At 33.8% G+C, this 72089-nt stretch overlaps 1 protein-coding gene across 4 annotated transcripts; it reads left to right on the forward strand.

Annotated features, from left to right (window-relative positions):
- The first annotated feature begins 1148 nt into the window (after positions 1 to 1148).
- LOC123566546 (zinc finger protein 608-like) lies at positions 1149 to 40335 on the forward strand. 4 transcript variants are annotated; one of them, XM_045360751.2, is made up of 6 exons: positions 1149 to 1299; positions 1659 to 2305; positions 7018 to 7195; positions 8371 to 8458; positions 14929 to 18392; positions 34054 to 40335. In XM_045360751.2, the coding sequence occupies exons 2-6, from the start codon at positions 1826 to 1828 to the stop codon at positions 34101 to 34103; spliced, it is 4260 nt and encodes a 1419-aa protein (XP_045216686.2). In that variant the 5' UTR covers positions 1149 to 1299; positions 1659 to 1825; the 3' UTR covers positions 34104 to 40335. The 4 variants fall into 4 exon arrangements, with proteins under 4 accessions (XP_045216686.2, XP_045216688.2, XP_045216687.2 ...); XM_045360753.2 differs by having other exon boundaries at positions 1158 to 1299; positions 2035 to 2305; XM_045360752.2 differs by having other exon boundaries at positions 1165 to 1403.
- Positions 40336 to 72089: the final 31754 nt, after the last annotated feature.

The raw sequence follows: 72089 nt of genomic DNA on the forward strand, positions 1-72089 counted from the left end.
TCAATATTCTTATCACGAGGGAATATATTCCCTCTCCGGGCTGTTTATTGAGCAAATAGAATCAATAATTGTTCATCCACTTAAAAACAGATATAATAAAATCTCCGCGTTTGGTAATGTAGCAAAATTCTTCGTCAAATGTCAACGGTATTTAATTGTGCACATAAAAAGACTATAAAAAAGGATTTATGCACGTTAATTGAGTTGATGCCCGCTATCTTGAGAAAGGGATTCAAGATCAATTAAAATTTTGTGCAGTTATGGCTGTACATTTAGTTTACATTTTATGATTAAAATTTTCTGTTCAGTTTATATAATATCGCACATATAAATTATGCCTTTCATATCATCAGTGATGATGCATTTAATAAACCTGTTAAAAGGTTCGATATTGGAGTCAGTTGTAAGGTGAAATAAAAATGTCGGGTTTTCATATAAAAAATAATGTCTGGCATTAGTTTATAACTTGATATTAGTTTATAACATAACACAATTCCCTAATGATTCTGCAAATAATTCAAAATTATTTTGTGTGTGTTTTTTAAACATCGAAAACAATGTTGTCCGAACAGTTAGACTTACATCTTGAATATGACCCTAGGTACATGTTTAACTGGTAGCGAAATAATTGATATTTGATAACCTAACTTAACATATTTTTGCGCTGAACATACAAACTACAGCTGTTAATTATGATTTATTGAACATAGGCCTAGTGTAGTCGCTTACACTAAAATACATTGCACTATTCGTCTGTGTGGCTATATTTTTACTCATTTAGCCATATGACTTAAATTTGTTGTTTTATTCAGATTGTTCATTTATTCATGTGTCTTAAATCCTACGCATTGGTGAAATATGTATCTACTTGCATAAATTGGTATAAAACTAATTATGCTTGGCTTTATTTGATTATCCATTAAAACTCATATTTGCGCCCACCTACGTCCGTATCTAAATTAAATGGTAATTTATATTGTTCGCCATATCAATTATTTATTTCGTCTATGAAAGGCGACTATCCGGGCATATCGATAAACCCGAGCGCACACTGGAGAAGTTGTACGGTATAATTTGCCTAAACTGTAGCTTGAGTAAAACGAGCAATTTGATTGGCTCAGCAGCGATTCGCCCTTGGCAATCATTGGTCACAAGTTGTTCTCTGTGAAAATTGACCTGTTCGTCTAGTGAAAAGTTGAACAAAGAAAGCGAGAAATGTGTGCAGTTTTCGTGCAAGGAAACTACATCATGGACACCGTTATTGTTTGTGCAAGAGATACATAAAACAGGATTTAGATCGTGAGTTTTTTTTGTTCTTTAATCTTTGTGGCTAAACATAGTGCATTTCGGTAGTATTCGTGGGAACGTTTGCGTGTTAACAACACGACGTGAGGAATGTAATGGTGGGATATATTTTACATTTTCTTTCATTTATCTTACAGGAAAAATACACGATTCGTGTACATATTTATGGCTATTATAATATAGGGAAGTTTGTGTTAATGCTCATCTAAATGTAATTGGATATTATGTTCTATAATATTGTAATTGCACTTTAATTGGATTTTAATTGGATACTTCCAGTTTCACAAATATCTTTGTCTAAAGCAACGCAAGTATACTTAATCTCTAGATAACATTGTTTTGAAATGTTTCAGTGAGCGGAACAAAGCCTCTCTAGGTTTGTGTTACTAGACTAGGGATTATATTGATCAAAGTGTTACGGATTTCTATTGACTTATGATAAGGCGTCATTTGATAACAGCAAATTTCCGTTTTAATAAGGAAATTTGCTTTGTTGGAGTACTGAACATTTTCCATAATCATGAGTTCATTTGAACATCATGCGACTGTAGACAAAGGTTTAAAAATGAAAATTAAACGTAAAAATTTAAATGCAGAGAAAACTGACAAGTCTAAAAAAGAACAAAATAAATCAGAAGCTTTGAAAAGTGATTCAAAACAACAAGGTGACAGCTCTCAGAGCACAAATGGAATGTTAACAGATAAATCTAGTAAATTATCTTTAAACAGTGATAAAGACAAGTCACCAAAATCCAAGTCGACATTAGGAAAAAAGGATAAAGGAAAGGGGTTGGTCAAAGGTGAAACTTCAGCGTGTACAAGCAACTCCAGTATTAATGGTATTGAGAACTTGTTTAATCAGTCAAGTTCAATGGAGCCTAAATTGGGAGAAACGGCTACAGGGAAAAAGGAGTGTGTCCCGGACCCGTATGAATTTAATGCCAAAGTTGAGGACGGCATCTCCATGCCAATAAAGAAAATGAAGTTAGAGAAAGAGAAGGTGAGATATCACTTTTTATAAATCTTTATAGAAATACAAGTAGTAGCTTGACTATGTATACAAATTTAGAGTGAGTTACATATAAGTTTTTATAAAATGTCATATAATTTGCTCAGAACATGGTGAAAATTTGTTATCAATTTTATTTAGTTAACATTCTATTTTGTTATCATTTCCAGAGTAGCCCTTTTCAGTTGTGTATTTAATTATGTCTTTGTTCTTACATAATGATAACCTACTCAATTTGTTATTATGGGTTGATGCCTTTAGATTAGTTAGTGGCCAAATGAGTAGGTTATATGTGAGGAATGTTTTATTACCTTTTTTGTCTTTATGTGATTTATGTAACCTAAGCTTTTAAAAGCTATTTATTCTGCTTAGATAATCTTCATGAAGATTTTGACTGTAAATTTTCCCTTTCGCAAATGTTCATACTAGTATTACATGTACAATTTAAACCCTTTTATGTTTTCATTTCTTTTTTGCATAAGGAAAAAAATTTGAAAGGCAAAAATATGCAAATCATGATTTCAGTATCTGACACATAGGAGTTGATCACACAGCTTGATGAGAGAAACATTGTTGAATGGTATTTCATTTTGATACCGCCTGGCATGTTGCCAGCCTAATTTATTATCCATTATCAAATTTATGACAACTGTGTTATGGTCTAGGGCAGACTTGTTGCAAATCAGATACAGAAGGAAAAATACTTTTTATAATATTAAGTTGATATCCTTAGAGAAATGCTTTATCAGTGGGTACACATTTAGTTTGAATTTGCAGTTTTATTTGTAAACATATGTACAAAAGGCAAACAAAACCTGGAGCCATATGTTTTGATGTTTTTATTGTTTAATGTGTGTCTTGGGTTGAAAGCAAGGTAAAATTCATAGTTGCCCTTTTTATTTGTTGATTGTATTTGTCTCATTCATTTACATGAAATATGTAAATGGTCATTATTTAGAATTACAAGAAATTTGAACTATTCATATAAATGAGATTATAAGTTTTGATAGCTGGATTCCACCACATTAACATATCAGTGTTTTAATCCTAGAGATTGTATCTGTTCAACTGAAGAGAGATAGAAAAGGACTTTTAATATGTTCTGGTATTCAGATACTACTTTCAGCTGTAGATCCCATATATATTGTTACAGTATTCAGACTCATCATGGATGATTGTCCCTGTACTTTCAGCTGTAGATCCCATATATATTGTTACAGTATTCAGACTCATCATGGATGATTGTCCCTGTACTTTCAGCTGTAGATCCCATATATATTGTTACAGTATTCAGACTCATCATGGATGATTGTCCCTGTACTTTCAGCTGTAGCTCCCATATATATTGTTACAGTATTCACACTCATCATGGATGATTGTCCCTGTACTTTCAGCTGTAGATCCCATATATATTGTTACAGTATTCAGACTCATCATGGATGATTGTCCCTGTACTTTCAGCTGTATATCCCATATATATTGTTACAGTATTCAGACTCATCATGGATGATTGTCCCTGTACTTGAAGATGTTGTAGCTTGTTGTTAGTATGGTAATAATGGGAGTCTCTTATTCATAGTTGTGTTAATGTTCTGATTAGATGGTTTGTTCAGAAGTAGGGGTTCTTGATCCATGGTATGATTTGACTCAATATTTAGGTGAGATAGGTTTGTTCTTAAAGGGCAGTATCCATGGTTAAACAAGTTCTATTTCCACTTTCCATGATTTTTGATTTTTTTGGTAAATGTTCTGAAAGGTAAGAGATTTTGTAGAGCCTATCTATGTGTTTTCCAGGGAGATAAGATTTGTCGCAGATATTACAGTTTAAGACAATTATTTTCCTAGAATTCTTAAAGAGTTCACGAGTCTTCTGAAATTTGAAATTGATCCTTAAATACACTTATTGCAATTCTTGCCAGTAGCAAAACTGTTTGTGATTGGAAATTTGTATAAAACATAAAGCAGGGTAGAGCTTAGTGTAAAAGTGCAGTGAACCCCATTATTGTATCTGTTCTGTGAAATATTTTGTGGGATGTAATTTGAGTATTTATGGTGTCATTTGATCTGTGTTACAATATGAAATTTACTTGTCGAGTATGTCACTATTTTAAGTTTAGTTTTATATTGTACCATAAACTGCTGAAGTGGAGATTTGTTTTTCAAAAAACTATATTCACAGAGCATGACTTGGTTAACTGCGGTATTTATGAAATTGTGATGTACTCATTACCTGAAATATGGCTGACCTGTGCCAATTTCATTAATATGAGGTCAGATTTTTGGAATGGCTCCTACAAAACCTTTGTGAGCCAGTTTTTATTTCATTTATGGAAACCATGATTATAAAATAATTGCAAATCACAGGCTCAAAGTCGATTTTGAGCTGCTTTAGATAGTAAAATGGTCATGTAATTTTTAGCATAAAGTAATAGTCATGTGGGAACCAGTTGTTGACAGACATACAGGAAATAAGGGTTTTGCATGCACTTGTTTCCGAATGGCTGATAAATGTAATACAGAAGGGGGTATTTGCATGCCCTTTTTCCCATCAGAGTTAACGCTGTTCCAGCATTAATTAGCACTATGTCAGCATTAACAGTGACAAAATCGTTCTTATTTGTTTTTATCTATTTATGACCTTCATCATTTTGTATTTGATTTCTCCATTTGTGATTTTGGATGCTCCTGTTGTTTTCAAAAAGAATTTTCTGTAAGGAGGCTGTTGAGGCATATGAAAAAATGTAGTCGCACAGAGGTAGTCAGTTGTCATTTAGTTTTGTCCAGACCTCCGCCTACCTTTTAGTTTGTCAGGAAAGGTAGATTTTGTCCCCTTAGTTGAAATACGCTGCCAGGTCAGTATTAAATGGCTTTAATGTAATCTACTATCTAAAATATTGTTAAATTGCGAAGTCATTTTAATTTTCAGAGTATATCTTACATCTGGTAATCTCATAAGAATGATTGAAATGGTCTATGTTTTGTACATATATAATTAAGGAATCTTAAGTTTCTAAATTTTCCTAGGAGTTATGTAGACCATTGAATCAATTTTGGGAACATTTTAAATAAAGATGTTTGGTATTTGAACAGTGTCTATTGAACATTTAATAAGATAAACTTGGGATTTAAGAGATTTGATTTTATCTCAGTGGTGCAATAAGCCATAAATTCTCACCCGTGTGATCATAGAAGATAGTGTAGTTTACAGTCAACTTGAAATCATTGTAAATGGCACTTGATACCATATAAAATCTTGTTTAAGCCTTGACTTGTAAGTAAATGAGGTTTTAATTTTTGCCTGTATAGGAGGAAAATAAAAAGGCTATTTATATTGAAGCGGGATGAACATAACTATGAATCATATTTAAATAAGAACCTCAGGCTATTTGCTAGACTCGTTCAGTTTATACCAGATAATAATAACCATTAAAGATGTTATTCATGTGCCAAGGTACTGATATGCAAGTTTTTTCCTATCATTTAATTTTTTCATATAATTTTAGATTGAAAGAGTTTATTTGTTCTATCTTGAGAGTCCTTACTTTATGTAAAACAACAGCAGAAACACCAGCTTACCGTCGTCTTTTCTGAAAAGAAGTTCACTTTTAAGGCTTTTTGTGACATGATAGATTATGTAAGGGAATAACGGATTCTCCCAATTGCTGTGTAATGCAATAAGAATTTTGTCTCAATTACTAAGGTAGATATTTTACAGATGCCTGCACATTTTCTTATGCAGGTCTAAACTCCTCCAATATACCAAGTTATGAAGCTAAACATAATTCACTGACTTTTCATTTTATTCAGTCTTTCTTAAATTAAATCAGGGTCTGTCATTGGAAATGCTTGAATCCATAGCAAAAAAGTTAAGGGCCTCAAAATTCGCACTCTAAACCACTCGGCCACACAGAGCCTGTGGCTGATCATTAACTTTTCACAAATTACTTTATTACATTTGGCCAACTTGATAGATCAATGTACTGCTTAATTGGTCATTCATCACTGCAATCAAGTCTGACCAACATTTACTGACCATTGTCATATGTGAAATTAAAAAGGTGTGAAATGTACATGGCCTGGGGTGGAAATCTGCATGTTTGTAAATATTGTCAATGTCAGATCTGGCGGCCATTCAGCCAATCGGCAGTGTGTACTTAGTGTGGTTACAAACTGTGAAATCTAAATTGAATGTAAAGGGCACTAGAGTAATAAAGAGATTTTCATTTTGCAAAATGTTTATTATACCTTGAGTCATTTAAGTAAATGGTTGGTGTAGTTTTTGTTCGAGATTTCAAAAGAGATTGGAAATGAGAAAGAAGGTATACAGTTTTTGGCAAGTTGTAGTTAAATTACCATGTGTCTTTATTTAATGGTGTCTGAGTGTAACAATCGCTAAATCAGAGGTGTAATTATATACATCTGGTAAAGTAAAATTTGGTATAAGCATTCTTACAACATTATAACAATTTTTAAAATTGTTTTTTACTGATACTGTTGTATATTTTCAGGAGTTTAAAATAATTTAAGTAATAAAGAAATAAGCAAACACTGCATAAAAGAAGAATTTTTTTTTTCAATGAAAAATTGGTAGAAACAATTTCGTATTAATAAATACATTTTTCTAAATCACACATCTAGATATGGAAGGACCTGTTGGATTTTGAACTGAAGTGTTTATAAGTTTGATCTTTGTAAATTTCCAGGTGGAAGTACCAGGGAGCATGGCGACCACATCCGCTCCTTCCACGTCGCAGGGGTCACAAGATGCTGCCACAGATACCCGTGATGTTGCTATAGTTACAGACCCTGACTGTCTCGGCCCATGTGAGCCTGGCACACAAGTGACACTAGAAGGGATAGTGTGGCACGAATCAGAAAATGGTGAGCTTTAATGTAAATTTAATAGCTTCCATAAGAAAAATTGTAATCCGCTTTAAAGGTTACTTTTAAATAATATATGCACTATTAATACTTGAGTGGATATGAATAGTGAGCAAGGGATCTTTAATGAAGTGTATATATCCAAAGGAGAAAAAGCTTTTTATCAGATAATCCAATTAGCCAAATCCTGCCAAAGAAATGTAATAACTGATCTTAGACAAGACTTCGAACAATTACCGTAAAGATCTGACACTCAAGTTAATAAAAGGCAATAGTACTCTGCATCAAATGGTAGACACTTCTTAACTCTGTACAGGTTTTTTATTTTATTCATAAGAGATAATCTTTTCTTTGTGTTTAAAATTACATACAGTATTACTCATTTACTTGATAACATAGTACTGTCAGTGAGAAATGTCATAGGTGCTTGACTGTATTTGACATTGGAATGTGTAATATCAGCGGTAGATTTATGTTGTGACATGTCCTATAAAATGTTCACTTTGATTTGTGGTTTTATGAAGCTTTATATTTATATTATGATTAAATTACCTCTTATTAAGTGGCCTTTAAAGATAGCATGTTTTCTCACATGGGATTGAACTTTTGGGTAGTGTGACTGTTACATGAATATTTCTTACCTTCATGATTTGATCCTTATAACAACTTTCCTACCTCCTTGACCAATGCACCTGGGAGGAATCGGTTATTAATAAATGTTAAATACTGTTTTACAAAGCTTTAAAAATAAGGCAGCTTACCTTCATTACCCAGTTACAATTGCTTTTCAAATTTAAATGGACAAATTCCATGACATAATTTACTGTAACTACTAATGTCCTGAATATTGCTGATGATGAGTGATTGTTGCCAAAGTTTCAAAGTCTGCAGAGAATCAATTCTAGTCAGTGATTTTGTTGAAAAAAATTAAAAGGCAGCTTTTAAGACTTTTCCTGATATCTAAAACATTTCTTCTTTTAAGTTGAAATAAAAAAACAGGTATGCTGTATAATTACTTCTGTGTAATGTTTATTAGGTGCATTGTTGCAGTTGTTTAATTTCATTGCTTATTATTTGATTTTTTCTTCTGCAATTAGATCTTTAATTAGCCTGATTAAAATTGTGAGCTTCAGAAGACCAGCTTTATTAAACTGAAATGAAACATTTCGTTTTAGGTGTCCTGGTTGTAAATGTGACCTGGCGTGGCAAGACCTATGTTGGGACCTTGTTGGATGCTACCCGCCATGACTGGGCACCGCCAAGGTGAGATATTCTAATCTTGTTACCATAGCAACCGTTATCAGACTTCAAATTGACTTCACCATATTAAATGTATACTTTACCTCCTGCATTAAAATACATGTATATGTAGACAGGAAGATGTTTTACAAAATCCAGCTGTTGATACCTGGATATGCTTGCTATTATAAGCAGTGCTGTTTTTTTTACCATTCTTCATCTGGATTACTCCAACACATTCTGTGTGTAATGGCCGCTAGATGTTCAAAATGTCTCGGAGAAGACACAGTGGGAATTAGTTTGTTTTGTTTTACAGAAGAAATAAAATATAGATTACCATGTCTGCATCTCTGTAAAAAAGCATTCTTTTACTTTAGTAACAAATACCAGAAGAAATAACTAAAGGCAGTCATTTTGTCTGAGGAAAATAAATAGCATACAGTTAAGTGTCTGTGTTATTTATTATCCATGTTCTTTGTGAATAAATAGAATGTAAGCAGGGAGAGAAGTTGTATTTTGATAGATAATTGTAAATCATGAACAGATAAAATCAGTTATCAAACAAAGCAATCATTCAAAAAAAGATGACGGAGAAATTTGATAACTCTGTTTTATTTCCCCAGTAAATGTTGAGATGTAAATACAAGGAAAATAAGACGAATTGAACAAGCTCTGGTTTCCTATATTTTATCATCACGTTAAGGATAAAATACATGTATTGTTTTCTTTTATCTCTCAAGTTTTTATGTTTTTAAAGGAAGTCTGTTGTGACTGATTTTGATACATATTTGAAGTCCTCTTATATTTGATAAGAAAGTTACTTTGTTACTAGGGTAAAACCTCTTCACTCAAACTAAAGAAACAATAATGCTATCAGTACTGTGTGATATCTAACAAATCTAGTGATATAAGTGACAACAGAATATTTCAAGTATAATACTTGTGAACAAATCCTTGACAGTTTGTTCATTTTGGTATTTTTTATTCTGTTGCATAGTGACTCAGTTTTTTAGCTTTTATATTTTTGTAATGTAGTTTATCATTTTGTTACTTTGCAACACAGTTGGCAATTTTTGTATTTTGTGACACGGTATATCATTTTGAAATTTTTTGACATAGCTGATCATTTTGAAATTTTGTTGAGTTGATTTTCAACACAGTTTGTTCATTTTGATAATCTATAAAAGTGTGGGTCTCTGTTAGGACAGATAGGTATCAAATTTAACTTGACATGTTTAGCATACCATTAAGACATGCTATTGATCAGAGCCAGTGTAGCTAGACCGCCGATAATACAGTTCTTGCCTGCTGGGGAAACATGTTTGTATATATTCAATATTGGGCTTGTAATATAGAGAGAGATCAATAATTTGTTCTGGGTGAAATAATTGTCTAAATCAATTTTTTACCTAAAATTGTCCATCTTGTCTGGGGATCTAACACTTCATCCGTCAGAGACAGATTTCATCTGTCTTAAATTGAACTATTGTCATATTTTTACAAGAACTAATGTACAAATTTAATAAGTCTGACATTGAAATAAGGATAACTGTAGTTGGCAGATGGGAGTAATTTTCACTGGCAGTATAGGTCATTTTGCTGTAATATACTTAAAATCTACTTGTAACCTTCTCCCTAGTTACATGAAGCAACTATTTACGTATACTGAAAATAGGTCATTGAGATCATATGATCAAAGACTACTTTTAGTTCCAAAACCTCGACTTGAATTCTATAGAAAATCACTGGCATACTCTGGTGCAAAATTATGGAACTCACTTCCTTATCATATAAAAAACATCAACAAACCTGAACACATTCAAAAGCAATTATTTAAAATGGTGGTTCTCTAGTGGGCAACAACATCTATCAACCGCATGAGAACTATGATATTTTTTGGTATCAGAGTACTTATTTAAAACTATAAATAATTAACAAATAATTGTATATTGTTTGTTTCATTACTTTTGCTTTCAGTGTAACTTTACATAAAACCATGTTGTTTATTCTATTACCTTCCTTATGTAAATTTCATGTAATCCTCTTATATATGCTATTTTGCATTATAATCCCTTCATGACTTTGTTTACTTTAATTTGTTAATTTGTGTTTACTGTATATATGTACATTTGAGGCTCACAGGGAAGACTGGGTACACCCAACTGTGTTGCCTCGTTAAATAAAGACTTTATTATTAAACTTGAATGATCTCAGCTTGCCTGAAAATTTCTGTACTATTCTTACTATTTGATGTGTACATCAAACTCCCAACAGAAATTGAACTATAAACATGTTTTATTAAGCAATAGTGATGTTTTCTCTTTTTATACCACCACTCCATATATCTCTTCCTAAACCATTCTTCATACCTGTATAAAAACACCTGTCACCTCACTGCAAAAATAATGTTAAGCACATTAAAATAAAGAAGCACTTTTCCAGTTTTTGTACTTAGGTGATTTATTACCAGTACATTTGTAATCCTTTGTGACTGTCTGTAAATATTGTATGTGATAATTGCAAATTTATGGTGACCTACAGGCCTATTGGGCTGGGTGTATTGGTATATATTTGTTTGATCTAGTTACAAACTATGTCACTATCACGATCTTTCCACTACAGTTGCGATGCTTGATGTGTTTACAGTGCTGTGTGTTTCTGCGAAATCTAACCTTACCTTTTAATTACTATTATAAATAATTTACTTACTTTAAGTTATTTAACTATTACTTTTAATGTTCTAAGCCCAGTTTCCTTTTAATACGATATAGATTACTGTGGAATATTCACAGACAATAGGCACAATCTATTCATCAGATACAGTAACGATTGTTTTTTTAGCATAATGTCAGTAGGTGTCACATTTCTGTGGCGCCAATTGCATTCAGTCTGTAAATTGAAGTCTGTTAATTGAAAGTAACATTATTTGATAATGGATAAACTGTTTTGTTTTACCAAGAGAGTCATTTAAATCATGAAGCATGGAAAATTCTATGCTTTAAGTGATCATTGATTGTAATAATGGTTTTGTTGATCTATCTCAAAACTCAGTGTCTGTAAGTTAGTTTATTCAGTCTGGCTAAGTTTCATAGAATGCTCTCTTAGTTTTAGTCGAGTCAGTACACAAGTCAGTATATGAGTCAATACATTTTTGAAGCCAGATGTGCTGATGTATGATTTTCTGAGCAGTTATCCAATACATTATGTTTATAAAAAAAAAAACTGATATGTATTGCAACAGAACGTGATGAATTAATGTCTGGAGGGTCACCTGGAGACTTCCTTCACCACCAAAACCTGGAAAAGTCGCCATATGACCTAAAATTGTGTTGGTGTGACTGTAACTTTATTAAGATGACAATGTGTTTTTTTATGTACTTTTTGATGTATGGCAGTGTTTATTTCAAAATTACACCATATTGCTATGTCAAGGACTAATTATTATACAACAGTTTGTTTGATAAGTTGCTATTACCCTGTAATGTTATCTCAATCCTATTATACCACATAGAGGAAATGAGATTACATTTCGAACAATCAACAAAAGGCTGATTGCCAAAGGCTAATATGATAAGTGTCTCCACTACAGCTTTAATTAAGTATTGTATGAAATCACTTTGATAATATTTTTTGTGTGTATAATGTGCTCAGATTTAATCATTTGTTTTACTTTTTTCAGTGCTTTAAGTACATTTTGGTTTGTTAGGAAAGAAAATGATTTTAAATTGTTGATAATAGATAGAAGTAAAAGGAAAGCACTAAATTATAAACTTAACGTTTTTACGGACAATTTGACAGAATTAACTCTCATTCTCCTCCTGTGCCTTGTGTAAAAGTTGTTAGTTCTTAGCAGGAACTGGTGCACAATTAAGGAGCAGTGGTTAGACTTAACTGACTGCTTTTAATTAATACATAACTAAACTTCTGATCAAAGAAACAGCATTATAGTTAAAAACCAGTGTCATTCACTGCATGCAATAAAAACAAAAAAAAAAACCAAACAATCATGCTATATAGTTTGTAGGACTGGTCCTGATTTCAGGCAGAATTCCCTTATGTAACTCTATTGAAAAAGGATATTAAGAAGGTTTTCAGGCTTTGATTTTTTACTGATAATATCAGAATGACTGGTTATCCCAATTTTAGATGCAAACAAAAATGAAAGAGATACCTTTTAAACATGTTTATACAAGTATATTGTAAGGTAAAATAGTTACTCATGCCATTAAAGTAAAGATACTGTCAAATTATTCTCCAATAATTGTACATCAGTGCATAAAATGTCTCCAGCCTTTACTTTGTAAATCATAGTTGAGATTGAATGTATATAATAAATATTCATTTGTCTGCTTGAAGTTTTTTTTTTTGTAATCAAATGGAGGTTGATGTATGTGCACAGCCATTTTAGCAAATGGATCATGTTATGACACAAAGGACCATATAATAAAAGACAATATTGTATTGTTAGAAGACAGTTAAATCAGATATATGAATGTGAAGATTTTAGATGAATGCCAGATTTCAACAGTTTTATTTCAAGCATACCAGAGCGAATATCTCTTCTGTATTTCTTTTCATATCTTTCAATTCGAGATCAAGCACCGGTACCTATGATTTTTAATACATATTTCCATTTTAAACTTGATTCTCAGTCAGTACACAAAGTTTAAAGAAATTCTGTCTGTAGGAAAATTTTAGCCTATATACATATAGGAAACTGTCAGATGTGATTTTAACAGCAGCTGCAGCACAATAAATTTACATACTCAGTGAAATTGTTTTTCATTGACCTATTGATTTAACTGCATGTAGCAGTTTGCCATGTAAATGAAGAAAATATGTACATATAAAAGAAAAAACTTAAGTTATACACCATGTTAAACCCACCAGTAAATCACTTATTCATGCACATGCATGTTTCTGCATGCTGTATCTATCAGATATTAATCCAGCATGTTGTAGAAATGAACACACTCCAAAACTGTCAAGCTGTTACCAATTAAGATAGCACAGGTTTAGAAAGATTTTTTTTCCACATTTGTAAATTTTCTCATGAATCATTATTTATTCAAGCATATTTTTATCCTGTTATCTGTCACATCAAGACGGAGATTAATTTCTGTTTTACAAGTGCAAAAAAACATAATAAAGTGTTGGTGAAGAAATTTGTCTGCTTTGGTGAAAGAATTTGCTGAGAGGAATTTTCTTAATCTAAAGCAAAACAGCTTGATACTTGTTTTATAAAGGGCAACATGTGTTTTATGTGAATTAAGACATGCATATTTACATGCAGATTCCCAGAAAAATGAGGGAAATGGTTCAAAAGATAATGTCTATATGTGGGCTGTTTTAGAACTTGGTCCATCCTAAGGTTAAGCATCAAAACTCAAACACCTAATTGGCTGATTTTTGAACTAAAGTTTAAAATCGACCAATGGCATGGTTGCATTCTGAGACTGGTTCACCAGTTGGTTGATTTTTTAACTAAAGTTTAAACTTGGCCAATGGCAAGGGTTTTTTTTTGGTTTTTTTTTTTCCGGAGTAAAATGTTTGTAAAACGTATCATTTGGCAGTTCTCTAAACCATCTAGATTTTACAAATTCACAAATAGGTTGGCCATTGCATAACAGACAGTTTAGATTTTATTGGAGAATGTGCATTTTAATTGTCTAATATATAAGCAAGCTTAATGTTTCAATAAAGCAAGATGCTTCTGTTTGTAAGAAATAGAAAATGTCTGTTAAAAACTGTATTGAAGTACTACAAGGAATTTGCTAATCTTTTGGCTCGTTGCAGTCCTTTTAATATGGTAATAATTTATAGCTAAAATATATACCTATTTCAGTTTAAATGAAAACTAGGCACCATAATAAGTGAAATGAATAAAAGTAAAAGACACTGAGGGAATCTCATCATTCAAGTCTTACTAAAAGAAGTTTAGCATTAAGAATTCCAGAAATTGTAGCTATGGTTCCTTGTTTCATTGTAAGTTATAGCCGTTACGTCAAGCCAATTGTAATTGACTTTGATACTGCAATTAGTGTTGCAGACAAACATCTGAAATATGTGTAGACACTTAGATTTACTATTTTAATTACAGTCAGAGTGAGTCTACATAGAATATTCCCAAAAGATTGCTTTAATGCAATATTGCTGTCTGGTCATCATGACGAAGATTTGTTATTTGTTTTACTGTAATTTTCTGGATTTCTCCTACAGACATACTGTCTGAGATATCGGGAGAAAAAAGTAGGGGAATAAAGAGACACTGTGACTGCTACATTAAACATGTTTCATTCCTAGATGGTTTTTATTATGAAGTCACATTGAAATCACTTCAAAAATGGTTAATATTTTAGGGAAAAAATTGGAAAAGTAATTTTAATAGGCCATAATAAAATGTTCATGATTCCCTATGAAAAATAGCTTTGTTTGCAGTTATCAACCAATGATTTTGCTTACAATTAATAGCACATGTTGAAATGTATTTGCAGGTTTAACTGTGATTCTCCAACAATGGAGTTTGAGTCAAGAACACCAAAAGGTCGAGGAAAAAGAAGAGGTGCAGCAAATACCCCTGTTCAAGACACAAGAACTTTACGGAAGGGAAGACGAGGCAGCAATGTGCAGACTTTCACAGCACCGCCAAGTCCAGCAAAGTCTGATATATCAGTGGGCGGAGTTAAAAGGAAAGGACGTCCACAAGACATTGACTTATCAGCTGCTGAGCAGCGCTGTTCTAAAAGAAGTAGGTCAGGGTCACAGGCTCCAACGCCCAATATAGAAACTCCACCAGCAGATGCACAAGGCTATTTGGAATGCCCTGAACCCAAATGCAATAAAAAATACAAAAATGCCAATGGACTACGATATCATCAATCGCATGCTCACTCTGGCTCTAATTCAAATGCATCAGCTGATGATGTGAAAGAAGAAATGGACACAGAAGACATCCCTTTAAGTGTTGTTAAAAATTCTGTGAGAAAGGAGAAAGAGGCTAAGAAGGAAAATAATGCAAACAAAAAGGAAAATAATAAAGATAACGGACAAGTATCTGATAAAGGGAAGTCTGATAAGGTTGAAAGTACAGCAAAGAAAGTTGATAAAGAGGAGGTTAGTAACGATGGTAAAGATGCAGAAAACAAAAGTGATTCTAAATGTGATAACTCAAAGAAGAAAGACAATAGTACAAATAAAATACCAGTGACTCAAAATAATGGGAAAACATCTGGTTCACAGAATGGCATTGCTAAATCAAGCAGTAGCAGTAATATAGCAACTCATGTCTCAGTTTCTAGTCAAGTAACTTCTAGCTCAGTGCAAACCATACCTAGTCAAACATCTGCCTCTTCCCCTACAACATCCACAGCCACATCACTAGTTCAATCTGTGTCTCAGGGTGAGAAAAATGACTCAAAACTTGTAGATATAAAACCAAAAATAGCTTCAGATGCTCGTGTGACTAAAGCTAATAGGCCTATTATTCCGGCACCGAGTCATCAGGTGTTGTCCAACGTTCAAGTCACTCATTCAAACATGTCACCAGTAATGTCTCATACACAGATGTCACCACAGTTGAAACCAATCCAGCCTAAGCCGACTATTATGGGAGAACCCCAAAATATTAATCCACTTCTTGCAGATCTAAATAAAGATCGCAAAAAGCCACAAAAGAAGAAAAACAAAGATGGTGCAGGGAATGGGAACAATCAAAGCAAATTGGAACAACCAACAATAAAGATAGAAAGAAGTGGCGTGATTAAAACAAATCCTATGCCTAATAATAGACAACAACCTGACCAGAGTAAAAGAGAAGGTAGTGGGGTGAAAGAACCTCCCAGACCTGGCATTGGAGAAATACCTAGATCTCATTCTCTAACGCCACACCAGCATAAAAGTGTAGATCTCTCACATTCCAGAAGTAGTCACAATCCAAATCTTCTTAAAGTTGGTTCACCACTTCAAGTGAACACTCCAGATAACCATAAAGGCGCACTTAATGATGATGTCCAAAGTCCAGCATATTCTGACATCTCAGATGCAAACGAATCTGCTTCGCCAGCAGCACCTTCTGACACAAGTCCACAGAAACAGAAAGAGGACACTAGTAATACAAATAAAAAGGAAGAAAAACGAGAGGCAACTCCACCTCAGCAGACAGAGGGTCAGATGATGCCTCACTATGGAATGTATTCGTACTATGCCCAGTCCCCATACAGAATGAATGAAATGTCTCCCGGACAGAAGAGCACTGGCTCGAACAGCGGAGCTCCTGCACAGAGTAATCCGCCAAATCAAGAGGTGAATAAGAATCCGTCAACAGTTGAAAAGAAAAATACTGAAAATCAGCCAAAACTTGAAAAGAAGGTTGAAGAAAAGGACAATAGTGGTTCAAGACCTAAAGGCCCAATGCAGCCGATGTCGGGGCCCCCTCCAGGTAATCTATCCCAGCAGCAGATTCATGAATACCAAATGCAGCAAATGTACCAGCATATGTACATTCAATCTTTGCCCCAACATCTGCAGTATCAGTACATGGTGAATGGCATGTACCCATCTATGGACTCAAATTATATGAGGCAAATGATGGAAGATCAACAGCGAAGGGCACAATCGGGGGAATCTGGTAGGCAAGACAGGGAAGGTGGGCAGGGGCCAGATAGGGATTCAAACAGGGGACCAGATCCAAAAGGGCAATCAAATATGGGACCTTCAACAGGAAAAAAGGATGACAGTGGCATGCAGAAATCTATTGTTTCACCAGTACAAAGTCAGAGTGTTGATAGAAGTGAAAATTTGAAAAGTGATGAAAAAGTATCTGGTATGAAAGACCAGTCATTTAGAGAGAAACAAAATGAAACACATCAGATTCTGAAAGAAAACATTGACTTGAAAAATGAAATGGATAAAAATCGACATGATTATGAACGGTATAAAAAGCAGGATGAAGAAAGGAGGAGGTATCAGATGTACCAAGAGCAAAAAATGATAGAAGAAAGGAAAAAGATGGAATTAGCCAGAAAAAGTGCAAATAGACCAGAAAACTTAACATCTAAGGCTCCTGGTACTAAACCAATCATTGAACATAACCAGAGGAATATGTCATCAGGGCTACGTGCAAGTGTAGAATTACAAAGTGCAAATATGAGGGAACGGGATAATAGTCATAGTGTTAAGCGTGATTCAAATAGTAATGACTCCAAAATAAAAGAAGTGCGAGATACTCAAGTGAGGGATTTAAGTGCTAGTAAGTATTCAGATTCAGGTAAACCTGGCGATGAAAAATCAAGGACTCCTATACCTGATAAACATCGGTCAGAAACTCCGACCAGGAATCCAGAAACGCCTAAACAAAGGCCTGGTGGAAGTAGTTCTAAATCAGGTAGTCCAATGACATCTGCTAGTTCTAGTGTACCTGGTTCCCCTTCGTTTAATCAATATGTGAATAGTTACCCATATATGCAACATCCTAATTATATGGGAATGGACCCATCTCACCCCATGTATAGAAATCATAATGTTAATCCAGCTCTTGTCAGTGGATATCCTGGCAATTCTTACATTCATCCATCTCAGATTGGATATAGACCTTCTGGGGATGAAGAAAAGGATAAATTAAGTGCTCAAAAATCAGGCCCTCCTTCTAGTGAAAGTGACCTGAAAAAAGGTGATGGAGGGCATGGACCTTATTATAGTAATGTGCACAAAATCCATGAACTGTCAGAAAAAGGACAGCCCAAGTCTCGGAATTCTTCACCGGGACCTGTCAAACCCACAGATATTTCAACAAGTTCATTTGATAAACATAGGGAGTTTACGAATTCACCACCAACACAGCGGCATGTGCATACACACCATCACACGCATGTATTACAGCCAGGCCCTGGCCTGCCAGTACAGGCAGGACCTCCTCTTCAAGGGCCTCCTGGGTTCTCTCCAGTATATGATCCATATAGTGGTAAGTAGTATTGTTTTTCCTTCTCAAGACAAAAAAAATGAAGAAATTGTTGGTAATTTTGATCTGTACTGAATTAGACTTCCATGTAATACAAGATAATACTTTGTTCAAAAATTCCATTCAGTAGATTCACGGGTACTAAACAGTGTCTGCGGTACTGACTGTGCCGACGAGGATTGAAGGCACTTCGCTTTCTGTACCGCAGGTACTTCGTCAATGTTTACAAAACGAGCGAGATCGGTGAGTGATTTTTGTCATTTTTGTCATTTTGTTACTGCATGGAGTATTTTTTCAAAAATCGGGTAATGTAGCGGGGTGTAGATGTATCTTATCTACATATCCATGCTAAAATTTGTGGCAAATGATCAATTTCCTAGAAACGTAAGGACAAATAAGTTGAGAATGAAACGTGATTTTTTCACATCAGTGACTGTTTAGACTCGATTTCTTTTCGCTGACTCAAACGATGTCGTCTCTGCCGTCGTAAATTGTATTTATAAATGACATGTGATCTGCTAAAACATAAAATGTGTCCAGAAAATTCCGAATTTGAACGTTATGCCACTTTTGGAAAAGTGCCGCAGGCATTTTGACGATGCCGCAGCCCCTTCGAGGTGCCGCAGGCACTTTCAGAAAGTATCGGGGACATAAATTTGGCCGAAACTAGACAGATGGAAGAACAGAGAAACAACATTTCCTTCAAGAAAACGAAAAGAAAAAGGGCTGTTGAATAGTATGCAGTGGAATGCAAGTCAACTGAAGTCAGGTACCGTCATATTGCCGCATTTCAGAAAGCGGTTCGCAGAATAAAAGCCCTATGCTGCTCGATAAGTTGTTGTTTTTTTTTTTTTGTTGTTTTTTTTCCAAAGTTTTGTTTGCAGGGAATAAAATAGGTTTTTATGTACATGTAAAAACTATTAAAATTCTCCCGTTTGATCGTTTATGAGCTATACTTATTAAGTTCTCATTTTTTCTGAAAACATTTTTAAAATATTTTTTTTTTGTAGATATACTTAATATTTCCAGGAAACGTTAGGCTATTAAAATAACTACAGAAAATTTCAAACATTGATATAGTTTCTGATTTTATACCGTAATAACTGTCTAGCTAGTAAATGTCAGCTGTCCGCAATGGGCTCTTACAAAAATGGTAACAGATGTATAATGTGAATATCGCAAAATATATTACAGGAAACTTGATACAAGACGTATAAGACAGTCATAGTACGTTCAGCTAAGGCCTGCAGCCGATTTCGGGCCCCGTTCTACCACGCATTCGATCCATGCACAATGTAAACATAGTCTTAATCTTTCCCCAACTTTCTGCAGTTTCAACTGGAATGGCATGTATTATGGACTTCAATTATATGAGAAAATGTAGATACCGAGGCAAAATCGGGGAATCTTGGTAGGCGAAGAAGGTGGCAGGCCAATGGGTTCCGAGGACCAGATCAACTGCACAAATTTGACCTTCAACATGAAAAAATGGTTGAAGTGGCAGCAAAATTATGATTTCAAATAAAATAGCAGTGTTGGAAAACGTAAAATTTGAAAAGTGATGGAAATGGTCGGTTAGACATCTTTTAAGAGATCAAGATGAACACATGCTTCTGGAACATTGACTGAAAATGAAGGGAAAAAATTCGCATGATATATGAACGTTTAAACGACAGGATGTACCGTAGGAGAGGTATCATGAGTAACAAGGTCAAAAATGTCTTCGTGGGTAGTGGAGTTACCCAGAAAAGTGAATGACCTAAAATAACATCTAAGTTTACTATAATCCCATTATTGAATAACGGGAGGAATATGTCATTCACTCGTCGTGTGAATTAAAAGTGCAAAATGAGGGAATCGGATAATATTCGCATGTGTTATCGGTTGTTTTATGATCAAACAAAAGTAGTGGGTTTTATTCATGTGGGTTTAGTCTTTTGAATAATGCGATAATAGTAAAGGTTTACCTGATACACGTGAACTTGCAATCCAGAACCTACACACACCGGTTTTTTGTTCTATCAGGTAAATGATTGTTTCTAGTGTACTTCCCTTTTGTTAATCATGATTGATAGTTTTTGCAACATCCTATTTTGGAAAGTGACCTGCCACCCATGGGATCGAAATTCAATAATCCGCATTTTCATGGATATCTGGCATATTTACATATCCATCTAGATTGGAATAACCTTCTGGATGAGAAATGGATAATTAGTGTCAAAACAGGCCCATCCTTCTAGTGAAATACTAAAAAGGTATTGGACGGCATGAGAGACACTTTATTCAGTAAATGTGCATCAAAATCATGAACTGTCAGAAAAAGACACAGTCTCGAATTCTTCACCGTGACTGTCAAACCCTATTTCAACAATGTTCATTTGATACACAAGGAGTTTAGATTCACAAACAGCGAAGATACACTCACACGCGTATTAACAGCCCGATGATGTACAGGAGAACTCCTCTCAGGCTCATGGGATTACCTCAGAATGACCCATATATGGATGTAGATTGTTTTCTTTAAACAAAAAAGTAACATGGTGGTAATTGAGTGCTACTGAATTACTTCCAGTAACAGATAAACACTGTTATAACCATCAGTAGATTAGTCAACCAAAAATTTCATGTGAATGCATCTTTAAATCATTTAGGTGTGCACAATACAGCGTGCTTCAGTATGATACAAAAAAGAAATCTAAACCAAAAAGCATTTGGAATAAACTTCCCCTTGAATGATGGGAAAAAAACAGGTGAAATGCAAGTTAAGTGAAAAGATTTGGCAGGTGGGAAATGAAGAGAAGCACAGCAAATTTCAGCCCTACCAATAACACAGCTTTCAGTTTTCTATGCCAAAGAGATTGCAAAATCATATCACTGTGCAAAAAATTGTAATTAATTGTGTATAAGAAAAAATGCACTCACTGGCAAATACCAGTCACAATTGATTACATAGTATTTATTGTTGCTAATATGTGTATTAATTAATGGTTTTCTTCTATATCATTGCTGTTCTATAGTTAGTAGAGATATATTGTGGAACCAGTGCAGCTGTATCGTATATTCATAGCAGACTTGCATCCTGACACTGACTGAAAGCAGTTTTGAATTTGAAGACATAAAAGACAGACTCTGCTTTTGCATATTCATCCATTTTGCAATGATATTGAGCAAATTTATTCTTTGTCAGAAATGTAAAAGAAAGAAAAATCAATAGATGTAATAGATTATGATTTTATTAGAAAGTTAGTAGTCTGCCTCCCATTTGTGATTTTTTTTTCTGCCATCATTTTGTGTTTGGAATGGCAGCCATGACATTTAGTGAGATGTATCCTGATACATTTTTTAGTTGGCAATATGCATACATTTTATTATAGACCAGTGTCATTTTAATCTACACAAAAAGAATAAAGTTACCCATATGAAAGGCTGTATTTTTATCATTACATTTTTTTGCTTAAACTTCTTAATTTAATATTTCACTTTTGATGTTATTTGTCTACATGGTCCAGTTTTGCTTTTCAACAAAGTGAATGAGGTTTTTTTTTAAAAAAAAAATCATAAAGATAATCTATTAGCACTAATGTGGGGTGAAATTAATTTTTAAATACAGGGCAGGTAGTTTTTCAAAAAACTGTCTCCAATTCGGTGACATTTTATATAAGATAAGGCTTACATATTTGTATTGAAGGGTATCACTTTTCATATTTTAAGTATAAGTGTAAAGGTTTGATTTAATTGTTTAGAGGTAAACAGGTTGTAGTATTATGGTGACCTTCTGTGTTCAATTATATTGTAATGTTATACCATATCAATTCAATTTCATTAAAATAAACAGATTTAGTTCAGATATGTTATAGTTTCACTTTACATGGCATACACACAAGTAAAACAAATACGATTGAAATCTACGGGGTTTGGTTGTAAGCCTGACACATGTACATTAATGTGCTTTGTGTTCAAGTGCTGTAACAGGCATAAATATTCAGTATAAATATCTTTGTAGATAAATAATCATTCATGTAGTTAGAGATGTGTTATTGAGATTTGATATCAATATCTGGAAGTCTGCTACATGCTAACAAGCAATTCCAATGTTTCCTTCATTGTAGGTTACAAAGTTACAAACATGCACCTTTTCTGGGTTACATATACACATTGAATGGCTTTCCAGTCAATATTGGCAAACCACTCGATAAGTGTTTTATTACATGACACTGGAAATATTTCTAAATTTTTATTCATAAATTTTATCTAGTTAGCCATGTAAACATAATGTTGAATATAAACCAGTCATTTACATTGTAGCACAAACTATGAATTGTTATTTTTCACTTATTAGTCTTAAAGAGATGTTACACAATCATACTCTTTTCATGTATAATATACACTCCTTTTCTTGCTGTTTTTGAAAAATAAATCATACTTGTTTTCATATCCTGTAAGGACTGGCAAAGTAATAAAAAAGCAGTAATAGAATAGGCTGTAAAATAAGCTTTCAATTAGTTGGCATTTAAATTGGGTTCTTTTCAAAAACATTATCATGGCCTTCATTTATCTTAGCAGTCAGAATACAATTTCATGTACCCTGTGAACCAAATGAAATTGCTTGCATATTGATTTATGGTTGACAGGCTGCTGGTGATGATGCCTGAAGGATATCAAAAAACTTGATTTTAGTTTTTTTTTGTCATTTCTGTTGAATTTGTTGGTGGGGAGAGGGTTTTAAAGCAGTAGATGTATTAAATGCTGAATACTTGATTATGATTAAATTGATTTATGATTAAATTGTCTTATTTTTTCATGTAGAGCAATATTAATAATTGTAAATATAGGGATATTTTGTATTTGGATTGAAGTATCTGAAAATTGATATGTTTCTCCCAACAAAAAGAAGAGACCAGTTTTGTTTACATAGACTGAAAAATGATCTGCAGTTTTTATAGTGGTACAGAAAAGGTCATTTGTTACATTTATGGTGGCATGTGATTAATTTGTGTCTTGACAGACAGGGTATTCATACAAGGTCAGCTGGCTGCTGATCACAGGTCAGTTGATGATAGAAGGTCATGTAGGAGAGGGAATTAATCAGCTGCATGGTGAAACCAACTAATCTAGCTTAATCAACTAATCATATGAGAAGTACCATTCATGAATTGTTGGAGTCTGTCATATATTTTGCTGTTGTTTGCTGGAGGAATGAATAATATTCACAAATTATAAGGGTGGGGAGTTGGGGAGAGGGGGTTCACACGATTTTCATGTTGACATGTATATTTAAAATTTACTTTCCACAGACTTTGTAAGTGTTTGGAGGAGGATGTTTTACATAAAAAAACTGTTAGGGGTTTTGCTTATTAAAATATAGCATGTGTTTGTCTGGTTTTTTTTTGTTTTGTTTAATGGTTACAAGTTGAATGATTACTCCTGTTAATTCATTAAAGCCATCTAGATGCTATCATATTAAGTATAATTATGCTTGAAACAACTCTCATTGAAAGCAATAATGGATTATTTTGATAAGATTTATCATTTATAATAATTTACATAAGAGATGTAAATCACTCTTAAATGTTTCTTTCAGGTTCTTGAGAGAAAATAGCTCCATTTTTTTTATCACATGACTTGTTTTTTGCATCACATCATAAATCATTAAAGATAAAGCTGTATAGAGTGTTACAGATATTTACAAAAAACATATGTTTAAACTATTTTCATACAGGAAGGAGAAAAAAATTGTAATAAAACTGCCAGTTAGTTTTATATATGAAGACCATCTCAGTTAACATGTCAGTTATTTCTCTGCCACCTTAAGACAGCATAAAGCTTTGTTATATAGGGAAATAAGATACCATCTTTTTCTTTTCACAGAAATTGATTTAACAGAATCTCATTAAATAGCCAACAGTCCGCTCTTCTTTCCTTTGATATTTTTGTCTCTTCTCAATGTGTAGTATTGAATTTTCCTGTAGGGAATTGGGTTCTTTGACTAGAAGACAGACTGGTCTTTTTTTCTGCCAATTACACAATAAACTTGTCTCTATAACAACCCAGATTAATGAAGTTTTCACATGACATTATTGTTAAAGAAGTGGAAGGAAGTGTGTCTGAATTGTGTACGATAAAAGGAAGTTTAGCAGGTAGTTTGTCAGACAGTACACTAAAATGAAGTGCTCAGAATTTAATGTGGTAGAGTGGCCATTGGTCTAGCTTTGATAAAAGTATCTTTGCAAAGTATCACTGTTACATATAAAACGAGGCCATAAAATAATGATTTGATTTGTTAAATGAACTGGGTTTTTTTTTTTTGTAAATCAGAGTACTTGAGCACCGACAGTCAGTAGTTTTCATTTAAAACATAATTGTGATGCCCTTAATTGCCTTGTCAGTTGAATTTGGTATCCTGGGATTTATGGTGAAAAGCTCATTCCATTAAGTGGGTTCCATCATTATACTTGCTCTATGTACATTGTTGCATGTAGCATTTTATTCAAAATGATTTTCATGTCTTTTATTTAACTAGCCTAATGCCTTTATGTGGTGGTTTTATGAAACAGAAGGACAATCCTGATGATGCATTGTGGAAAAGAAGTTCAAAAGTATTCTGAGATTTTATGCTACAAATGGAAGAGAGGAATGGTTATATTGATTGACAATAGAGAAATGGATTAGTTGTTTAGATGATGGCCATTTGCATTATTGATGGCTATTGCTTTGGGGATCAATGCTTCTTTGGCAAAACAGAATTTCTGTCATCCCCCTAGTACATTTAATCACCTTCTTTCAACAGTATGGTGTATTTATATAAGGACATGCAGCAGTAGGAAAGATAGAGTGTAGGCCTGGCCTGGACATTTTTCCTGGCTGGCTGGCTGTATGTGTTGAAATATAACATTATGACTGTGCTTGAAAGAATGTACACCCTTACCCTGCTAAATTTCTATAATGAATTGGACAGTAACATTAATTGTTAAAAAGGGGTGCATACCAAAAACAAAAACTGACTGAATGGCAAACAGTGCAGGTCATGATCAGTCATGATCAGAGTTCAAAGAGGTTATTAGGGTGGTTTGGACAAAGCAATCTTTGAGGGTTATACATAAATTTGCACAGAAACAACTGCATTAAATATAGTTAATGTTTAGAAGTACCGGTATATCAAATTTCTGATGTAGATTGCTTGGGTTCATTAATTTTAACATCAGTCTTTCTATGGTGAAGTTATATTAAGTGACATATTTATTTGGTATAATGTTAGATAAATTTAGTCAGCTGAAATAATAGTTTTTCAACTGCAGAAAAAAATCATGTACAAGGAAAACTCATGATCTGATAAACATTTCTAGATAAATAGTAATGTAATCCCATTCCTGGAATTGTTTTGTACACTGTTTCCTGTAGTATTTCACAACAAATCTATTTTCTAGACAACATGCTAAACAGAATTGATGCTGTTCAACTCCAGTGTCTATATTTCCCCAGTTTGTGAATCTCCTGCTGTGATGCTGAGATAGGGTCTTATTTATACAAGCTATAATCATTAACTGTGAGTGTTAATCTTAGTGATTCTGAGGTTGCACGAAATCTATGGGCCTGGCATTGATTCAAGTATATTTGGAAGAAACTCTGGCAACTGAGAGAGCTATTGAAGAATACCAGATATTGTTATGTTAACAGAAGTTAACCTTTTGCCTATCAGCTAGTTTGACAGAAACAATTTTCTAAGCAAGCAACTTCCTTATGATGGAAGAGCTGTATGTTTAACAGATCAATTTAGAGTTATGAACATGGTGCCAGTGTATGTTAGGTAAAGTATTTTCATAATGATCTCTTCATTTGATTGCTCATGGAAGATTTATGTAACATTTTTGTTGACATTTCGGAATTTGCTGAAATCAGAAACTGTCAGAAATTTTCCATTCTTCTTAATAGTTTATAGATGCACTCTCATGATTTGGATTCCTGTATAATTAATGCTGCAAAAAATATAATTTTTAATCCTGCTTGCGATCTAGCAAGCAGTTACCTGAGTAACAAACTTGAGATAGCGTCAGTTTTAGATTAGAGAGATGCTTCATTTTGTATTCATTTTCACAGAATAGGAAATAACAATAAAAATTGCTTTCCCCTAAAACTGAAGAGTTGTATTTTCGTTCACAGGTAGATGTGCTGCTGTTAATGTATTTTTCCATAATAATGGATATTTGAGGAAACTGATTTGCACATTTTCATTTTAACCATTCCTAGGTAAAAGTGTCCTTAAGTAACTGTAATTAAAAATAAGGGATTGTAATAGGATGAACTTTAATAGAAATAATTTCTGTGTATTTTATAGTTTGTCAAAAGTTAGTTTGGCTTGTATCACCATGCATAACATATTTTACCTTTAAATGAGCCGTGCCATGAGAAAACCAACATAGTGGGTATGCGACCAGCATGGATCCAGACCAGCCTGCGCATCCGCGCAGTCTGGTCAGGCTCCATGCTGTTCGCTTTTAAAGCCTATTGGAATTGGAGAAACTGTTAGCGAACAGCATGGATCCTGACCAGACTGCGCGGATGCGCAGGCTGGTCTGGATCCATGCTGGTCGCATACCCACTATGTTGGTTTTCCCATGGCATGGCTCAAATGAATAAATTCATGTAAAAAGAAGATGCACTTGTGCTGAAATTCCTAGAATATTCTATGAAGTAAGGAATGCATTCTGAAATGTTTGTGTGTTAATTTGTCTCTGAAGTGCTGTATTATGGTGTTGGAAATGAAGATATGCAGGTGTATAGCTTCTGTCAGAAGCTTGTGAATGTTATCTTTCATCCATGTTTAAACATCTTGAATTTATGTTTATATTGTAATGAAATATACCTGCTTTTCTCCCAAGTTATGCTACATGTTTTCAGTGCTACATTGTAGCAGCTTGAAGCTGCCAAAGCAGTCCATTTTGTTTGTATAATTATTATAATGGTTGCTGAATACACCTGTTGCTTGTATCATTTTTAGCTCATCTGATTTTTTGAAAAAAAAAGATGAGTTATTGTCATCACTTGAGCGGTTGTCGGCGTCGGCGTCGGCGTTGCCTGGTTAAGTTTTATGTTTAGGTCAGCTTTTCTCCTAAACTATCAAAGCTATTGCTTTGAAACTTGGAATACTTGTTCACCATCATAAGCTGACCCTGTATAGCAAGAAACATAACTCCATCTTGCTTTTTGCAAGATTTATGGCCCCTTTTGTACTTAGAAAATATCAGATTTCTTGGTTAAGTTTTATGTTTAGGTCAACTTTTCTCCTAAACTATCAAAGCTATTGCTTTGAAACTTGGAATACTTGTTCACCATCATAAGCAGACCCTGTACATCAAGAAACATAACTCCATCTTGCTTTTTGCAAGATTTATTGCCCCTTTTGGACTTAGAAAATCAGTTTTCTTGGTTAAGTTTTATGTTTAGGTCAGCTTTTATCCTAAACTATCAAAGCTATTGCTTTAAAACTTGCAACACTTGTTCACCATCATAAGTTGACCCTGTACAGCAAGAAACATAACTCCATCCTGCTTTTTGCAAGATTTATGGCCCCTTTTGGACTTAGAAAATATCAGATTTCTTGGTTAAGTTTTATGTTTAGGTCAACTTTTTCTCTTAAACTATCAAAGCTATTGCTTTGAAACTTGCAACTCTTGTTGACCATCATAAACTGACCCTGTACAGCAAGCAACATAACTCCATCCTGCTTTTTGCAATAATTATTGCCCTTTTTGGACTTAGAAAATAATTTTCTTGGTTGAGTATTATGTTTAAGTCAACTTTTCTCATAAACTATCAAAGCTATTGTTTTAAAACTTGCAACAGATTTTCACCATCATAAGTGGACACTGAACATCAAGAAACATAACTCTAACCTGCTTTTTGCAAGAATGATGGCCCTTTTTAGACTTAGAAAATCATGGGTAGGACAATATTTCTATTACAAAAAAAAATCAGATGAGCGTCAGCACCCGCAAGGCGGTGCTCTTGTTAGCTTGTCTGATATCTGAAAAAATCTAGAATTCATCACTTGATTCTCTACATCACTGTTTGTGTTGCATAAGATTTTTGTTTAGGTCCAGTTTTCTCAGAAACCAAGTATAATAACAACTGGTATAGCTTTTTTCAACATTCTTGGAATGAGCAGGTGTGACAAGAACCATATTAACTTTCAGAAATATGGCCTTTTTTTTTTGCAAATTTCTTGGGTACAATTTTTGCTTATTTTCATTTTTCTTGAGTTTTCTGGAATACTGTTATAGCAATAGCTTTGAATCTTTGCAAACTTTTTTGTCACATTAGTGGTTATGTTGGCCAAAGAACGCATTTTGTGAGAATTGTGATCCTTTGTGTATTTAGAAATTTGAAAAATCTTTGTTAAATTTTTGGTAAGATTCTTGTTACTTGAAAACAATTAGAGCAGTAGCTTTGAAACTTTACAAACTTGATTATCATCATTAGTTGAATATGTTAGTAACTCTTGCTTGTCAGAATTTTGTCCCATTTTATCTTAGAAAATTGGTATTTCTTGTTTGTTTTCTTTGATTAGGTCCACCAAAATTTCTTGAAATTGAAACTGTATACATTTTTTTTTTCATCAGTAGGTGAGAAAAAAAGGTGAAGATTTTAAATCTTTTTCTTGTATATGCATAGGTCAGGCATTTACAGATGGGCATTGGTGCTTGCAGGCAGTACTTTTGTTTGGCACAAGAATTTGCATAATATTAATAGACTTTTGAAGTTTAAGTTGTTTGTCTTTTTGACATCCTACCTATTGAATCAATATCATAATTATGTAATACTGAATATTCTGTGGCTGTCAATAACCCTTTTATGTCAAACCAGTGCTTTAACAGCATAATTGTCAAAGACAAACCTTCATCATTTATTGAGATAAAGAAACCTTCTTTGACAGGCAATACTTATAGACATGCAAACAATGAAACTTTTATGAAGTTCTGAGAGATTTCACATGAGTTCAGTCTGAGATTTTCTGGAATCACTCCATCAAGACACAATCTAATCTGTAGAATTCACATAATGTCAAAACTAGCCTGCTTGTGTCTCCACAGAGTTCTAAAGCAGTGTCATTATAGCGAAGGGTCCCAGGAGAGAATGTCTGTAGCTCATACATTATTCACTCTGAACAGTTTCTTGCCTTTATTGCTTTGTACAATGCAAATTGCATTGTTTCAATCTCTTTTTGAAAAACTGATAGGGAAAAAGTCAGTCATGTTGGGGTTTTTTTATAGAAAAAGATTATAGGATTTTTTTTTTCAATGAGTTATGATTTAATTGTTTTAGTGGTACCTTTGGGTTGATCACGAGTGAATACAAGTAAAACTCCTCAGACTAGTTTGAATTAATGTTATTTGTGATGAATTTACAAAGTCATTCAACCTCCACCTGATAATGTAGGGAAGTTGCGAGTTACTTGCAGACAAGATTATTAGTACAGAAGCCAGGTACAGTAGTACAGAAGCCAGGTACATTGAGTATTTTAGTCTTTGTTTATGTGACTTATTGACACTGCCCCCTGAACTGGAGTTTTATAACCATTTTGATCCGTGAAGCAAGCTGTGTTTGTGTTTCAACTGCAACGTTCCAGGTTGAGTGGCAGTCACTTTATCCATTATGCCACAGCTCCCCGAGTTCACTAATAACAAAGTCAGAAATGCAGAAAAGTTTTCCTTTTTAGCCGCAGTGGAATAATACTGCAAAAGTCTATTAATATTCTGCTTCGTTTTATTAGGTGGAATTGATTTAGTTCATTTTTTATTGCTTTTCTTTATTTGATCAGTCTTTGTTTCTCAAACTGAAATAGTTGTGGAAGTTAATGAACATCTTGCATGTGATGCATCTTTAATGCAGCACGTAATTATGCTAATGAGTCTAAATTGCCAGGTTTGCTGAAAGTGTTGGAAAATAATTGAGTTAGTAGCTATATTACAAGTGCAGTAGTGACTGTAATTTATAATGTGTTCTGTATTGCTATAATTTGATACACTAATTTATGGTTGATTTTGCTGCCTGCTTAGGTTTAGCTGAGATCAGAGTGTCAAAGACTACCCTTGTAGAAGTTGCGAGTTTGATCTTGGGGCAGGATGCAGCCAGGCATGCTGGATTGACTCTAAACCAAACACTTACTGTATATTCTTAATCTCATATACTTTTAGGGAATTTGTCAGCTTTTCTGAGAACAAGGAAGCTTTTATATGTAGTCTAAGAACTGTTTAAATGCAGTAGTTTAATTGACTGTAGTATAAGACACTGGAAATAATTTTTCAGAACATGAAATCAAAGTGGCATATGATTTAAAGAAAGAGCAATTTCTATAAGAACTATGGTACTGAGATTTTTTTATTTCCTTCTGGAAGATGGTGATAACCATCAGGTTGATGTTAGCTGGTAATTACCAATTTACTGATAAAGTAATTATATAGGCAGAGGGAGAGCTCCGCTTGTGTTTATTTGAACAAGAATTGAGAACAGTTGCAGGGGAATATCAGAAAATATGGGAGAGAAGATAGTCTTTGACAAAAAACTTCCCAGAATTAATCTTGAATTGTTCTGAATATTGATTTAGTTGGTTGGCTAGATCTGGTGTATTTCTGCTTTTGAAGTGTAAACTTTAGCAATCCTTTCATTAGAAAGCAGCTTGGGTGATAAAAGATTTATTTCACAGTTAGGCCTTACTCTGGTAATTCTTAAGAGTTTCTTATGAATAGCATTGTAATTTGCATATTAGAACCTGTGTTCAGATATTAAGAAAATGTTAGCTGTTTGTTCTTTCCAGTGCTGAATAATATATGTCTGTGTCAGGAGTTCGAGTTGTTGTGATGGTGCATGATTCTTGCTTTAGTAACAACATGTTAGGCATTTTATTTGTATGTAAAATTTTAGTTTAAATACTTACACTATATTAGACCAAAGAGATTCTTATCTCATCTGAACTTTGTTGAGGATGGGCTTTTATTGTAGGTGCTGTCTTGTGCTGCATCTTTCATCATCTTCTACTATTTAATTAAACATCTACTCCTGGAACTGCTCATCAGAATAACCTCTGCCTTGGTCAAAACACACCAAATACCTACATGGTCTTCTATCCTGTTTGTTTAAAAGGTTCGGCTTGTTAGCTTTTAGCTGAAAAATAAAAAAGTCAATAACAACATGTCTTGAACTGTTTAATGCATCATTAAAATGTTAGATCTGTAACATCTTTGTATGATCTCTCAATTTGATTTGAATGGTTCTGTTTAACCCCTTTCATTTGAGGAGTTTCCAGAGCTAAAAATAGAAAAAAAGCTTTAGATGAATACCTCTACTAAACAACTTGATGAATATTCACCAAACTTGGTCTGTAGCATAACTGGCATGGACATTTCTCACAGTTATTCAAAGGATTCCAGTTTGCATTTTTAGGGACTTTCACTGTAGAAAGTAGAAAAAAAACTTGAAACAACTGAATGAAGTGTTTCATGTTCACCAAACTTGATTAGAAGCTAAGTTTGGGTCATGGTTTCTTCAGGTGAGTGACATAGGCCCATTTTGGCCAGTGTTCATTGTTTGGTACCATCTGCAGAAGTATTGCTGATATATGATATATGGTGGCCAGTTAATTTCACCAGTGTTCTTCATCTGAATTATAGTCTGTACTTTGCAAGTAATGCATAAATTCCACACGTATAATGACAGAATGATGTCTTAAGTTCAGTTAATTGTGTAAGAAGAACATATGCTTTGCTTGGGATTCAAACCTCTGACCTCCTGATTAGAAATAAAGTCATAAAAAAGTCTTGTGGCCTGTTCTAAATGAGCTGGCCTTGCAGATTGATTAAGTAGTGTTTATTTGAATTGGTGCAGTCATTTTGTTGTGAGTTACAAGCTTTCTTTGTAGGGAAAGTTTAATTTTTATCTGCTTTGTATGTGAATATCAACTGTAACTTTATCTCAGCCATAGTATTACAGGTTTCATTTTATTACAGGAAGATTGCATTACTGAGAGACAAACAAAGCAACATAATGGGAGAGCGAAATCTCAGTGTTCTTCCTCAATGCTTTTGGTTAAGAACCATTGGAAATCAATGCTCATACTGAAGCATTGATTACAAAGCTCTCAGCCCAGATAAAAAGAATTGTTTCAATATGACTGGTGTGAGATATAAATCACTCCAACTCTTGGCAAATGGATCAGAAGTAATTTGAAGGCTGCACTCCATTTCCAGTGATGTTAAACTTCTCTGGTGTAATTATTCTCTTTCCTTGTCTGAACTTGGCTTCAGGAAACTCATGCTACTAATGTTTGTGTGTGTTTATCTGTTTTTGCTTTCTGCTGATACTCTGCAGATGTTGGCTGGCACAAAACCATAGAACATTATTCTTTGTTACAAAGTTCAGTGTAACCAAGCATATCTACATCAGAGCTGTTTGATACACTCCTTGTAACTTTCATGGGAATATGAGCATGTTATAATCAAATGTAGCATTTGCTGTGTATGTTTTATGATGATTCCTTACAACCTAAATTCTCAAATGAAATTTTAAGCCAAATTGTTTTACAAATCCATGAAATAAGGTTGTATGATCTTCAGAAATATATGTTTAATAAGTAGTGTGAAAATGTTCTGAGATGTTTTTCTTATACACCATAATATTTTTACTCAAATAATAGATATAATTATGTTGGTTGTTTTTACGACATGGAAGCAAATAATTTCCCTGCAATTATAGTTTTGTTTCTAAGAGTGGTGCATAACTGAATTGCAAATCTTCAATCTAATTTATTTTGTTGTGACATTGTAAAATCTGCTTGCATTTTGTATTAAAATGACAATGTTATATGCCTCATAACTTCTGTTCAATGTAATCTTGAATTATTCTCCATCAATACTAACATTAAGATTGGAGATTGTCTGGTTTAATGTGGCAGTAAGTAATAATCTTTCCTTGGAAGGTAGCCAAAATATGGGGAAACTATGATATTAGAGCATTTTCTTGCTGAATTAACTATGTTCTTGTTAAATTTATCAAAGTAAAAACCACATTAACAAAAATTATTATCTTTTGATACAAAGAACCCTGAAAACAAACGGTTAACATACATTTTCAGTGTTGCACTTGATTCATGTTTAGATACAAATACAGGCCTGTATGATTGAATTGTCTGATAAGAACAATATTCCTGACAGACATGACACCACAGCTGTGCGACTGGTTTCAAAGTGATGATGTTTTGATGTTTTTGTCTATAGGTTTTTGCTGTATTCTCCTCTTTGCTTCTGTATTACTGTTTACAAACTGCAAAAAGTCTCTAAGATAAAGTTTCACTTATAAAAAAACCCTGGCAAGATGTAAAAATAGGAGATGCTTTTTTGCCACTAAACTGAATTGCACATTAAATCTAATGCAGGTACTTTTTCATAAAATCTACAGCATTTCACATCTGAAAACATTAATGTGAGATTAACCATTGGCTTTAGAACCATTTGGCTGTCAGACTGGCTGTTGCAAAATGAGAGTCATAAAATGTAATTTTCTGATGAAACAGCAGGCTGGTTCCACAGAATAATGAGTTTAAAGTATTCAAACAGTTTAATTGTATTAATCTTAGATTAATGGGATAATTTGATGATTTTTTTCTCTTTTTCAGCTATGTTTGTGAGCCAGGCACAGTCACCTCACCCATTCCCACCGAAATGAAAATTGTCATAAAAAATATGTGCTGGATATTCAGTGGTGTTGCAGTTGGCTTAGAAGAGATGCAGCACAGAACAGGATAGTTGTCATTGTCGACTTGACAACCTCATTGTCAGTAGGATGGATTACCCTTGTTACCATGGCAACATTTAAGGTTGTAACAATGTCATGTTGCCAACATGATGGACAACAGTGTCACCATGGAAACATTAAGAGTAGCATCTTGTTGCTTACATGATGGATAGCAATCAGTGTCACCATGGCAGTATTCAAGAGGATATTTTATGTTGTCAGCATTATGAATATTGGCAACAGACTGAGAAAATGAAAACTGCTGACAACAAAATGTTAGCTGGAAATGAGAGGAGTATTGAAATCCAGTTGTAAAACTGCATTGATAAAACTTTGGTCAGCACTAGTTTCATGTTGGAGAACACTGAGGAATTTTGTGAGAAGTATGATTGAGTACTGTCTGTGACAGCACATTATAGTCACTGCCTAGAGAGATAAATGTGATATATGTTATAGGCATTTAATCAGCTTGTAGATAGTGTCAGCAGTGCACTGGTTTTGAGAATAATAAGTAAAGCCTTGTGAAAAAACAGGGAAAAGTGAAATATGAACAAAACACAAGCAATGTTTGGTTTATCAGTATTAATTTTCATTCACAAAGCATGAAGAAAAGTGACTGCATTCTTGTAAAAATGCATACAAAAGCAAACTAATTTGTGGAGTTTAGTGAACAATGAAAAACAGTTTAATGTCAACGTATAAAAAAAGACAGCCGATGGAATAAATTTGAATAATGAACAAAAAAAAAACCCTTAATATTATGTATTATTTTTCTGTAGGTATTGTTATAGAGTGATCTAGACCCCATGTATTGTGTTACAATATAATTACTTTAAGACTTGTTATGTGCATGTTATAGCTATATTATAATTATGTAGGTCTGATTGAAAAGATTAGAGCAAGTTATCATTTATATATAAAATAAATTTGAGATTTTAACAATATTTTTCTATTCATTTTTATGTTAGTTTATTCTTAACAAGGAAAATATTTTCCCAAAATGATCAATAACGGTCAAAAGTCAAAACCTTTAACAATGATTTTCGAGTTCAGCAAAAACTTCTGGGTGATATGACTCATAAGAATTTTCATGTTGAAGTGTTATAATTATTTTGTTTGTACTGGAAGTTTCTGTTTAAGATCAGATAGTGAATTAAAACTGTATTCCTGGTTGTAGAAAATAAGATTGTATCTGATAGGAAGGCAATATGATATTGACTTTATCTGAGAAGGAAATAGATCCATTTGATCATATTGATAACTTTGCCCAGAGAAATACACTAGCTCATTGTTAATTACAAGTTTGGTTGTTTTTGTAATTAAGGCCTAATGATACATAAAAGAAAGGAATAAATACCTTTATGTTAACTGATAAAAAATGGAAGTCTCAAATAGTTTTTCATGCTAGGCTTTGTTTGAATATATTATATACAGCCTGGAAATTGTTCCCTAAGCACAACACAGTTACAGTAGGTGGTATTGGAAGGCATATAATTGAAAAGAATGTCAAATATGACTTTAATTTCCTGGTTTAATAATATTGCTCAGTCAATCTACTTTGTATTGCTCAGTTGGCTGGTTAGTAAGTATCCTTCAGTCGTCCGGTTGGTATTAGGAAAGAAAATAAAAAAAACCCCGCATCAGCTGTTTCTACTTCTAAAAAGCTATCAGAAAACTTCATTGCTGGAAAAGTTCATGATTTCTTTCTTCTCCAAAAAATAGTTGGATTGATTAATATTGATTTAATGCGTTAATTTTATTAAATATAAGTGTGAAATTGTTGTAGCGATATATAAATGATTAAATAGATAGAACAGTTTTGTACTGAATTTGAGTATGTGATAGGCAGATGAATATTTGAATAAGGATGGTAAGATACCAGATAATAGCTAGATGGGTTTATCAAGTTTGAAGATGAGATCGACAGCAGGTGACAATAAGTGATAATGAAATGAGATATTGTGGATAATAAAAATAGATAGGTGATATTTTATGGATTTTGCTGTTGGCAAGCACAAGTGACATTCAACCAGATAACAGGCTGGGGTGAGGGCTGTAATTTACTACAGTCATTAGATAGATTGCCATATGAAGCTGTTTTGTAAAGATTCTTTCAGTTATTACTGCAGCTCAGCATGTAAAATCACAAAATTTTGCCACCAGAGTTGCAGTTAACCAACCAAAGTTAAAATTCCTCTAAAAATAGTTTTAACTTTATTAATTTAATAGATACTGTGCAATTCTGTTGAAGATTGTGATAACAGGTCCCCATTATTTAACTGAAGTACTGTTTGAAAATACCCATTAAACCATGTTGAAAATAAACTTTTAAGCATTTTCAAGTTTACACCTTATCAAAATAAACTTTAAATAACTTAGAAAAATAAATTGATTTTGTTTACAAGGAGAACAGATTAAAATGTTTATTTCTATAGGCGTACTCAACAACTGTATAAATAGTACAGGTAATATAAATATAAGCCTATTGTAAACCAAGACATAATTAATTTAGTTTTTTCAACTCGCTGGAGTATATATCAAAGTAGATAGGTATGTATTTAAGTGGTAAAATAGAATAGATTCGCACAATAATGATCCCAGGATAATAGTGTTATTCTTGTGCTATGTAATACAGAAGTTACGTGTCAGATATAATTTACGAGGTTTTAAGCTGGCATGAATGCTATGTAAAAAGTGTTTCCATTGAGAATTGTAACATTTTCCAAAGCTATTTTTTTATGAGCTACTTGATATTTTGATAGAAGTTGCAGGCTTTTTTTTTCTTCTGGGAAATAGATTGAGAAAATATATTAAGATCATTATCTATCTTCATAACAGCTAGAGTTGATAGGAGTGCTTTTAAATCAATTAAAATTTTAAGATGTGAAGATAAAATCACATTAAATGCAAGATGCATCTGTAAGAATAAATTGCTTTTTTATTAACAATGTGACCCATAGGGGCATTTTTATAGTCTCATTTAATACATTTGTATTCAAATGGTTCTTTGTTCAAGTTAGATTGAAGTTATTACATGTACTTTATTAGAACCTTGCTTGTTTTGCTGGGGCTGTAGGTGTTGGTGATGTTAGGGTTACTAGGACTGTAGGTGTCTGTATTACTGGGGTTGTTTAAAGAGTTTAAGATGAAATTGGATCACTTGCCCCTCTCTCTGAGGACTGAAGTCTGTTATGGTTCAGTGAATGCATGGGAGTTGTCTAGGGACCTGTTCCACACAAGGTCACAAGTTAAATCACATGTTTAGTAGGAGTTTAACAACTGTTTGATATTCAGTATGCTCAAAATTATTTTCTGATCTCTTTGAAAAAGGATGTTACATTTTAATATTGAAAAAAAAGGTAATTGCCTTAGAGGTTTTTTTTTTATAAATCTGCTTTACTACACTGATGTGAGTAACCTTGAATGTGAGCAAGTTAAGTATCATTAATTGTGGAAACTAAAACTAGGAATGATTAATTTTCAACATGTTATCTCAGACAAAATCTGAGCATTTTTAAAGTATAATATTCTTTAACAGTAGGTGATAAATACAATTAAACCATAAAAAGTAGCAGGTCTAAAACACATCTGTGCATTATTATTATTTTAATCAGTAACAGCCATTAATGTTACGCTGTTCAGAATATCTGTCATTGCAGAACAAGTATGGCATGCACCAAGACCATCGCTAGGAGATTTTCTTCTTTGTCAGATAAAATGCACAGTCTCGGTGATTATCGCAAATGCACTAAAAACTAGGCTTTCATGATTAAATTGTCCCTTGTTGAATTTTCAATAGGTTATATTGCCCTGGGTGGTGAAAGTATTGAACAGTTTCTTCAGGGGATAACTCATGCATGCATTTGTCATTGACAATTTACAATTAATGGTTTAGTATGGCTGCAGGGGTAGATTTAAATCAGAATTAATGATACAGCATGCCTTGTTTGAATATTGAAATTGGAGAAGTCTTGAAAGGTCTTAGTTTGAGAGAGAATTTAAAACATCTTTACATAGGGACAGATCTTGCTTTAGAAACATCCAGTTACACTTTTATGAACTTGAAAATGTGTAAAAACAAGTTTGTCATTTATAGTGAAATAGTGCAGAGATTGATTTGTTATTTGAAGTTTTCATGTTTTAATGCATTACCTAAGAAAGATTTTTACTCTAGGTAAAAAGTTGAGTGTGTAAACTGTGTAGTAGGGCATTGTATTTGAACAAGAATATCAGGGCATTTTGTTTGCAGGCGAAGTATAGGGCACTGTATAGAGAAAAAAAACAAAAACAAACAAGATACTGTTGTATTTTCAATACATGTATCAAGGCGATATTAAACCCATCATAAAAAAGATAGGGCTGTTAAAAGCTTTAATATTGATTAAAGACATATGTTACACTTTGATAAATGTTTGATATAAATATTTCAAATAGTATTGCCTCTGATATTTGATAGTCTAAGTGGAGATATATTGGCAAATATCTGGCAGATAAAGCTAGATGATAAAGGCAGTTTACAGGAGTAACTTGTTTGTATTATATGAATGTGCTGGTATAGATTAGAGCTGTGTAAACTTTCAAAGGTTAATATAAACATAGACTAGTTTGTTTGTATAAACAGAAAAATGTGCTATTACCATTTGTATATACATTGTGCTGTTAACTGAAGAATTAAAGGTTTAATGTTTTCAATAGGCCTACATATTCACCAGTGTTTATAAAATTTTGAAATGTGGTATTTGCTCAGTGAACAAAGGCATGTAATTTAGTAAAGCTTTTCACAAAAGGAAAATAACTGCAAAAAGGTCAACAAAGGTTCGGCCTAATATATTAGCTCTACTGGAATTGAAAAATTGCTGCTTGTAATAGTCTGAGTTTATCTCAGGATTGTCTGGATTGGTGAACATGACCCATTGTCCTAGCTTATCAGTGTGTAAACATCATTTTACTTGAAATATGGCAAAAATAGGTAATCTCTGTTTTTTATAAGGTGGCATATAATGCTTTGTGATTGCAAAGATTTTCCTAAAGATTCATTTGTTTATATACTTTCTACATGTAATGTAAAGGATACCGTCTTAAGATTTTAGTTCAAGTGGACAAAATTTCATAATACTCTGCCTTAGAGTTTTTTTCTTTGGAAAAGAATTATCATACTACAACTGTGTATATTTTTATTATCAAATGAAAAACAAAACTGATTGATTTTTGTTTCATCATGTAGTTGTTAGACAAATCAGAAGTGTGAAATAATCATTATTCGTTTCAAAAGTAAATATATATTAATAACAAGCGTCAGTTGCTTTTGCTAACATGTTCCATGTTGGAATAGTGAAGTTATTAGCCTGTAAGCCTCCAGGGATCAACTGCACTAAAATGAGAAATATATTTCTGAAGAGACAGACTCAACATCAATTTCAGAACTGAATTGATTTTTACTTTGTGAAACATTTGGAGTTTGATAAATGAGAAGAAAACTTCTTGTTTTATTTGTAAATATTAAAAGCTCAGGGCAAATCCATAGATAAAATAATTCACAACAAAATCTATGTTTTGATCTACAGGTAAACCTGTTTCTATGGATACTGTTCTATCCACCTAATAGTTTGTTGAGACATGGATTACTATATCGTCTTAATTTGTTCACTTGTATTTTATATCTACTATTTTTAACACAGATGATTTGCTTTCTTAGTAACAGTATAACTATAGAATAGTATATTATATGAAAATGTTGTTTTTTTTTTAAATTGTAAAATAGAATACTGGCATATGAATTTCTTAGTATTATTTGTGACATGCATGTTAGGGCTGCAATTCTTTGCTTGTTTTCAGGTATGTCATACAATTATAGTGTGGCCAAGGGCTGTTGTATGTTTATACATGTGACAATGAATAAATTTTAGACCGTTACTAGAACTTGATCAAACAAAGCATTAACACCCTGCATGTCTTTAATTCAATGAATATATTTCATTCCATGTTTTCTAATCATCCCAGCACTGTTAAAGCTTAGGACAATTTAGTTTATTTAATGTATGCAAATCATGGATATGATTTACTGTATAGCACACCACATAGTGCATTGTTTTCACTGAAATTATGTTTTTTCTTTGCCATATTATTATGCAGAACACGATATAAATAGTTAATTTGTTCAAAATGAGTTTTTGTCTTCATTAAATCCTTGGCAGAACTGTATATATGTGCACAGTTGTACCTGAGATTGTGAGATCCAATCCATAGGAATTAGTGGGTTTTAATCATGATATTAATAATCGAAGCAAGAAGTAATAAAGCTATTTTATGCTTCAAAGATAATATGTTAACCACAAGTGCTTTCTCTGTGTGTTGTAATACTGAATTTTGGCTGTGAGATATGTTGTTATGTCTACATAATAGTATCAGTCTTTCAAATTTCCATAAGGGGGATTGAAAAAAAAACTGCTTTTCATCTTCATTAGTATTAAAAAGCAGCTGTTAAACAGAAACTCTAACAGCTTGGCATTCTGCAGGTCATGTTTCAGAGTATTATGTGCCATTTGATAGTCAATAAATTCTGAAGTTCCATGGCTTTTGGCTGTTCAACACTTGTGGTCACTGTTTACTGTTTCAAGGTTCTGCATTTTCTGATTTAGACAGAGTAAGAGAGCTGTGGTAAAATATAAATGATTTATTGATTGATGTCCGTTCTGGTAAAAACACAGATACAGCTTACACGTTTACTAGTAAAAATAATGTGATCTGAGCATATTCATCAATCATACCATAATTGTTGTAGTACAACAGCTGTTCCATTAATGAACACAAGATGGCCGACCTCCTTTTATAGCCAATTAAGGTACTTTATGAAGCAAACTGTAAGATGCAGGGCCCTATGTATAATCAAAGTAATACAAACCTAAAGTCCGCCCCTCTTTGAGCTACATGTATAGACATATAGGAGGATCTGAAATCCGCATTTGCGTATGGAATCTGTTTAACAGCACAGAATGGTATATTATAGTTATGAGATGGAACACAACAACCTAAATCCAACACGTTTACATATATGCAGGAAACAATAAGATGTAGGACCCTAGGAATAATTAAATAGTAATACAAACGCAAGTCCAACCTGTGTACTATAAGCACCACGCTGGATCTGAAATTATGGGACGGTTTAGCATCACTATAGTAGATCCAGCAACATGGTGCAGTTTTAAAGAAAAATCCTTATTCCAATCAAAATGATCTAAATTCGGCTATGACGTTACAATTTCACGGCTTTAACAAGGTTATTCAACGACAGTTGTAGGGGTCAGTTTTGGTTTAACAGTGTACAAAATAAATGATACACCACTGAAAATAACATCACGGTTTGGGAAATTCACTTTCGTCATTTAACATGTGAAAGGCGGCTACATGTACAAACGACTTTCTATAACATTATTTGGTTTGATTCTGCATGCATGACTTTTAATGGATAATTATACAATAATTGTTCAACTGTACTTTACAAACGCGGTATAATCAGTTTATTGACAGAATTCAATGCGCTATAATACGATATGTTGGGCGGTTGTTCACAGAAAATGTTCCAGTGGCGCCGTATTATATTACATCTGAAACTGTGTATAATATTGATTTGTTCTACACTAAACAGTTGATATAAATATTCGATAAGAATTAAAGTAAGTGACAAAATATTTGTAAGCGCGTATCGTAAATTAGTTTCTTCACAGGTACCGGTAATTTGATCATCTGACAACACTCGAATGCCACGTGACTTTACATTAAACATTGTCTTTTATTCTTTATTAGATTTTATTCAGTGAACCTAGATATAAGCAAATTACAGTTATTTGATAGGGAATTGAAAGTATTGGAACTTAGCAGTTTCGGAGATGATATTATGCTTAAACCTGACATTCCACATATATAATCGCCTTACTATCGTCCTTATGAGCAAACTATGACTAGGTGTAGATTTTTCTTTTAAAAAATCTGAAAGAGAATACAGTTGAATCGACTGTTTCAGTTTGAGATCTCATTGATTTTATGTCTTATAAACCTGCTTTCCGTATGAACGTCTTTATAGCGTTTAGCAGATGTGAATATCGTTGGTTAAAAAAAAGAAGAAAAACGTAGTGTAGCTAAAGACACATAACAGACTGCAAATGAAAACGCAAAAAGTAAATAGTAAAACGCAAATCATGTCACACCGGTATTCCTTACAAATAGAGATTGATTAACGTTTGCTGGTGTTATAGATACTCTCTACGTGATAAAGGATATGGACTTTGAACTTGCTGACTTTTGGTGTAATATAATGCATTTAAAAAAATAATAATTCATGAATCTGATAAGGGTGTTCAATTTCCCTAAAAATGATATACAGCGTTACTAAAGGCTGATATTATTCTCGTTTATACATACACTGTCATGTCAAAAGCAAATAATCTGATCTGGCGTGACACTGAATATATACTGTTGCATTATTCACTGTGTGATAATTATTCAGACCGACTTGACAAAACATGTCTTTTTGTTTAGATGAGTATATTGATGTCACGTAATCATGATCTGTAAGACGATAGGTGTTCACAGAAAGTGTTCCAGGGGCGCCGTTTTGTATTGATTCCAAAATCATGCATGCTGTTGATTTGGATGAAGATATAAATATTTGAACTGGTAAAATACGTGCAAGTTCATATCGTACACGTATTCACTATTGATACCTTAATGGCCAGATTTGTACTTACACATTCATATCTTAGATACAATAATATTCATCTCCCGGTCTGTGCCTTACCACACCACAAAACAGACGGACATCGAATAGATTCTGTTGTATTGAATATTGGCCCGACTTTTACAAATGCTCTACTTTTGGCCAGATTAGTATTACATATTGATGGAATACCATGGCTTTGTTCCACTTGTGTCGTATTCACCATGACATTAACATTCAGCTTCGAGCAGTATCTGACAAGCTAATGTAAGATAAGGTAAAATACTATTCTATTATAGTGACTTGTGTACAAGTACGTAATAATGACAAACAAATATACAACGAAAAATAGAGCATCCAGCCTCCTATAAGTCACATCAACTGTGTAACATGTAATCTGTATGTAACATAAAGTCATACAAAATACTTAAATTTTATGAGCATTAATTATCATATTTTACAAATCAGACGTAAATGGCCTATGCATATGCGTGTCGTTAATAGGATCCCATATACACGTATCAGTAATTTGATCTTTTGACAGCAAAATAACTCGACAAATAAAAGGAATATATGGCATTGTATGAAATAATGATTTCTTGTTTAATAGACAAACTACTAACGTTGCTTTAATCCGACTTATTCATTTAAATATTGCCAGGCGTATACCTCCTTTGTTAGTCGCTCTCGGGATTTACCGTACCACGGTACTGTCATACTTGTATATAGCAGACGTGAGATAGTGATTTGTGACAAGTTCATAACAGTACAACCGGGGACATAATTTTCCTTAAATACCGCAACAAATAAACACGAATTCAACCAATTTATCATTCAATTCATTACTTCTGCGCCAATAAACAAGACTAAATGATCTTTGTAAGTTCGGCTTACATTGTTCTTTGGAGCAGTGGGATTAGACGAATACATGATAATGAGTATGTTCATACAGAAATGCTTGCCACTCTGATAAAAGTGTTCAACTTCCCTACATCACGCTATGGGCAAAGCATTCGTTACCAGTTGTATATAATTTACGCATACCACCTTGTCACAAGTATTTGACGATTTCAAGTTTTACAACAAAAGAATACTAGTAGTATTTGGCTCTCCTCGCGTGACATTGAAATGGAAGCTGATGGATCATTCAATTCACGAGAAACGAAACAGCCGTGTTTTCAACAGGTTATATTTAGATATATACATAATGGATATGTCCACAAACATTACACAGAAAAAGTAAAGCATATAAACAATGAGGACACGACCACTGTGATACACCGCGTTGTAAGACGCAGATGGGGAGTTTAAACCAGTTACAACATCCATCATTTATCAAAGTAACAGTCAAATGTATAGATAACGATTGCCCCGCCTACTGAATCCCAAACACATATAAATGTAATAAAAGAAAAGACAAATTTAATAAAAAAACGTAAGAAGTTTGATTCTGTTCATGAGAGTTAATGAAAAGTGAATACCCCTCATGCCCCTTAGCTTCGGCTTAATCGGCATTCTATCACAGAGATATTGAATACATATATTGAATGGACCACATGATCCCAAAGAACCAGAATATAAAACAACATTGAATCCAAGTACGGGGAGACTTTCTACAACTTAAACATTGCTGCTGTGATAGTTAATAAAATCTTTAAAAAGATCCCTTGGAAGCCTAGAATGCAACGAAGCAAAATGTCTGGCTTATTAACAATTTACCATTTCCTTGGAATCATTGGTCGGTTTCATACTATAAGTTAAACGCATGTTTTGTCAAACATAACCTAAGTTCGTTTTGGTGCACACTATTAACTTCATTTCAAGTTCATACCTTTATGGAACAATAAATAATATTTACGATAAACCCATTTAATTAGTTCGGCTAGGTATTGCATATGTCTCGGAAATTTGGATGATCACGTTCTCGGAATTCTCGTCATTTTTACATAGATTGAGTACATACCTGTGCAACAGTTCCAGACATTATAAATCATCACTACGGCGTTCAGTGCTTTTTGCCTTTGGATCTTCTCAATCTTTATCCCCCTTACTGACAAATCATGTCATCTATGATTTTCACTAAATTCTGAGCATTCAACATACATTTCATGCCTTACCATATTATTTTGATAACATAATACCTGTGCTACGTTGTTCATGAAAATATCCAGTACCAACAATACAATACAATACAATACAATACAATACAATACAATCCAATCCAATACAATACAATGCAATACAATGCAATGCAACGCAACAACACAACAAACACAACACAACACAACACAAACACAAACACAAACAAAATACAAATACAAATACAAATACAAATACAATGCAATGCAATACAAATACAAACAAATGCAATGCAATGCAACGCAACACACCAATACAATACAATACGATACAATTTTAGAAGAGGGTAACGACATTTTGCTTAATCAAGTAATTCATACTGAGATACACACACTATATTACGTTTGTCTTGGTGTAATAGTCAAGTAACTGCAAGAGACGAAGACAATTAAAACAAAAAGTATCTTTAAGAAAGATACAAGGTCGCATTTGTCAATGTACACTTTAAGCTACGGAATTCGCATGCACTCTGCACTTTTACATACCATCGGGTATTTATAAAGCAAAACAAAATGTAGTTTTTAAAGTAAAATTTTAAAGTAAATGGTTTTTTATGTAGAGCATATTTTACAGATTTACAGAACACATATATTACAATTTTACATCACAATTATATTAATTATAATCTAGGAAACTTTGATAAAAATAAGACTAAAAAGGAGGAGCCGAAAAGTGTGTGTGTGTGTGTGTGGTGGTGGGGGGGGGGGCGAAATGACCATAGGGATACCAAATGACCAAAATGGAGACGAGTTGACTGGGGGGGGGGCGAGTTGACTGTAAATCGTTTACGGGAGATCACTCAGAGCTGAACTCTGCCACAGGGGATTCAGGTTTATAACGTTTACAAGCTATTTCAACAGGAGCCTTGCAACGGATTATACTGTCTAACAATACAGCTCAGAGCACCTGCACACACTGAATATTATCTATTCCATTCGGAAACCTGTAGAATTTTTCATCCACCAATCAAAATGTACAGTTTTAATCAGCTGTTTTAAAATGACTTTCACACCAGACATAAACAGGAAGTAAAGATGAAATCAATATCGGCCTGCGGCCGGAGAAAGTTCATCTTTCCATGTTCAAAATTCCTTATCTACCGGTCTCAAATATATTCGGCGTAACCTACATCTAAATTTTTTCCATGGAATAGCGAATAACTTCACAAATATCTTTCAGGAACAGAGTCAGTATGTATAGGTTAACTCTGTTCTTTATTGCTGAGCGATAAGACAGACTCAAAACTGCTTGTTGCTAAATCACTTTAAGTGACAGCTAATCCTCAAAATGCGTTTTATTATCCTTAATCTCTTGCTTGTTTTACTTGAAGGTGCAGAGTTAAATCAATAAACTACACGTACACCGTGAATTGAGGTATTCTAATTGATTCTCACTGATCATAAGCAAGGTCTAACAAGGATAACAAAACACATTTTTTTAGGATTAGCTGTCACTTAAAGTGATACCTCAATAAGTAGGTTACTGTCACTACGAGCTGTGCAATTAAGATGTGACTATAACCTATACTTGAACACTGCGATTTATTATTGCACAAAATAAAATTCCATGCCCATGCGAGCCAAAGAGCTCAGTTAACCATAATATTACGTAGTTTATGCAAATTGGAAATTTAAGTCGTACAAAAGTGTAATTTTTGTCGATTTTTAGCTTTATCTACTTAAAACCCCAAAAACAGCTACAGTGCTGTAGTAAAGTAATCGCAGTTAACAGATTAAACTTGACACCTGCATGTGCGAACAAAAAAAAGGAGGACAATTGTGCTCAAAACACATTATTTGCGATCTTGATAAGCTGTCGCTTACAGTGATATTGCAACAGATAGGTCAAATAAAGACGAGACCTTTACTTATTTCAACAAACATCTCTAACTACAGATTGTTTTTGAACCAGTACTTTCCAATTTCCATTTCTTTCTCAAACATATGTATATGTTCAAACTCACTTTTTAAAAATTTTCTTTTGTTGAGCTTAAGAGTGTTACGCTTGACACAAGTTAGTTCATATGCGACTTTCCAGGGAAGTCCGCCAGCCATTGCTTCAGGTCGCATGGGCAGGCAACTGGGTAGAACCACTGACTTTTCACAAGGCAGATGACATGAAATTTTACACACCAAGCGAGGTTTTGAACCCACATCATTGATGGGCAAGTAGGTCGAAGTCACATGGTCACGGAGGTCCCTTTTAGCTCAGTAACATGCTGTTAGTTTATAAAGGGGCCCAGAATCTGGGCAGATTGTGTTTAAATGTGGATTGATTGAGTTTAACCCTTGAGCCAAAATCATCAAAGTCCCATACAACTAAGACCACTCGCCAAGACAAGTGTTTTTACTTCACATAGCTTAGTAATTACACACACTCTGGATATATGGCTGTGGAATAATAACATTCACGATTGTTCCATTCAAACATCACCTTTACTGTATAAACGTTTAACGTTGCATGAAAACGTTTTCATATATATATCTTTTTTTATTATTGTATACGGCACGATGCGAATCTTATATCTGACAACGAATCAAGCTATAAACTATCACTAAAACGAACATTCTGAATCCTGCTTTCTGTGTGTTTGTTCTATTACGGTGGGCTCTTATGAGTGTATGTTGTTAGATCTACATGACATTATCAGTGTTTCAGATATCAAAGAGGAAATAGAAAAAGTTGTTTTTATTCCGACTGTATCAACAGGTTAGTTTTTAAACCGTCCATCCGTCACGTCACACTTTCTTTTGGACTCCGCTCCTCCTGCAGAATATAATTGAGCCGCGCCATGGGAAAACCAACATAGTGGGTATGCGACCAGCATGGATCCAGACCAGCCTGCGCATCCGCGCAGTCTGGTCAGGATCCATGCTGTTCGCTTTTAAAGCCTATTGGAATTGGAGAAACTATTAGCGAACAGCATGGATCCTGACCAGACTGCGCGGATGCGCAGGCTGGTCTGGATCCATGCTGGTCGCATACCCACTATGTTGGTTTTCCCATGGCACGGCTCATATCCAGTTGAAATGAAACTTGTAACGTTATAAGCATAATCATGTGAAGTGGATATGCGCATATTGTTGGGACTTCCATATCCGATTATATTTTAGAGATTATGATCTTTTTTAGACTTTGAAATATCACAACTTCATCAGAACATTTTGTACTCGATTCTTCTTACAGTTTTCATCCAAGTAAAATAAAACTTAATAATTATATACTAGTATTCGTATTCATCGTCAACATGAAGTGGACATATGTGTTATTGTCTGATCCTTTTGGAGTTGCGTTTTTTTTTTTTTTGGATTTTCAAATATTGCAACTAGATCAAAACATAGTTTACTCAAACCCTTTCACACTTTAAACCAAATTGAAATGAAACTTGGTGCACATCAGACAGCATGAAGTTGACATACACATATTATCTGCACTTTCATGTCTGATATTTCGATTTTTGAGGTTTATGACCCTTTATGGACTCCGAAAAACCATAACGACATCAGAACAGTACTCATATTTTCATACAATATCCATCCAATATGACATATTGACAATATCTTCAACATGACATGCTTATATTGTGAGGACTTTTAAACCCGATCCTTTTGGAGATTTTGTCTGTTTCTAGTTCACCTGAGCATAAAATGCTCGGGGTTATTGTGATCACTCACCGTCCGGCATCCGTCCGTCCACACTTATCTTCAGACGACATCTCCTCTGAAACCATGTGGTGGAATTTGATGTAACTGGGCCTGGATGTTCCTTGGATGGTCTTCTTCCAAAAATGTTCAAACCGTTATGCTTGATTACACATAGGGGCCGCCAGAGCTAAAAGTAGAAAAAAAACTTCAAACAAAATCTCCTTCCAAACAGCTAGTCTGATTTTGAAATAATTACACACAAATTGTCCTTATGTAACCCTCTACCAAGATGGATTAAATTATTCTTATTCGTCAAAAAACTTTTCCCCTATATGTATTTAGTGGAAACTTAAGTCTTCTCGGGCGCCTCTTTTTGTATGAAACTGCTGGCCCGACTTTAAAATAATTTCACACAAATGGTCCTTGTCCTTGTGTGACCCTCTACCAAGGTTGTTCAAATTATTCCGATTCGTCAAAAACATGGCCACGAGAGGGCGTGGTTGGCCACGAGAAGGAATGGTCACTTTTCCCTATATGTATATAGTAGAAACTTTAAAAATCTCCTTGTCAGAAATTGCTGGCCTGCTTTTACAATAATTTCACAGAAATGTTTTTTTTTGGGTTACTCTTTACGAAGATTGTACAAAATTATTTCGTTTCGTGAAAAAAACCATGGCCGCCAGGGAGCGTGGTCACTTTTCCCTGTATGTATGTCGAGGAAACTTTAAAAGTCTTCTTGTTATATATCCTATGTCATCATTCCCCCAGCCTCTTAACGCCCTCCCCCCTCCCCCGCCACACACACCACCTGCCCGTTTTTTTATGTTAAAATACTCTTGTCAAAAACACTGGCACTACTGCCCTAATTTCAACCTGACGTACCCTCTTATAGGAAAAGTTTTGTTTTGAGATTATAAGAAGTTAATGATATATCACTGATTAATCATCATTAGGCGTGTGCCATGTTAACATTTTTTACCGTTCGCCCAAGTTGCTCTACCAACGGAATTGCTCCATTTCGTTCAAATCTGGCCATTCTATTTAATATATAGTTGTCACATCAATTGTGTATATATCAAATTTAATTGTTAAATGTTACGATTTAATAGACTCCGCCCAACAACACTGTACCTGAGTAGGGGCTAACTGTAAGCCGGTTATAAGTTGAATACAGCAGTTTTAAGATATTAATTTCTCGCTTCGCTAACGTTCGCTCGAAATTAATATCTTAAAACTATTAGTAGTGTGCAAACAAACAATTTACTACAACCTGGTATTTACTTTAATCCTTCGTGTGTAACGTTTAATAGAGAAATGTGTTGATTGTTTAGCTCTATTTGACAAGCTACTGGGCGGTTGTTCCCAAAATGTTCCAGTGGCGCCGTATTATATTACATCTGAAACTGTATAATATTGATTTGTTCTACACTAAACAGTTGATATAAATATTAGATAAGTAGCTAGTAACTGATAAAGTATGTGCAACTGTGTATCGGTTATTAGTTTCTTTACAGATATCTGTAATCTGATCTTTTGACAGCGAAATTACGTATTTAAAAGAAAATGACTGTGCATTAAATGATAGCTTGTTATTCTTAAATAGGTTTATTCAGTGAACCTAGAGTAAAGAAATTACAGTTATTTGATAGGGAATAGTACGTATTCAATGTTTGCTACTTCAGACTGTTAAGATAAATATCACTTACCCTTGTTCATATACGAATATGTATATAAAGTGTAGTATTCATTTCGCGGGCTAAGCTGTACCACACTCTGCCAGTCGAGATATTTACCTGTGTATCAGATGGACAGCCAACTCTAATAAAGGTATAACAATGCAATTATATGTATCAGTTAATTTGACACAAGAGAATAACACAGTAAACCATACAGTATCGAGCAGTATGTTTTTACACTACGTGATGAAAATATATTATCCTAGCACACAAGAAAACAAAACAAATACAATGATCCAAGTCCAGAAGCTTCACTGATTCTTTAGTTTGCTAGATGTAAAGCAACCATACCCTAATATTAGAAATTTTAGTTTGAAGAGCAGGGTTAGAACATGAGACCCATGGTTTCGTAGTCAGTCAGTGTTACCACTAGACCTCTGTGTGCACTCTTTGTAAGGCACTGTTTTCTGTGATTAAACTGATGGCTGCCACTATGACGCTTAATTGCTAAAACCACTTGATCCGTACGACCACACAGCCTATTTTATCTTTCATCAAGCTCCTGTGCTTATAAGAGGTAGTTGAGCTCATCAGGATCATTTTAAACTCTTGGTTTAATTACATGAGCTAGTATTAAGACAAAAAAGGGTGAACATTCACCACGACAAAAGATATGTTGAACCTGCTGACACTGATCGTTTGACAGCGAAATAACGGTTTAAATAATGGTCCTTTATTCTTAAACTGATTTTTTCCAGTGTACCTTAAGGTGAAAAAAAGTTATTTGGAAAAAAAGGAGTAATACATATTTACAATTACTTATCAAATGTTATCATCCGTCATGTTTGCCTAAATGGTTAGGGCTATATGTACTTTTTCAAATATTAAATACATCAATATTCCCTGACAGATTTTATCTCACCACACTTGTATACACAAACGGAAAATTGTAATTTGGACCATTGTTTATGTGATAGGAGGTCTGAACAGAATAATCAGAGTAATAACATTCTTTGGATAACCAGACAACAGTTAAACAAATTGAATTAGACCAATTTATCATTCAATATCGATTATTCTGTGTACCTTATACCCAACAAGCGGTAATAAACAAGACAAAACATTACAAAATTATAGGTTCTTTCTAAGTTCGTTTTAGTAGTGCAATTTGATAAAAGAAAGCAGAACGCGTATTAAAAAAAAAAACGACAATAACAACACTGGCTATGTTATGAGTCGAATTTGCGTTACTGGAAAACTGAGTAAAATGTTTAAAAGATGCTTATTATAACTGATTTGAGTAAAATTGCGATGAAACATTATGAAGACAAGTTTCAATGCTTCACCACTTCTGGAAATTGTTTAGTATGTTTGGGTAACAGTCAACACTAATATGACACCAGTTTTGTTTTTTCCAGGAAATAGATTAAAGATTGATTTATTAAGTAAGCTTCATCTTTCATCGACCTTCTAAAATACTAATTTCCCTGCATCACTCAAGAGGCAAGGTGATATGCGAAGGTAGTTTATAATTTACACATATAATGCATACCACATCGCCTCACGCATTAACTAGCTCAGATTTTGGCGATAAATGTATTATGATATTGTGACCCCCGAAATAGATACTGTTGCATTTATTATTCCATCCGATTTGACAAAAATTCTACTTTATTTCAGTCAGTTCAATGATTTATTGGGTGAATTAGAAAACATCCGGCCAAATGAGTCTTTATGTCACCTTAACAGTGTAAAATAGTTATGTAAGAATACACAAAATGACAAATCATAAAGCTGTTTATATGACGTAAAATTATATATGAAATACTTAATGAAATTCCATATAAAATACTTCACTTTTATAAGACTTTACAAATACAGCAAGATGGCTAAATTGTGTAAGTGCGTATCGTTAACAAGAATTTCCTAAACAGATTAAGTAATTCGATCATTTGACAGCGAAATTACGCATTTAAAGGTAATAATTATGACCTCGTATGAAATAATGACATCGTCTTCTTTAAAAGATTTTGTTCGCTGAACCTTAAGATGTAACACAATTACAGTTATTTGATAGGGAATAATACGTTAAAAGTTTTTCAAATGTGTAATCTTTTTTTGTTTTGTTGTTGTTGTTGTTGTTGGATTTACTGTACCACAGCACTGTGATGCTTGTGTATCAGGTGGAAAATGGTAATTTAGACCATAGATTTTGTGATAAGTTTATAAAAGTATAACAAAAGATATAAGATTCCAACAACTGAAACATGAATCAGGCCAATTTATCATTCAGTATCGGTACTTTAGCGTCCTTTATACCTGACCAAAGACGATAGACAAGACTAAAGGTGTTTTATATTGCTCCATATTGTGACGCTTTAAGGCGATTACATCAGCTTCAGCCAATTTGATAAGGACGTGCAGTTTCCCTACAGCACGTTATGGAAAAAATAAAATACAAAACATCCGTAGTTAAAATCAGTTTTCATGTCCTTTCTTGTTAGGGTTATTAGAAGAATGCAAGTCTTACAACAAAAGAGTATTTGACTCCCCTTGCGTGACGCTGAAATGGAAGCTGTTCCATTATCCAGTTCACGAGAAACAAAAAAAGCCGTCTTCAAAGAAAGCAAAACATTACAACAGGTAATATTTAGATGCGCACGTAATGAATATGTTTTCGATCATATATTTAATGTACATAGAGAAAGTAAACAGGAAAAGAAAACATGACATCTATAACAGAAGACAGTGGTGCATCGTAAGTGTCAGTGGCCAATGTACAGCTCTTATTCTTGATACCCACTATTTCCCAAAGTAACAGAAAAGTTTGAATGAAAACTGTCCCCGCCCGCAAAATATATCCCGTATCAAGAGACAAACGTGTAAATTATAGAAATGCTTATGTAAGTTAAGCCCTACTGTCTGTCGAACCAAATATTCATTTACTACAGAACTATCATTTTTAAGGTTTTGTCCTTAATTTCCAGTGAACCTCATTTTGGTCAATGCATGTTTTGCCAAAGATAGACTAAAGTAAGAAACTTCTATGTATACTATTAACTCCGTTTTAAGATCGTACTGTTGTGGCACAGTAAATTTTACCTACGACAAAATAATTTTTACTACTTCGAACTTCGGCTATAGGTATTGCATATCTTTCGCAATTGTGGATGATTATCAGCTCGGAATCTTTGTCAGTTTTATGTAGATTCAGTACATACCTATCTATGCAGCAATTCCCGGTATCATAATTTAACGCTAGGAAACGTGGCGTTCAATTGCTTATGAATTGTATTTAGGTTGATGCATTGAAATTATTATTAATCCTATTAATGACAAATCACCATGCCATGATTACAGAAGCCGGAGCATTCACTAGAATCAACATTCAGCTGAAGGCTAGAAGCCGGAGCATTCACTAGAATCAACATTCAGCTGAAGACTAGAAGCCGGAGCATTCACTAGAATCAACATTCAGCTGAAGACTAGAAGCCGGAGCATTCACTAGAAGCAACATTCAGCTGAAGATTAGAAACCGGAGCATTCACTAGAAGCAACATTCAGCTGAAGACTAGAAGCCGGAGCATTCACTAGAAGCAACATTCAGCTGAAGACTGGAAGCCGGAACATTAGTGTACTAGAGTCAATATTCAGCTGAAGACTAGAAGCCGGAACATTCACTAGAAGCAACATTCAGCTGAAGACTAGAAGCCGGAACATTAGTGTACTAGAGTCAATATTCAGTTGAAGACTAGAAGCCAGAACATTCACTAGAGTCAATATTCAGCTGAAGATTAGAAGCCGGAACATTCACTAGAGTCCAGATACTACAGAATACCAAAAGTTATGACGTTCACTAGAATTCAGATTCATCTGTAAACCAAAAGCAAGATATTCGCTAGAATCCAGATTTACCAGTAGACCAGAAGCCAGGACATTCACTATAGCCCAGATTCAGATGTTCACCAGAAGCAAGAACATTCTCTAGAATCCAGATTAAGCAGTTAACTAGTCATGACATTCAGCAGAATCCAGATTCGGCAGTAGATCAGGGGGCATGGTATCACTAGAATCCAGATTCAGCAACAAAACTAGTACCCAGGACATTCACTAGGATACATATTCAGCAACGGAACCAGAAGCCATGATATTCACTAAAATCCTGCCTCAGCAGTAGACCAAATGTCATTGCATTAACTAGAATGTAGAATTAACAGTAGATCAGAATTCATGGTATTTTTGACAGCTTAGATTCAACAGTATAATTATCAGAAGTCATTACGTTCATTCAAACGTTGATCATAAGTCAATGTATTCACTAGAATCCAGATTCAAAAGTAGATCAGGAGTCTGGGCATTCTCTAATAACCATGACATACACTACAGCCTCGACTCACCAGTAAATCAAAAGCCAGGATATTGCCCAGAATTAATTCAGAATTACGTGAACATTAGCACGTACGATAGGACATTCAAATGAAATACAAATGTACGTATCATTGTCGATAGTTGATTGACATGGAATCAACCTAATCTCATCAGTGGCATTCAGGAATTAAATGTCACCAATAAAACACACATTACAGTCCGTAGGTCTTTGATGTAATAAAGGTATAAACGACGCGTTTTATTGTAACATTAATCAACAACTGTCTTATTTTATACTACAACGACCAAAATAGCTTGCTCTTAAGTCGTCAGAGCTTTCTTTTTGTATTTGTCAGTAGTTGAGGTAAAATGACCCATTGATTATAATTTCATTGTTTTCGGCAAGCAGGTCCTTTCTTTCTGACGTTAATTAAGCAATTAATTAATTGTAAATGAAATAAAATTGTCGGCATTGATTCATCAAATACATGATCAACAGTAAAATGTGTTAACATAGCTTAACACATAGCTTGAAATAAAATAAATGTTCAGAGATTATTTATGTATACTTTTGCTTTGTTAAAAATCATTTAAAAGGGATAATATTTTGCATATCGATACAGTTATAAATTGTTATATAACATTTACTGAACATTATTTCTGTAGTTGAACTGTCTTTTTCTTCGGTATTCACGTGCTTATATCCTTCATTTGAAATGTTTTGTTTTTTTATTAAAACCTTTTGAAATATTATAAATAGGAAATGTAATCGTCTGCCGTATTGTCAAAGGGTCGCTGTACTCTTTGGCCGAGTACAGTGTTCTGATTGTGCATACAGCTTTTTGCCTTCACCTTTGGTTTCTAAACTGTGTTGAAGAACCTGCTTCTGATCTGTACTCTAACATGCGTTTGTTTGTTAGTTAGTTTGCAAATCCGCATTTAATTGCTGAAAGGCTTGGGAATAGACTAATTCACCAGATATCAATATTATTAGTCTATTGTAAGCAGACAGACAGTTAATCTATCATTATAAGGAATGGAGCCGCTGCTAGACCGAGAATGTGTTCGTTTTTTATGGTAATAATAGCCTTAGTGCATTATGTTAATTTAGTCGACCACTGTTAATAAGTGTATCATTATCATTTATGTTAAATGGTCTACCATTACTTAAACCCAGGATAACGTTACATTGCTGTACTGTTTCCTTTTTCTTTTAAATCGTTTTTTTTTTTTTTGTTATTTTCTGTTTTCATTTTCCTATTAGAGCAGCCAGTATCAAAATCCTATATGAATAAAAAGAACAAACCTTCAAGTTTGTTACACGCGTTATAGCTTTTGGGATCGTTTCACTCGATGGTAAAAACAGTACAGAATTCAATATCAAATGCATGTTTTTTCTCAGCTTATACCTGACAGTTGATTGAATAAAAAAACAATGAGGTATGGTGTGTTTACATAATATAAGTAGGTTTTGCAAGTAATGCAATGTGCAATCGTAACCGACTAGATAATCTACAATTTTGGCATTTTCAGGGCATTTATTGCTCTTGGCATGAATTTCATGACTGAATCTGCGAGCATATACAGATTTTAAAGATTTTTTCGCGCATGTGCGTATTCTCAGTAGGGACCCGAGTACCCCCCCCCCCCCCCCCCCCCACCACACTCACACTCACACACACACTCATTTGAAAAAGAGGGAGCAGACCTGATTATGTTGGTACACACCATGTTTGATGAAGATCAGTCAAGTCAGGTCAAGTGATTCATTAAAAGAAGTCATTTAAGGGCAGTCAGTCACAGTTAAATACTGCCGTTTTAGTTATCGTTGTGTTTGGTGTCGAAAATACAAATATAAAGATGATGAATTTATGGACTGATCCTATTCTCGTCGCAAATTAAGTTTTTTCTACATCCAGATAATGGATGAAATAACATTTGTAGTGTAGAGCGAATGTTTCTGTTAACAGTTTTCTTTAATGAAAACAAAAAATAAATAATCAATTAAAAAATCTACACAGTTGATGAGAATGCCAAACACGTGATGAATCAGAATTTCACGATATTTTGGTGCATTATTTTGCAGAAAGTTTGAGGAAATAAAAGAGATGAAGATGGCTAATCACTCTATAATCAATTCTAATATCATTACAAACGTTGCTGAAAAATATTGTTGCAGTAAATATACAAAGTAGAAAGAAACTGCGTCTTAGTTACTTGATTGATGAAACTATTTTTCTGCTTACTTTTGACCCAAATGGTAGACCCCATAGACGGAGACGATCTAAGTTACCTGGATGGAAAAAAAACGACAAAAAATCTGATGTTTAAAACAATCAAAAGGGCTTATCATAGAACTGCAAAACAACGATGTATCTACGTGTCAAGTTTGATTTAGCTTTTTAGTTTTTGCCTTGACATAGTGCGGCAGCAAAATAGTATAATTATTATGTGACTGGGCAATGTAAATTTGTAATATCCTCAAGTGTGACATATTCGTGCATTTCCCTATCAAATAGCTCTTAGTTCTGTACTACTATAATGGTATTGATCAAACTGTATGAAAGAATCAAAGTCTCTACACGGACAAGTCATACTAATTGACGCTGACAAATGATCAAATTACTAATACCAAAGCAATGGAGAAATAACGTATTACTTACAAACTGAATGCCTTTAACTCGTATCGTGTATTTGTTATAATATATCTAAGATAGACAAAATCAATAAGTATCTGACTGCAAGTAATATAATACTGTGACACTGAGACATTTCCTGCGAACAACTATTGCCCTACAAATCACGTTGCAATAATCCAATGCCACCAATACACTAATTAAAGTGGATGTGGCCTGCACAAACTCTTGTGTAGTGAATATGTCAACAGTATCTATTTAATGTCACGCAATCGGTGTCAATGTCGCATCGTTGATAGTTGTGAATAATGTTACCCTTAAGTAATTGCTAGATCTATGTTGCACTAAATGATAAATTCTCCAACTGTTTGTGGTTCATGGTGAGGTATTAAACATATCAGTTTTTAATCAGTTTTGCCAGCTCAAAAGTGTTCTTACAAAATGTATTAAATCTTTCTCGCAGGCATGCACTAAGTTATTGCTTCGTTCATTCAAAGGTTTTCGTTATTATATTAAAACTCTGTTAAAATACTTTCTATGAAATACGAGGACGAAACAAAATTCACGTGTAATAGCTCGGTTCTTTTTGTTGTTTATAGCAGTTCTTCAAATCTGGTACATTTTTACCAGACTCTTCTCAAGAGAAGTGAATGAATGTTAGACAGATTTTGCCTTATGTAAACGTGCTTGATGTTTTATTATTACAGCTTCAAGGACAATGATTCCCTCAGTCTATGAGTTTAAAAGGTGGACAATAAGTTATGGAACTCAAATTAAGTTCGTTTGTCTCTACATGCATTCACCTATTACGATTACACTTGTCTAATAATAATAATAAAAAAAAAATTGTATTAACATAACAACTGGAAACATACGCAATCAGTTACTTCTTCCAGAGTGTGTTAATATGATATAAAAATAGTTTTATTTGCTTGTTTGCTTGCTTACTTGTTTTGAGTAGTTACTATTTGTCATAGAATTATGTGCCATGATTTTGACTTTGTGTATCTCTAAAACACATGTGGTGTCTGCATTAGGGAGACAAAATCCAAAATGTGTCTGTCAGAATGGTTGACTTTGTCAATAACGCCTAGCACACTCTTATTTATTAGGACATAATTACTTACATAATTGCAAATCAGTTAACAATGCGTTTACGACGAAGTAAATTACCACTGTGAATTGCTAATTGCTGTGCTAAATACAGTCGCGTTTCACGCTACCTACTGATGTTCTTGCTAATGATATTTATCTTCAGTTTTGTTCTGAGTCTGCTTGTTACTATGTAGCAATATATACTATTTACCTGTGTAGTATAGAGACGCATTTAGTAGGTATGCAAATAAATGATGATAATAAAGGAGGCGGGATGGCTTAATAGTTTAGTTGCTGAAAAGTAAGACATTCACTATAACCTTAGGACGGCCAGCACCTATTTATGCAATCTCGCCAGGCATATGTATGTTTTTGACAACACAGAAAATGACGTCACTCGACCTTCAGCTATTTCCGGAAGTAAATAAAATGAAAGTAGAAATACCAAACTTGAAAACGAAAGCCGCATTTTGACTCGTAGATAGTCAGGGGTCACGCGCAGGGGTCACCCCTCCTAAATGTATGCGCGTGGACTTTTTTTTTTTTTTTTTTTTGCTATTTGGGAGCCAATTTTCAGCCCTTTATTACGAATTGAAATTACCTGGGCTTTAGTACAGCATCTCAGCTTTTAATCTACGAAAACATATTTTAGCTCTGGATAAACAGAAAACGCACAGGGGTCCGTAACGGACCAAGGGTACATTGATAATTTTGGAACTTCATCAAATCGCTCAAAATGTCATTTTTGATGTTGTCTGAGAGTGTCAGTGTATGCCTCAGATGTAAGATATAACCGTATTTGAGAGCTGCATACCTAGACATTTCAGAAATATTTTCAAAAGAAGTTTCGTGTAATAAATATTGTTTCTACGGAAGCGTGAAAGGGCCATCAGACGCTAATACGTTTTAGTACGTAAAGGCTGCGGAAAGGATATAGAATAAACTGTAGAATGTGTAGTTCCGAGATACCATCCAGGACTTTCCATGAAACGAAATATCGTCGTTTTTGACATTAAACCAACCTACTTTCATAAGTGGCATTCAGAAATTATAGTCTGTTGGTCTTTAATGTAATAACAGGACCTTATTAAATAACATACATATGAGGTTGTTTATTTTCTTGTACTTTCTGTGCGAATAACATCTGGCGCAACTCTTTTTTAAGAGTACAAGTTACTGTTACATCTACAAAATATACTGCATATTTCATGACATTATTTATGTAACGTTACCTCGGTCTTAATGCTTTATTTTTCTAGGAACGTTATTTGCTACAAGTACATTCACACACTATTGATCAGAATCTACGAACTGCACTTATTCACTGCAAAAAAAACGTGCATTATATTTGTTCGCTATATATCTGTAAAACTGTGAAGCCATAAAAAATGAAATGAACAGCAATAACTTTGAACTATTGGTCGCTGTAGTAGATAGGATCTTGTTTCATTTTATTAGTTCGCACTGTTGTTAAATTCACTTTAAACTTTCGCCAACGAGCATTGTAAAATATATGGTAGAGAACTAAGGCGAAAGATCGCCGAAAACTATAGAAAGCCGCCTTAGGTCTATTAATTCTTACTTGTCGTCCAAAATACATGATTGCTGCTTGCCAGTATCTTTTGCCAACATGTTGATGACATTTATCACACATTTACAGTGTCGTGCCTTTACCTTGCTAAATAGAAATTTTGACTTCTCACTTGGCTTCAAAAGTTTGTTTGTAAGTTTACCTTTGGGGCATGTCTCGCAGCCCGCACTTTCCATTAAGGCTACGTCAAATAAATTATTATCATACTTTGGTCTTGACACTCATTTTTTAGTGTAGACAAAATCAATATTCTTACTTTTTACACAAGTTTTATACCATATAGACAAATAAATGTTTTTATGTATATCTTAACTACTGCTGTACTCTGTATTACACAATATTTAAATTTCCAAGAAAGAACGATGAATCGAGAAATTAGTTCTATTTTTGCAGCAGTAATAGCCTTAAAATATTATCATAAGTTTGGAATGACACTTCATTGACCCCATATACTTGTAAAATACTCATTGTTTGGCAAAGTGGACTTACTTTTCGTCCAAAATACATGATTGCTGCTTGCCAATATCTTTTGCCAACATGTTGATGACATTTATCATACATTTACAGTGTCGTGCCTTTACCTTGCTTGACCGGTTTGACCCCACATACTTGTAAAATACTCATTTTTTGGCAAAGTGGACGTTGACACAGGGTAATACTTTCTTACACAATTTTTGCCTAGTAACATAATTTTTAACCACCTCTTCTTCTCCTCATCTCATGTCCAAGCCATTAAAACTGCAAGCTCGTTGCCAGTGTTACACATAACTGAAAGTGCGATTGCTAGGGTGGGATTCAATGATGCTGATGCTCATCTTAGGCACTTTGGTGACTCAAATAGTTGATAAGTGACAAACAACAGCTTTTGTTTATCAAGAAACATATCTAGAAATCGCATCAACACAACAGTATCTAATGGTTTTCTATACAATTCAAGGCGTCCAAGGTCTGTGCAAAATAGTGTGTAGTACCGCGTCAACATTAGTCCAATATTGCTGAACGTCTACTTAAGACAAGCTAGAGGTATGACGTGTTGGATTAGCAATAATGGCTGCTTTTATCATAGCTTACTCGCATGTAACACTCAATGAGATATGGGGAATAGAATCTGCCCTATTTATTTAGAGATGTAGCTCTTGGAACATTGATAAGAAAATACAAATGTTTAGCATGATATTTTAGGCACGTTTTTGCTCATAATAGGCTGCTTTATATTTATGAACTGAGTTAAAAATGTTTTAGTTCAAGTAAAAAAGAAGAGAAACTTTTATTAATTTGTATAAACCTGCTTTTTAATATCACTGAAAAAGAAAAATGTTGTGTTAGCAGTTAGTACTATGGTCAGATTATCTCTTAATTGAAAACCATGAATATTTCATAAAATCGTTTATTCTCAGTTACATTAACATATAAACAGGTGGCTCACAGTTAAATTTAGGAAAACGAAACAGTATTTCGTTAATACATCCCCCATTCCCCTATATTTTCATTTATGTCCTGTTTAACTTGCGGGCGGTTCAAAATGAAGGAAATTAAACCATTAATATCTTTAAAAAGTCATGAATCAAGCTTGTCTTACGTAAACTAATGTAGACAAAGTATAATGGAACTGTTGCACCGTCACGCACTCCGTACAACAGGGAATGCTAAGCGCCTGATCACCGGGAACTACACGATATGTAAGTGCTTGTAAATATAGTTTATTGTTCTATAAAATCTTCTTTATATAATTATTATATACTTTGTTGAACTACACCACAGAAAATGGTTGTATGTAAATACGCACTAGAAAGAATATATATATATGGGTTACTCATTTAAGACACATTTTAAATAGTTTAGGAAATAAGTGTATAACCAGATATCATTAATTTAATGACCTTGGTACGGTACTTATATGGCTCTAAATATACTTGTGTTTACATTCTTCAAACCCGTGACGAATATATCGTATTGGTTACAGATATTAGAAATACGATGCAATTTTTCACACAGACCGAACATATTCTTCGCAGTTTCTGCGTAACTTTATATGATTGATATCGCTTTTTTTGCGATTAAGTTTATTATAGTTGGGGGAACACACCGTTTGCAAAGGTCTGATTTTCCATGTGTGCATTGAATAGAATATAAGAGAACGAAATACAAATTCAGAACTGAGACATCCAAAATTTAAAAGAAGCACTTGCAAACATGTGTAGTCGTCCCACTTACGTAAGCTTTCCGAGAGGATATTATAGGAATGTCTCTAATAAACTGCGAAGCGCATTTTATAATTCCGCTAAATTAGATAAATAAGCACGATATAATTTGTAATAAGATACCGTAAACAGACATTAAAGTATTTCCTTATGAAATAACTCCTTAATCATGCTAAAGAATGAAAGTTTTTATACAAGCATGTCATATTACTGCTTAATGTCGTTGTCAAACTATCAAATAACCCATTCCTGCAGAGTAACAACACGCACTGTCGCATATTCATGATATTGTATCAGTTACTAGTTGAATTACTCAGAAATTTTTATTAAATATTTATTTTAGTCTACTATGCATGTTTAAAAGTTACACAATACGCTGCCAATGAAATATTTTCTGAGAAGAACTATCGCCTAAATATCATGTCATAGTAATTAAGTGTCACATAACTACTAATTGTAACATACGCGAGAAGTCACGGGATAATACATATATTGCGAATGTATGTATTCAATGTCACGCAAGTAGGATATCATCGGTATATTTGTATTAGCTGTAAGTAAAAGATAATGTGCATACCTTTTTGTGTACTTAAAAACAATTTCACCAATCATATCAGGTTCACGATGATTGATGAAGTAGTCTTTCTACCTGTTATGTCAACGCAAAACTATTCTTACAATAGGTATTGGTTGTAAAGATGTATCTGCTTCGTACAGTCATAAATAACAACAAAACTCGTTTATCAAAGTCCTCGGAAACTTTCAGCGTAAGAAATCTTGAGAGAAAATCATTAAATGGCTTTTCCGTCTGTCATCTCTGCTGGCTCGGATAAAGCTTGTGCGAGCAGGTGTTTGTCGTATGAACACATTGGCTTAATTCCGTCAATTTATTCAAATGAAAGGTAAACAATACAACTAACTATATCTGCATGTATTCATATTTTTGAGATCAATATTAAAATCTAGATATTCACACCCTTACTTACTGTAAATTAAGACTAAAAGAAAAGACAAAAAGTTTTACCTAGGCTGAATGACATAACTACCGTGTATTTCAATATAGTTTGTTTGTCATTGTGCCATATTTATAAAAGAGAGACAATATTGTTTCTCAATTATTCGTCAGAAACACATTTAATTATGTACTCTTATTTACTAGTTAAAGGTTTTGTGCATGATTGTCAATGGTTTACAAGTTTTACAACAAGAGATATTGCTAACTGCGGTGCAAAATACATTCGCTTTTTACACTATTTACCACTGATGATGATCATCATCATGTCAAAGATATTAACCATTAACTCGAGTGGGAGATGATAAAGACTGCAAAAGAATGACGATGAGAGATATGAAGGAAAATGGTTATAGTGGAAGTGAGGAATTTGAGGTGCTTGTTATTATTTTACCATTTTTTAATACTACGCTTAATGATTTAATGAAAATTATTATGATAATGGATAATTGGATATAAAATTGACGCAGACAATTGCAATGCGGATAAAGAACAAAGCAATAAAACGATCAGTTTGTTTGTATATTTATCACTTTTGAACTTTACTAAAAGGCGACCAGCATAACGCCTGACGAGATAAAATAAATATTTTTCCACGGTAAGGATATAATTAAGAGACAAGATGAGATGAAGTGTGTGAAGTATTAGGTCTCCATGATAAAGGTTTGAGATATCGATAAAAGGTCAGGAGAAAGAAAATAGTTCTGTTAACATTTTGAGACACAATGACTTCTATCTATTCAATTTCTAACTTGTAAATGTTTAGGTTGAAACATGGTTGTGGTTGACGAGTGATGCTGTATTCATCCTTGCGCGAATTGTTATAAAGCTGGATAATTGAGATTAAAGTAGCACGCACACCGCCATAAAGTGTTAAATTGGTTGAACTATTTCTTCTCTTAAAATTTAAACAATTTTGAATTGTTTTAAATCATCTGTATCTTGATCATATAAACCTGTAAACACTTTAAAGCTATCGTTATTTTCGCATGATCCTAAATTGATTCAGTATGTGGATATCCTATCAAAATAAAAAATTGATGTACTTGAAGTGAAGTATTGAGCACATGCAATGTAACCAGAACAACACACCGTTGATTAAGTCACCCCGGTATTCACTAAAACCCAGATTCAATAGCAGATAAGGAGTCAGAATATTCACTGTAACTTCGATTTAACAAAGAGCTGATCAGAATTCAACAATCTATTACAATTTATGACATTGGCGTTTTTCCTGAGCATTAGAATTCCTAACCAGACTATTCAACAAAGCGAAATGATATGACTGTCGGTGATGCACAAAAAGATTGACATCAAGCTCATCTCATTAATGACATTTAGAAAATTACTATCACAAGCATTTTCTGCAATACCGGTACACAGGACATGTTTTATGTTGTATTAATCAACAACAACGAACAAAATAGCTGATAAATCTTAATTTTTATTAGTTTTGTAATGACGTCCGGCATCACATGTAAGTTTTTCTCTAACTCCATTTAATTAACTTACCAATAAGTTAATTAAGAGTTAAGTATTCATGGTGTAGCAGACCACTATTTCAAGAAGTTCGAATATCTTTAGACCAATACACTAAATACAGATATGTATATCATTTTATTTCAAGGACACATTCTAGATATATTTATTATATGCTTAATTCATGACATTATTTTTGTAATATTACTTTTCATTCTGAGCTCTTTAGCGAATCCACGTACTTAGCATAATTCAATGTTTCTACGTGATAAAATTCCGCGCTTTAGCCGAGGTTAGGTGTCGTAAGGGGTGATGCACATGCCATCACCTCTCATGAACAGCAAGTCTAATACTTTTTCTTGTTTGTGATTGTTTATATGTTTCGTTTTTTCTCTCGTGTATTTGCTTTATGTGTGCGTGTGAACGTCCGCGTGCTGGGTTGCGATTTGGGGAGGCAGCGTTTTTGGAACATGACATTCCCTGTTGGATATTCATCCTTCTTTTATATGCTTTCAAAAGATATTTTAATTAATTTTATAACATTTGTCATTTCTAATTAGAAAACGCTTTCACCCTGTACAATTTAGAATTCTAACAAGTGCACTGTTCCGTATACATCTGTAGAAGTAAGAAAATGTATGTGAAATTGAATCATGCTGTGACGTCAATGAATGAGGTGAACTGTAAATGTGTTACTTTGACATCTACGGTAACATATCGGATGGTGTTTTATTATATTACTTCACTTGATTCATTTATACACAACACATTTGATATGTCACAAATAAGGTCTGAGTATGGTAGACTGCTGCCACAGAGCGTCAAAAATTCCGAAGAACTGTCTAAAGCTGGTCTTTGGACTACTATGTCGGACTGGTTGTATCTGTCGAATGTTACATTCTTTGAAGTATCTGCAAATTCAGTTGTATAACTAACCTAGGAAACATGAAAGCGGCCTATAGGGTATCACCGCCCCTATAATAGACTTACAAAGTCTGTTGAAATCTAATAATCTGATGCCGGTCTACCCCTATAAGTCAGTACCTGTCTATGTCCAGGTTGATGTACATTTATACCTCGTTGGCTATGTGTAATACCGTCACTTGTCTATGTCCAGGTTGATGTACATCTATACCGCGTCGGCTATGTGTAATACCGTCACTTATCTATGTCCAGGTTGATGTACATCTATACCGCGTCGGCTATGTGTAATACCGTCACCTGTCTATGTCCAGGTTGATGTACAGCTATATCTCGTCGCTATGTGTAATACCGTCACTTATCTATGTCCAGGTTGATGTACATTTATACCTCGTCCGCTATGTGTAATACCGTCACCTGTCTATGTCCAGGTTGATGTACATTTATAACTCGTTGGCTATGTGTAATGCCGAGTTCGAAAATCGGTCATCTGGGGTCAAAAACTAGGTCACTAGGTCAAATCAAGGGAAAACATTGTGTATGCGATAGAGGCTGTATTTTTCAATTGATCTTCATGAAATTTTGTCAGAATGATTACCTTGATGAAATTTAGAGCAAGTTCGAAAATGGGTCACCTGGGGTTAAAACTAGGTCACTAGGTCAAATCAAGGAAAAACCTTGTGTATGCGATAGAGGCTGTATTTTTCATTCTATTTTCATGAATTTTAGTCAGAATAATTACCTCGATGAATTCTAGGCCGAGTTCTAAAATAAGTCATCTGGGGTCAAAAACTAGGTCACTAGGTCAAATCAAGGACAAACATTGTGTATGCGATAGAGGCTGTATTTTTCAATTGATCTTCATGAAATTTTGTCAGAATGATTACATTGATGAAATCTAAACCAAGTTCGAAAATGGGTCACCCGGGGTCAAAAACTAGGTCACTAGGTCAAATCAAGGAAAAACCTTGTGTATGCGATAGAGGCTGTATTTTTCATTTTATCTTCATGAATTTTGGTCAGAATGATTCCATGATGAAATCTAGGCCGAGTTCGAAAATGGGTTATCTGGGGTTAAAAAGTAGGTCACTAGGTCAAATCAAAGAAAACCCTTGTGTATGCGATAGAGGCTGTATTTTTCAACTGATCTTCATGAAATTTTGTCAGAATGATAACCTTGATGAAATCTAGGCCAGTTATGAAAATGGGTCATCTGGGGTCAAAAACTAGGTCACTAGGTCAAATCAAAGAAAAACCATGTGTATGTGATAGAGGCTGTATTTTTTAATTGATCTTCATGAATTTTGGTCAGAATGATTGCCTTGATAAAATCTAGGTCAAGTTTGAATATGAGTCATCGGGGATCAAAAACTAGGTCACTAGGTCAAATCAAAGAAAAACGTTTGTATGCGATAGAGGCTGTATTTTTTAATCGAGGTTGATGAAATTTAGTCAGAATGATTGCCTTCATCAAATCTAGGTCAAATTCGAATATAGGTCATCTTAGCTCAAAAACTAGGTCACTAGGTCAAATTGAAGAAAATGCTGTTTACACTTAAGAGACCACATTTTTGATCCAATCTTAATGAAAATTGGTCAGAATATTTGTTTCCATGAAATCCCTATGTCAAACATGTTCACACTGTTATGGTATGTTTATCAGGTGAGCGACCTAGGGCCATCTTGGCCCTCTTGTTGTATGCGGGCTTAGACTGAGGTACGCTCTTGGTCTGTACTTGCCATTAAGGGTATGATTGAACTTTGTCCAAGTTGCTAAAATCTTAAAACTATTATCACAATTTGTCGGTACTCCCGAACAATCGGTTAAGACTATGACTGGGATGCGCTTGTCAGGGAAACAGTGTTAATCTATAAAAGGTAAGTGCAAAGGTTAAAAGATAAAGATAAAAAATGTTATGAGACGCCAGCCAATTAATGCCAGTCTTAAAGCTTCCGATGACTCCTCGTTGTTTGCTTACATATTCAGGCGAAGACTTATTCATCAGGCATCAATTCTTAATCTTTGACACGAGACTTATTCCGTGCAGACAGACAGTTTTATGTATATCTAATCTATAATCATAAGGAAGCAAGTCGCTGGTAAGGCCTCGTTGAAGAGTTTTCTGTTACACAATATCTTGACATCATAACGTGAGAAACGACGATTATTGCGAATGCGTTCAATTTCGTAGTAACAACAGCCTCATATATCATCTTTATTTAGTCATAAAATTTAATTTGCCGCTCTTACTAATTGTATAATGATCTTGTCTAGTTAAGTAGTCGACTTTGACGTAGGGTAATGCCTCCTAGCAATATTTCCTTGTTTTACCTTATGAAGTAATCTTTATTCTCATCGTAATACATACAACAAATAAACAGCTATATATATTTACAATTACATATGTACTACGCCGTTCCATGTTGGAACTGAAAGAGATTATTGCACAGTCAAATCTACAACAATGGTTTTACAAAAACTATAAAACAATATAATCGAACTAGTTTTGCTAATCCATAGGTATCTTATTAAAAATAATTAGATATAAAAGAAAAAGTACAGAGCACAATAAAAATATTTAAAAATATTTTTTTTTTTACTATTTCACACACTTTAATAATTAAAGAATGGTTGTAGGTGAAAGGAAACCTGTCGATAAGATCAGCTTATTGTATTTCTAACTTTGATCCATCAGAGACATTGTTTTGTTTTTATGATGCCTGACCTGATGACGTAATACTTGTCACATACAAACAGTGATTTTGTGCATAACAACATCGTACTTTTGTATGTAAAGTCTTCCTTGTTTATTAGAAAAGCAAACCAGGTCGTGTGAGAACTGTGTTCACACCATACCATCAAACACCTGTAGTTTTTAAACGATTCATATTAAGCTCTGTACTCAAAACAATCATAGTATGTAATGGAACTGTGCATTGGTATGCACTCTATCTATCTTCGCACAGAATGATTAGAATGCGAAGCGCCCGATGAACCATACTTCAGAAATATAAATGTTCAGTACCTGGAACAAGTTCGAAGTAATAAAGTGGTATAGAGTAGTAAATAAAGTTAATTTTCCTATAAATTCTTGATAATTATTATACACTTTGCAGAACATTATTGCAGCTAATTACAGTATTACATACATATTACATATTGCGCATTATTCACCAACTATATTGAGTGAAACGTGTATTACTAGTATGATACAATCCATCATTTATACTTCTAAAAGAAAAGTTCGAATAGTTTCATTGATGACAGAAAACAACAAAAAACTAACCTATTACAAAATTAAGTTACAACAAACTCATTTGCATTCCTTATTATGTGTAAGCTTCACTGCATATTTTTATCAGAATATTTCTCGATATGAAATGAAAAACAAAGTCCCCCCCTCCCCCCCCACACACACACAAAAGAAGACATAATGTACAATTTGTCATGCAACGGAACTCCAAATTGCGCTTGTGGCATGTAGGCTAAATTCTATAATGAAGTCAGGTTTGCAATTATCATAAGACATTAATAGTTTTAAAAGGCCAATAATAGCAATATGGTATAATTGAACTGATACATGTTAACATTTGCCGTCTGACTACGTTTATATATTCATATACATTGACTCTCATATCGTCTAATGTCCGTGCTTTTGCCTATCAAATATCAAATTACTGCTATTTTGCTACTAATCAAAATATATAAAATAATTACAGCCACTATCTGAGCAAGTCATATTGCATTTAGATACCAACTGCCCTGTCAAAACATCAAACTACGGATATCTGTAAAGCTACAATGATTATAATAATGTAACTTAAATACTTTTACACATTGTGTCAATTGTAATTGTTACAAGCTGAATACTCGAATATTAATATTTACGTATTTATGGCACAACGAAATCAATACAATGTATATTGGAAGTAACACAAGACGGTGCCACTGGAAAATTATTGCCCTACATATCATGCTATTATCATCACAAGCTACCAATATACTAATTTTACGTAGGCGATGCCATGGAATTTGCCAAATTGGGCAACGTAATACTTGATACAATATCAATTTAACGCCACATAAGCAGAGTCAAAATCTACATTGTTGACGTAACTATTTTTTTAAATAAATGAATACCGTAAGTATTGCATACTATCATCTTGTTTTTACTAAATGAGAAAAGTAAATTAACGAGCCGTTGTATGTTAAGGAAGGGTTATTATAAGGTTTGAAGTATTATATCGCTTCTATCAACACAAACTATTCATATAAAACATCTTTATTTCTTGCGCTGCAGTAGCAAAAAATGAACTAAATTTCTGCTTCGTTCATGCAAAAGAAATGGGAGTTCGATTCTCGTAAATATAACAAAAGTCTGCCAATAATTATCATGTCTAGGAAATACGATTTGTTGACGAAACGAAGTACTCATTGACATTCACGTCTACCAACTCGGCTCAGATCGTGAGCACTGTGCTGGTTTCTTGTGTGATTCAAAAATAGAAGCAGGTGTTTACCATAATTATGAAAACGTGTACCGCATGGTGTTTGATTATGTTTCAGTTTCAAGAAGGAATGTAAATATTAAAGGTAAACTGTAAGTCATGAGAACTAATGCTTGTAGAGAAGAGTTTTGTTGAAAGCAGTGCAGTTAACTGAAATATAGTCATATATTATGATTACACTTTTCTAATGATATCACAATATTGTATCAGCATAGAATTTGAAACATATAAGAATTTATTTATTATAAATTAGGCACATCACCGTGTGTGAACATATTACAACAGTAAGTAAATTTTGTTCGAAATTTTCAAATGATTTTATTTGAGTATCTCTGAAAAAGTTTGTTGGATTATAAAATAATATTACTTTTTACGTGGCCACTTACGGAGACATAAGAGCTGTACAAGAGCTGTCTGGGGACAACAACGCTAAACTATTCAACAGCCTTGTCAATTGAATATATATAAGTGATAAAAGGGGAACACTTTTGTAAACATGCAAAACAGAGTTATGGAACCTGTACAATGCATTTCAGCTTACAAGGTTACATAAAAAAACTTAACCAAAAACTGATAAGTCGAAAAAGGGGCATTATTTTGTAAAAATGCAAAGTAGTGTTATGGAACACGTGCGCTGCATGTCAGATCATGACAGTGTAAAGTGTGTGAAGTTCAATCCATTCCCATCAGTGGGCACTGAGTTACAAGCTTACATACAAGAACTTAACCAAAAATTGATGTCAAAAATAAAAGGGCATAATTTTGTTAAAATGCAAAACAGGGTTATGGAACCTATACAGTGTAAGTCAGTTTATCACAGCGAATAACTGTGTGAAGTTTCAATCCATTCCATCCATTCTGTGGTTACTAAGATACCAGCTTACATACAAAAACTTAACCAAATTGGGGCGCGGATGCCGACACGGACGCTGACGCACGGGTGAGTCCAATAGCTCTACCTATCCTTCGCATAGTCGAGCTAAATACGTGTCATTCAAAATGCTTGACTTCGACTGTGCACTCAATACACTAATTTAGTAGTCGTAACATACATAATTATAAAGTAAATCGCCTTTTTCATTTTCTACCACTGATGACTGTGGTGTGTCGAATACGATTTTGCTATGTTCTTTTACTGACTTGTTTATACTTAATACTCATGTGGAAGATGTGAATAGAAACTTTGTGTAAACAAATGAAATGAAAGTATTGACGATAGAAGTTATGACGGTATTGTTGGTGGAGACGTTAGTGTAATAATTTTGTTGTTGCTTGCTTTATTACCATTTTTGACAGTACATTTATATTACTGATACAAGGATGTCAGTTGTTATCATAGCGAGCAGTAAAAAACTAAAATGGACAAGACATCACAGTTACCTTATTATACACATCATCTTTGAACATTAGCGGTGCATTTAGCAAAAGTTCGTCGAGACGAAAAATGTTTATCTTTGGAAACAGACACATAACAAAGGAACAATGAAAAGACAAGGTAAGATGAAGTGTTGCCAGAGTGGTTGTGAAGCATTAGATCTCAATACTAAAAGTAGCGCGATACAGATAAAGGTGAAGTGGTAGATAATAGGTGAACGAAAATTACAACTTTGCTTTTTGGCGTACTTGTAATAAACTCGAAGTTCTTAACTCATATCATAGGCTGAAAGCGAAATATTTTAATGACTGAACTTTATTTGGCTGTGATCATCCTAGAGCAGAAAATACAAAAGAAACTGACTGTAGATAACTTGTAATCTTAAAGCAGTATAAATACCAGAATAAAGTGATAAATCGGACTTCTTATTCATGTTTCATATAATCTCGTACTGTTTGCATATTTACAACGCATGCAACTTGATCATCTGAAATTATTTCTGTTTTAAAATTATTGTTTGTGTTACATGTTCTGTGTAGATATCACATTAAAGTGAGG

The sequence above is a fragment of the Mercenaria mercenaria genome, chromosome 8 (genome assembly GCF_021730395.1).
Source record: "Mercenaria mercenaria strain notata chromosome 8, MADL_Memer_1, whole genome shotgun sequence".
NCBI classification, from domain to species: domain Eukaryota; kingdom Metazoa; phylum Mollusca; class Bivalvia; order Venerida; family Veneridae; genus Mercenaria; species Mercenaria mercenaria.

Coding starts and splice junctions, on each gene's coding strand:
- LOC123566546 (XM_045360751.2), top strand. CDS start 1,826: ATGAGTTCATTTGAACATCATGCGACTGTAGACAAAGGTTTAAAAATG. Junction 8,459..14,928: donor CATGACTGGGCACCGCCAAG/GTGAGATATTCT, acceptor ATGTATTTGCAG/GTTTAACTGTGATTCTCCAA. Junction 18,393..34,053: donor AGTATATGATCCATATAGTG/GTAAGTAGTATT, acceptor TCTCTTTTTCAG/CTATGTTTGTGAGCCAGGCA.